This window comes from Furipterus horrens, unplaced genomic scaffold (genome assembly GCF_987537825.1).
Source record: "Furipterus horrens unplaced genomic scaffold, mFurHor1.1.pri manual_scaffold_1, whole genome shotgun sequence".
Taxonomy (NCBI): Eukaryota; Metazoa; Chordata; class Mammalia; order Chiroptera; family Furipteridae; genus Furipterus; species Furipterus horrens.
This window is the reverse complement of record NW_028327171.1, coordinates 45,062,917-45,123,864: the sequence shown is the minus strand read 5'-3', so window position 1 is coordinate 45,123,864 and position 60,948 is coordinate 45,062,917. Positions and strand designations below refer to the sequence as shown.

The window sequence follows — 60,948 nt, the reverse complement described above, 5'->3', positions numbered from 1 at the left end:
TTGATTTTTAGAGAGGGGGGGAGAGGGAGAGAGAAAAAAACATTGATCAGTTGCTTCCTGTATGTGCCACCACCAGGAATCAAACCTGCAGCCCAGGTATGTTTCCTGACTGGGAATTAACCCTGCAGCCTTTTGGTGTATAGGATGATGTTCCAACTAACTGAGCCACCCAGCCAGGGAAAGAATACTTTTTATTTATATTTAATACTTTTTAAAAGAAGACATTATTTATTTTTACAGAGAGGGGTAGGGAGAGAGAAATAGAGGGAGAGAAACATCGATGTGAGAGAGAAACAAGGATCAGCTGTCTTTTGCATGTGCCCTGACTGAGACCTTTGCTTTGCCGGATGATGCTCACCCAACTGAGCCATACTGTTCAGGGCAAGAATACTTTAAGTTTTTGAAAGTTTAAGAGCACTTTTAGGGCAATGAAACTACTCTATATGACACAATAATGGTGGATACATGTCATTATACATTTGTCCAAACCCACAGAATGTACTACAGCAAGAGTGAACCCTAATGTAAACTATGGACTTCGGGTGATGATGTGTCAACCTAGGTTTATCAGTTGAAACAAATCTACCACTCTGGCGGGGGATGTTGACAATCAGGGAGGTTATGCAGGGGGCATATAAGAAGTCTATGTACCTTTCCCTCAGTTTTGCTGTGAACCTAAAACTGCTCTATAAAAGCATAAAGTCACCCTGGCTGGTGTGGCTCAATGGATTGATCACTGGCCTGCAAACCAGGGGGCTGCTGGTTTGATTTCCAGCCAGTGTACATACCTGGGTTGCAGGTCAGGCCCCTGGTTGTGTGTATGTGAGAGGCAACCACACATTGATGTTTCTCTTCCTCTCTTTCTCCCTCCCTTCCCCTCTAAAAATAACTAACTAAACATTTAAAAAATGTTTTTAAAGTATATTTTATTGATTATATTGTTACAATAGTTCCAATTTTTTCCCCTTTGCTCCCCTCTGCCCAGCACCACCCTTCCCCCAGCACCCTCCCCCCAAGTCCATGCCCATGGGTCGTACATACGTGGGTTGCAGGTCAGGTCCCTGGTTGTGTGTGTGTGAGAGGCAACCACACATTGATGTTTCTCTTCCTCTCTTTCTCCTCCCTTCCCCTCTCTCTAAAAATAACTAAACACTTAAAAAACATTTTTTAAAGCATAAAGTCTACTTTTAAAAAGAATTTTACTTCTTGCAAGAAAATTACATCTCTGTGATGTGTTGATTTATGTAGTATAATCATGATTACTAAAAAATGGCTGTATGCATAATGACATTTTACACTATATAATTCTATAAGAAAATCTTTTATAAACTGCAAAGAAAATGAGAGGAAACCAAAAACTGAAGTTTGTCCAGTCATAATTAATAAAGCTATCACAAAACCACAACCAAACATATGCTTCCTGATGAGAGTATGTAACACTAATACACTCATTATGCTGGTGCAGGGATGGGGGCGGTGGCGAATGGTAGAGACGAAGGCAGGATTCACAGGGCAGGCAGAGTAACTAACCTGAACTGTTTAGGATAATTGTTGAAGCTGCACAACGTGTACATAGGAATTCATTATTCTGTTTTTCGACTCTTGTACACGTCTGCAATTTTCCATAATAGTTTAAAATTTGTGCTGAAAAAGAAGAGAGAATATACAGCATCTATTTTTTGTGTGAGTTCAAGATTAAGGCTTGCCATAGCAACAGAAATGCACAACTAATATTTTTTAGATTTTATTTACTTTTTTAGAGAGAGGGAAAGGGAGGGAGAAAGAGAGGAAGAGAAACATTAATGTGTGAGAGATACATGGTTGCTTCTCGCATGCCCCCAACTGGGGACCTCGCCCCCAATCCAGATATGTGCTCTGACAGGGAACCAAACCAGCAGCCTTTCAGTTTGCAGGCCAGCGCTCAGTCCACTGAGCCACACCAACCAGGGCCACAATTAATATCTGGACCTGCAACCTTGGTGACAGGAATGTCCAAACAGTGCTCCGCTATATTTTTGTTCCCAAATGAGTTGCACCAGGTGTTCCAAACAAAAGAATCACACATACCATCAAAGCATACAAAGACTCCTATGGACTTGCCAGTGAACTGAAGCTATGGAGATGAAGATTCCTTTCCACAAACCTTTCTGGGTATCCCTATTATGTACCTGGGTCCATGGTGGCCCCATGAGGGATTCTGGGATGAATCCCTTGTCCTGCAACTTGGATGCAACAGATGCTCATTTCAAGGCAGAATAGCCATGAGAACCCAGAAGGAGAAAAAGGAGATTATTTTTGGAGGAAGGATTTTTTTTTAAACAAAGTCAGTGAGTTACCTTGAGACAGACTATGCCGCTTCCCTTCTTCCTTTAGCAGGAATTGCCTGAATTTCTGTTTACTTTTCTGACACTGTCTACCTTGATTTGTAGCCTTTCTACAAGTTCAACTGTCCTTTGAGTTGTGGGTTTGAGTTTTCTATGCAGTTCAATGCATTTTGCTGCATGAAATTTGTCTGTATTTTTAGTCTCAGAAGCATAAAATCTCCAATGCTCAACAGGCATTTGGGAATACGATGCTGAGAGAGAGATATAGACAAAGATGATGGACAGATGATGGATAGTTGATGTCAAAATTCCTAGCATGACAACTTATCTAAATAAGATTTCTAAGATACTGTAGAAAAATAAAGCTACTGTATATGAGGGGAAAAGTTCAAGAAAGTTTTTTAAATGTGTGAATGAGGATACTGAGTGCAGAGAACTGTGTCAGTTCATTAATGAATAACTGCAGCCTTGATACATCCGTTCAGATGCTGTAAAATTGCCTCGATTTCTTTTTCTCTTCTAAGTCTTAACATGTACACAAAAGAAAGTTCAGTCAAAATCAGTATGAATTACATTCTGATAATATAGTGGCCATTGTTTATTTTATATCTGTTGTATGAAAAGTTCTGTATCAGGTGCTTTATACATGTTATCTCATTTAATTATTATAGTTCTTTGGTGTAAATATTCCAATTCCTATATTACTAATTGAAAACTTGGATAATGTGCATGCAGATGTTTCACTGTAGCATTTATTCATAATAGTGAAAATTTAGAAGCAACCCAAATGGACAAAAATAGGTATAAGGTTAAATAAGCCATGGTACATCTGCTCATAAAAATTTTTCATAATGAAAACCATAACAGCAATTATAAAAAAGAAAATGAGTTTTTGAAATAAAGATGTTAATTTTATTTTATTTTTTAAAGATTTTACTTATTTATTTTTAGAGAGAGGGGAAGGAAGGGAGAAAGAGAGGGAGAGAAGCATCAATGTGTGACAGATACATTGATTGCTTCTCGCAGGCCCCCAACTGGGGACCTTGCCTGCAACCCAGGCATGTGCCCTGACTGGCAACCTTTTGGTTCACAAGCTGGTACTCAATTCACTGAGCCACATCAGTCAGGGCAAGATAATGTTAAGTTTAAAGAAATACAAAATAGCAAGGGTACTGCAGCTGTAAAATGCAATTATACATACTACGTTCATGAATAAAGATACACACAGAGATAGTTGATATGGATATATATCCATGTATATATATATATATATATATACATGGATATATATATACACACACACATACACAGTTTGCACAAGCCTAAACATTAAAACTACAATACCTATTGTAGTGACTTTAAAATAAGTCCACAGATTCCTTAATACTCTCCCTTGAAAAAGTGGAGCCCAACTGCCCTGCCCTTGAGCACGGTCTGTTCTGAGTGAATTGCTTCTAACAGAATGTGATGGAAGTAATGGTGGGGGATTTATGAGAATATCACAAAAGGCATGTGGCTGTCATTCCAGGTTGACTTGCTCTGAGAAAGCCAGGCACCGTGCTGTGAGAAAACTCAAGCAGCTCTGGGAGACATCCACATGGTGAGGAACTGAGGCCTCCTGCCAGCAACCTGCTGATGTGTAAGTGGAGGTGCATCCTACAGCCTCAGTGAAGCCCTCAGAACTTCACAAATGAATGGAGCGATGTTGCTTAAATGAGTATGTTTAGCCTAGCCTAAACCATGAGACAGAAGCGTAGATAGGATAAACATATTTAGCAATATATTGTTATTTTTCATATGTTCATTATGTTTTTTGTCAACCTTGAGACACTTTATCAGGTCTAAAGTGGCTCTAAACTTAAAGCAATAGCTCCAAAAGTGCAGCAATCATACTAGTAAAAAAAAAAAAAAAAAAAAGTCTGAAAATACAGGGAAAGTTCTTAAGTTGTGTATTAAAGCCCTTTCTAAGTGTTCTGCAAGTTTACAGCAGTTGGGCATTTTTTTTCATCCCTATGATCAGGTCAGCCAAGTGATCACCTCTGGCTCAAAACTCCTGCTTCCTTATTTTATCTGCTGCACGCTGCATTGATCCAGTCCCTTCCTTGATTTCAAAAAGAGAAAATAAAAGCAACAACATAAGTCACTAATATGTGACTTTATTAAAGGGTTGCGATAACTGAGAGGGCTTTGCATCTCAGAAATGCAAATAACTTCAAATCAGTGAAGAGACTGTCATTATTCTTAAGTGTCCTTTAGACACCCCACCTTTGGGAAACTGGCAGCGGTCTCTCACCTCATTCACCGAGGTGTTCCAAATTGAGGTCACATGCACCTCTTCTCTTGCCTTCTCTCTGCAATGAGATCGTAACTCCAGTCTTCCCACCACATTTGGGAAAGCCAGACAACCCCAAACCGTTCCCCCTCCCACAATGTGGAGAACATTAGGGCTTTTCATTTAACAGAACTCACCTTCCTTAGGAGGCATTCCTCCCTTCCCTGTGGATTCTCTTAAATCTTTTCAATAACCTTATGCAAATTAGCATCCCTCCTTATCCAGAGGGAAATTGTACTTTAAGAGGTTACAGAACTTGGTCCAGTGAACTGAGCTATTAAGTGGTGGGGCCAGGCAGGGCAGCCAGCCCTGTCCGGGTCCAGGGTTCAGGCTTTGGCCACCTTTTCCCTAGTAGGCCACCATCAGGGGAGAGAGACCCTCATGGGATTGCTTCGTGAACATGGAATCAAAACTAGGTTGGTGCTGTCATTAGAACTTTGTTGGCACCAGATTGAATGCCTGCTTGATTCATTCATTTCTACAGGAGTCTCCTATTAGGCACTCTGGCTACCCTTCTGTGCAGTGCTGGGATGGGCACTGTGGGTAGATATGACTCTCCTTTAGGCAATTTGGATCAGACAGACTTTAAAAAGTAGGAGGTGTGGGTACCTGTCATTTTGGCTGAGGCACCGTGGCTAAATAAGTTGGTTTTCAGCCACAGAGAATCATCTCTCTCTAAAAATTAATAAAACAATGATGGTCGCAACAAATACTAATTGAAATGGTTAACATTTATGGAACCATTAGGAACCATAGTGAGTTTTGCTGGTATTATCTTATTATTCACCATAACCCTACAATGTAAGGATCATTCTCATTTTACAGATCAGGAAACTGAGGCACTAAGGCTTAATTTGACAAGTCACACAACTATTATCTAATACAATCCAGACTCACAGGTATTTCTTTCTGACTCGAGCTGGCTCCCTAATTTACAGGTAAAAACAAGTTAAATCAGATTCACAGTCACTCCCCCTCATTCCAGGTTCAAAACACTTCCCTGAAATGACAGAAGGTAACATGACCCTAAGCATACTCATGGGCATGTGTGACATGAGAATGTTACCCACTGTATGAATCAATGTGGAACAAAGTTGGGAACAGTGGCCTGGAGAGGTGTGAGAAGGCTGGGGACCCAGATACCTCGGTTCTTGCCCCATCTCTGCATGCACAGAGGTATCTGAATCTAAGCAAGACACTTATCCTTCTGCCTCAAGCTCCAGTTCTGCAAAATGAAAGGAACTCATCAGGAGTATCTTAATAACAGGCTATGGGGAAGACAAGACTGAAAGAAAACATTTGTGAAAACAGTCCTCAGTGTCAGAAATGCTATGGCATGGGCTGACAAATATTTATTCTAATTTCGGGTTTCAAAGGCCTCTCTGTATATGCAGGAAAGCAGAAATCACTTCCAAACCACCCATTTATTTAATATAAAGAAAACAGAACCCTAGAATTACCAACAGGACATGACCTGTATGTATTATTAGAACGGGCTTAAATTGCATGGTGATTTCTCCCTTACCCTATGCAACTCAGCAGGTGCCAGGCAGTCTCATGCTGCGCACCTGCACGTATGCTTTCTGATGCCTGGCTCAGCAGATGAGGGCTGTGGGTGGCCCTCCTGGGGCAATCATCTTGATGACAGCTGGAGTGTTTGTGTGCACATGTGCGAGTCTGTGTGTCTCCAGAGGAGGCCCCAGGCTGCTGCCACTCCATCCATGAAATGACACCTTTTGGATCCACAGCTCTTTACAGTTTATACAAAATTTTATTCAGCTCACACAGGGCTCATTTAATCCTTCCAACTACCCAAAGAATCGAATAAGTTGTGTTGTGCTCATCTTATGGATAATTTACTCAGGAGAGGCTGACTTGCCCAAGATGCCATTAATGGTAGAGCTGGGCTAATCCCTGGGCATGACTCTTCCACTATACCACCTGTTTTTAGTCATTAAGGTAACAAATAGCTTCACACAACACCCAGTGTGTCAGCCAATGCCAGGTACTCCTAGTCATCAGCTTGCTCCCCTGAGAGAAAAGCTTGTTCAAATCCCCTACCTCCCACCTCTGCCCCATGCAATGATGAGTTTTAAGTGACTGAGCAGGTCACACTAGCAGCTGAGCAGTAGATAGTACAGCATGACAGTAAGAGCTGCGCTCCAGAGCCAGACTGGCCTGGGTCTCAGTCCTGCTGCCTCCTATGTCAACTTCCTGTTTTTTCATCTATGAGAATAGGGTTGCGAAAATTGACAAGAAAGTGCGCCAATAAAGAACTTACAACACTGCTTATTACACAGTAAGAGCCCAATAAATATTTACTGTCATTATTTCCTTAATATTGTCTTGAAAGGGAACAAGATCTAAAAACAAAGAAGGTCCAGAAAAAAAGTCCTTCCCTGTTTAGGCAGAGCAGACAACCCCTTGCTGAGTCCTGCTCCCCACCCCACCCCCACCCCCAGCTGCGCATTGCTGAGCCATGCCCTTGGGACTAAATTTTGGTTAAGGCCTTTTGGCTGGTTTCTTAGGTTTTGCTCTCTCCAATATCATTCTCTACTTTTCCTCAAATAACTTCCCCAAAAGACTCATTTCTCAAGCATTCTTACTGAGCACCTACTTATATGGTAGACATTCTGGCAGATGCTGTGATGAGCTACCCAGACCTCCTCTCAGGAATGAAGGACTTGCTGCCCTGGCAAAGTCCTCAGCTGTTAAGCTCCTTTGGGGAAATTGCCTCCACTGAAAACGTCCTCTCAACTTCGCATCCTCCAGTAGCAGCCAGCATTCAAACTGATCAACTCAGCAGAATAAAGGTCTGCCTGAGCCATGGTATCAACTCTGCAAGGCTACTTAGCTCCAGAATGTGGGGCTGACTGAGGCCTTCAGTACTGCTAAACTTCTCCCTCTGCTCAGTCCTGGTGTTGGTCCCAGGAGCAGCCCCAATAAACACCTTGGATGCTGATCTCTTCATCTGTGGCAGGTACAGAAGGCACAAAGATGAGTAAGCCATGGTCTGGCTTTCTAGGCTATCAAGGTAAAGTGAATCTACAACTTTAATAATGGCAAGCAGCTTATAATGGGGGAAGCACAAAGTACAATGAAGCCCACTTGGAGGGAGGTGGGGTTGAGGGAAGTCCATCTTTCCTGGTTCAGGGACCCCTAGAGGCCCTTCAGCCAGGCTATGAATCCAGCCTACTAGGCTGCTTTGATTTCTACAGGTTCCAACATCCAGTCTCCATGTTCAGGCTGGCACAGAGCTGTGAACTACTGATGCTGGCCAGGGTGTTTTTGGTTTGCATCTGTTGGGGGGCCAAACCCAGGTCTAGGGAGTGGCATTTACTAGAATGTTACATTCTAAAATGACAAACTAGGCTGGGGCATGGTCAGCAAGGGTAAATGGTATCTCCCCTACTCCAAGCTAAGTTTTGCCTGGAAGCCAGTAAGAACTTGCAAAATGTTGTCTCTGTCCAACAAGTCTCTAGACAGTAATTACATACTGAAATACACCATTCTGACTGGCATTTTTGAGGGCTTTGTAGACTGGTGCAGAGGGACCCATGATGCCTCTGCACTGTCTCCCACTGGGGACCAGCCAGACTGCCTGAGAAGGCCAGCAGGTCAGGGAGGCCAGGAATTCAATGAAGATCCTGCAGACTGAGGACTTTCAACCTCGCTGGCCCCTTGGCTTTAAGGTTTGATGACAGCATGGCAGCTCCAGTGTCAGCAGCTGTGGGAGGACCAGCTTCCCAACCGTTGGGGTTAGATAGGCCCTCCACAGCATGAAAGCGGTAGCTGCTGGGATGGGCAGTCTGTAGAGATCAAAGGTGATTTTCCATCCTTGTGTGTCAGACTCCTCTCCTCTCTGCCCTTTGCTTTCTGGAATGGAGCTGACATTGTCTATCTGTTCTCTCAAGACAATTTTCTGCCAACTTCCTTCCCCTAAGCTCCAATAGTTCACCTTACACTTATTATATAGTCTTTCTCAGCCGCTACAATTCATTTCACCCCAGTTTTCTGAAGGCCTGCAGTATAGGCCCGTCTTGTCACGTATATAGGCTCTTCCCATATTGTTCATGGAATCATGAAATTGGAAGCCAATCTGGAGAGCCCTTCTCTAGAGCCTAGCAGGGCTGAACAGTCTGAGGTTGGGAACTTACTCTCAGAAGGTAACCTGAGCTATTCAAAGTTTTCCTTCCTTTGAGCCTAAATTTATCTACCGCTGGAGTCACTCAGAGATTTATTTTTGACACCGCACTCCTTCAAATCATAGGCCAATCACACAAGAATCACTTTGTGAGTGCTTTGTATTATGTGCTTATCAGGTAATCCTCAACATAATCCTATAAAGAACCCAAGCAAGAGGTGTTCAAAAACGTTAAACAATTTCTTACTCTGGTGACCCCTTCTATAACCAGTAATGGCACTGGGACCTACCTCCGAAAGCAGTAGATTCTGTGCCATAGAACCCTTCAACTGCATTCCCATCAACTCTTAAGTAGAGTCAGGAGAACTTATATCTGGATGCACAAGCTTGTGAGGGGTGAAGGGGCTAAGAACTTGGCAAACAGGTAGACACAGATCACACACCAGACGGCCCCCAGCAGGTCTGAGGTTGGTAGAAAGTGGAGGGGGCCCTTGAGAAGGCTCTGAGGAGTGTGAAAATGCAGAGAGCCACAGACACAGCTGGAAGAACATCTCCTCTGAACTTCTGAAAGGGAGTGAGGGAGGCTGCGGAGGCAGGCCGATCAGTGGCTCTTCTGCTGGTTTCATCCATCCACCACTCTTGTTCTGTGGCAGATCAACAGAGCCCTCCCACCTTCATTTTCCTTTACTCCAAAATAGGTATCTCTCTCCCAACTACCTATACCATAATAATCTCAGCAGCTGAGTTGAAACTCCTTGGTTGTGCTTTGTGAATATAATTCTCCACAAAGTTAGCAAGTTCCTTCTGTTGACTTTGGTTTCTCCACTATTATCGAGAGCAAAACAATGTCTCTATGTTAGCGTCTTCTGCATAGCAATTTCATACAGCAGCTGAGCCCTCAAGAAACAATATTTATAAATCATATTATCTGTTAAATATCACCCCTTAAAGAATGCTTAATTTGAAAACAAAGTGCTCTATTTCTTCCCGTTAGATCACATTTTCAATTCCCTACTTTCTAGGCCCCTCCTACAGGGCTGGAGGAAAAATAAAGGAAATGAAACCACCCACGCAAAATAAGGACAAAGACAATTTCTCTTCAGACCCTTCTGAAGGTCCAGGTCAGAGATGCAGAGTGAGCCTGGGCCAGAGACCACGGGAGAAAGCAGTTGACAAACCATGTCTAAAGCCGCAGGATTAGAGAATCAGTTCACTCTCCCAAGCAGTGAGGCTGAGAACAGAATCCAAGAGACCTTCAGCTGAGACTGAGCCCAGACTATAGGGACCAGCACCACAGGAATGTAACACACTGCCCTTCATTCCAACAACACAGACCGCTGTGAGGTCAGGCAGGTGACCTCTCAGCTCCAGAGGCTTACTGATGTCTCTTTCCAAGGACAAGGCTGGTGATGCCATAACTTCCTCCCTGTGATTGATACAAGGGTCATAGGAAAATGCTAAATCACAGTCTACATGCCTTAACACACTGTAGCCCAACCAGGGGACAGCATAGATGAGGCAAGGAAGATTTAATTTACACAGCAGCCACTTGGGGCCCAGTCAGAGCTGAGGCAATGGAGAATCTATAATCCCAGAGGGCATCCCTCACCCCTTCCACTTAGAAGACCAGTCCTCACAGACCCTTAGATGGAGCTCCTTGGATTGTGCAGAGGAAGGTCCAGTCAAAAGGAGAGATTTGGGGATAAGGCTGTCCCCCAAGTCAGGGGAGGTCCATGGCCTGGAGATGGTTGCCTACATGGTGGCCCAGGGGTCTGAGAGACCAGTCCATGTCCTGGGCATAGTCCTCAGCCTATTGGGCCTAGAGGAAGCCCTCACGGCGGAACTGTTCCTGGAGAAGGGCACGGTATTGGTCAAAGCCCCCCTCGACCCGGGTGACACCACCTCCTTCGCACACCCATAACTCCCGGCACACCAGCCTGATAAAGCGCTCATCGTGGGACACCAGAATCACGCCACCCTGAAAGACAGGAGAACAGAGGCATTCGGTGAGGAGGGCCTACGAAGTACTGTGGCCTAGGGAGGGGTGGGCAGGATGAAGACACACTGACCCTGAAATTGTTGAGCGCACGGCCCAGAGCCTCAATCGTCTCCATATCCAGGTGGTTTGTGGGTTCATCCAGAATGTAGAAGTTGGGGCTGGAAGGCAGAACCCAGGAAGGCAGGTGGTTATGGGGGGAAGAGGGTGGGAGAAGCATGAACTCTCTGATACAAAGACCAGAGAATCATTTCCTGCTAGGCAAGAGGAGGACAGGGGAGGGCAAGAACTTTAGAAATAGAAAATGAGGCCTCACCAGGGCATGGTCATCTGAGCAAAGGCTACCCGGCTCTTCTGGCCCCCAGACAAGCTCGCAACAGGGCGCACAGCCAGTTCTCCAGAGATGCCATACCGGCCCAGCTGGTGACGATACTCCTCCTCAGGCCGTCCTGGAATAGGCCCCATCCCATCATGGCCCAGCTCCCTCCCTTCACCCTCCCTCCAGTTCCACCTCCAAATGTCCATGTCCTTATACCTACACTTGGGTGGGCTGCTCAGCACCTCCCCAAGGTAGGCCTAACTGTAGGCAGCAGCCCTGGCCCTCTTTCCTCAACTCCAATCCCTAACACACCAGGAAACTTGCGTGACAGCAGTTCCACAGCACTGACATTCAGGTCCAGCTGTTCCACATGGTGCTGGCTAAAATAGCCAATCTTCAGATTCCTGCAGGGAGAAAGAAATAAAGGTGGAAGAGGGGATAAAAGCTAATGACCATAAAGAATGTAGCTACAGGCATGTAATTAAGACAGTGGAGGTATGGGCCCTACCTATGAGCATGTCTGATGCCCTGAACAGGTGTTAAGTCCCCCATAAGCAGCTTCAGCATGGTAGACTTCCCAGCCCCATTCTCCCCAACCTGTAAGAACATGAAAACTTTAAAAGAGTGTACATGCATGGGACACAGAAGAGAAGGAAATGAGAATTGGACTCGGGCAGTCCCCAATGACTCTTTCAACAACCAAAATATTTTTAAGAAACTAAAAGCCCTGGCTGGTGTGGCTCAGTGGATTGAACGTTGGCTTACAAACCAAAAGGTCGCTAGTTCACTTCTCTGTCAAGACACATGCTTGGGTTGCAAGCCAGGTGCCCCGTTGGGGCATGCAAGAGACAACTGATTGATGTTTTTCTCACACATGGATGTTTCTCTAAAAATTAATAAATATAATCTTAAAAAAAATAAACTAAAAGAGAAAAAGTAGTAAAGATGTTAAGAGAACCTAACACCTGAGCTCCTACTAAGTACTGGGAATTTAATTCTAATAACCAAGTGAGGTAGATGCTACCGCCATTTTAAATATGAGAAGCCTGTTTAGTAATAAAGCTAAGAAATGGCAGAGTCAGGATCTGAAGTCTGACCCTGAAGCCTGTGCTCTCTCCTCTATGTTCCATGGTTAAAGAAAACTGAGAGCTGGGACTAATAAGATAAAATATTGCTTCAAGTATTCATAAAGTACCACATGCCAGGCTTTCACCTCTGCAGGGCAGCCCTGTGAGGCTGGAGGGCGGGGACAGTATGAGCATAGCAAAATCCTTGGCTCAGGCCCTGGCTCTTGTTCCAGTGGGCCTCTTTCCTCCAGAGCCCAAGGACCTGGGCCAATCCACAGCATATACTACGGCAGGAGTATCAGCTCATGGAACAGAGAAAAAATAACCATACCACACAGATGCGGGACTCAAGATCAGCAGAGACGGAGAGACGGCTGAAGATGATATGCTTAGGATCATAGTAGAAATCCACCTCATCTAGTTGCAGAATTGGCGGTGAGAACTTTTCAAACCCATCGGGGAACCTGTGAGAGAGGAGGTGGGGTGAAGAGCACTGGGGTGGCCAGAAACAAGAGCTTCCCGCCAGCCCCTCTGTCCCGGTACTCACTTCATCACTACTTCCAGCTCCTTGTCCACGGGTTTCAGTTCTGGCCTGAGGAGAGAGGGGGCACTCTAATGACTTTTATTTGTTCTGTCACAAGTAACATATGTTCAGAGAAAACTGAGAAAAAGCTTGTACTCCCACAACCCAAATAACATTCTTATTTTCAAGTACAGTCATGCACTACATAACGACATTTCTGTCAATAACAGACTGAGTATAGCAGGGTGGTCCCATAAGGTTATTATAATGGAGCTGGAAATTCTATCGCCTAGTGATATCATTGCCAGGTCATAACATCAGAATGCATTACTCATGTGTTTGTGGTGATGCTGGTGTAAATAAACCTACTGCGCAGCCAGTCATATAAGGTACAGCACATCTAATTATATATTGCACATAACATTTGATGATGATAATAAATGACTATGTTTCTGGTTTATCTTTATATTAGACTTTTTACCATTATTTGAGAATATGCTCTTTCTACTTATAAAAAAGTTTGCTGTAAAACAGTATGCTGTTAACGCCAGCAGCAGCTTCCTACGTCTTGTGTTTACCACATCTCTTGACTGCATTATTTTCTCTTGTGCTTAATTTCATGTTGTTTCTAAGTTAAGTGTAGCCTAAGTATACAGTGTTTATAGAACCTACAGTCATGTACAGTGATGTCCTAGACCTTCACAGTCACTCACCACTCATTCCCTGACCCAACCAGAGCAACTTCCATTCATGGTGAGTGTGCTATACAGGTGTATCATTTTTTTATCTTCTATACTGTATTTTTACTGGACCTTTCTATGTTTAGATAGGTTGAGATACACAAATACTTGCCATTATGTTACAACCGTCTGCAGTATTCAGCACAGTAACATGCTGTACAGACTTGTAGGCTGGGAGCAATGGGCTATACCATACTGCCTAGGCGTCTAGTAGACTTCCATCTAGGTTTGTGTAAGTGCACCCTGTGATGTTCACACAATGACAAAATTGCCCAGTAATGTATTTCTCAGAACGTATCTGTGGTTAAGCAGCACATGACTATATGTTCTTCTAGTTCACTATATGCCAAGAAAATAGAATTATCCTTTTTGCAGTTTTGTCCTTTTCCATAACACAACGTGATGTATGTTTCAATGTCACAAAAGCCTAAACCTTATGATTTTAGACTTTCCTACCACCAACACTTCTGGAAAGGTTACTTCAGGATTAAACCTTCACTGTTCACCATCCTTAGTCATTAAGGAATGCAAATCAAAACCACGATGAGATAACATGTCACACCCACTAGGATGGCTAAAATTAAAAAGACAAATAATAAATGTGGACATGGGTATGGAGAAATTAGAACCCTCATACAGTATTGCAGGCATGTAAAATGGTGCAGCTGCTTTAGAAAAGTTTGGCAGTTTCTCAAAAAGTTAAACATAGAATTGCCACATTACCGAGCGATTCCACTCCTAAGTATGTACTCAACAGAGTCAGAAACATATTCACACAACTTGTACATAAATATCCATAGCAGTATTATTATACATAAGGGTCAAAAAATGAAAATCTAAATGTCCAGCAACTGATGAATCAATAAACATATTATCTGGCTATAAATAGGAATAAAGACTTCTGGTCAAGACGGCAGCATAGGCAGACATGGTTCACCTCTTCACACAATCACATCAAAATTACAACTAAAATACAGAACAACTATCACTCAGAACCATCAGAAATAGAGTTAAATGGAAGTCTGACAACTACAGAATTAAAGAAACCACATCCATCCTGACAGGTAGGAGGGGCGCAGATGCACAATAGGCTGGTCCCTCACCCACGTGTGGGAGATAAAAATCCTGGAGGGATATCTCGGGAGCAAGGAGTCCCAGCCCCACACCAGGCCCCCCAGCCCAGGGTTCCAGTGCCAGGAAGATAAGTCCCCACAACTTCTGGCTGCAAAAACCAGTGGGGATTGATTCGGTGGAAGAAACTGCTGGAGCCCCAAGCAGTTCCTCTTAAAGAACCCACACACAGACTCACCTACTCAGACTCACTCCCTCTGAGCTCCAGCACCTGGGTAGCAGCTTGAAAGGTACCAGAGGTATGCAGGGAGGAACTGAAGTATCTGGCATCAAGGCGAGCAGAGGCCGTTGTCCCTTTTCTAAACCCTCCCCCACAGAGCTGGCAAGCTAGTGTCATATTTGAGATTCCATCAACCTCACTAACACTGTTTGACCCTGCTGGAGACCCCAAAAGACCCTGCCCCACCCAAGCTGCTTTTCCATATAAATGGCTGGTCTTGGTTCAAGCTGCACAATTTCCTAAATCCTCTCAAACAAGCAACAGCTGGCCTTAGTGAGCACCACCTAGCCTAAATTCACAACCAATCAGAACAAAAAAAAAAAAAAAGAATCCAAAAAAACAAGGATAGTATAAGCAGCCTCTGGGACAACTTCAAGAAGTCCAACACTTGCATCAAGTGCGCGCCAGAAGGAGAAGAAAAAGAGCAAGAAACTGGAAATCTACTTGAAAAAATAATGAAAGAAAACTTCCCTAATTTGGTGAGGGAAATAGACATATAAGTCCAGGAAACACGGAGAGTGCCAAACAAGCTAGAACCAAAGAGGACCACACCAAGACACATCATAATTAAAATGCCAAAGGTTAAAGATAAAGAGAGAATCTTAAAAGAAGCAAGAGAAAAAAAGTTACCTGCAGGGGAGTTCCCATAAACCTGTTGGCTGATTTCTCAAAAGAAACTTTACAGGCAAAAAGAGATTGGCAAGAAATATTCAAAGTCATCAAAAGCAGGGATTGTTCTACCCAGCAAACCTATTATTTATTTATTTTACTTTTTAAAGATTTTTATTTTATTTTATTCATTTTTAGAGAAGGGGAGAAGGGAGGGAGAAAGAGGAGAGAAACATCACTATATGGTTGCCTCTCACACACCCCCAACTGGGGACCTGGCCAGCAACCTAAGCATGTGCCCTGACTGGGAATCAAAACTGGTGACCCTTTGGTCCACAGGCCAGCGCTCAATCCACTGAGCCACACAAGCCAGGGCAAAGCTATTATTTGGCAGACAAAGAGCTTCCCAGACAAGGAAAAACTGAAGGACTTCATAATCACCAAACCATTATTATATGCAATGTTAAAGCGACTTATTTAAGAAAAAGATCAAAACTATGAACACTAAAATGGCAATAAATACACAGCTATCAACAATTGAATCTAAAAAACAAAAACAAACTAAGCAAACAAGAAGAGAGACAGAATCATGCATACAGGTGGTGGCCCGATGGAATGGGGTTATAGGAGAATGGGTGAAGAGATGAGGAGATTAAGAAGTACAAACAGGTAGTTAAAGAATAGCCATGGGGATGTACAGTACAGTATAAGAAATGGAGTAGCCAAAGAACTTATATGCATGACCCATGGATATGAACAATGGTGGGGGCACTGCCTGGGGTGGAGGGGATGTTGGGTGGAGGGGGGCAAAGGGGAAAAAAAATCAGGAAAACTGTAATAGCATAATCAATCAAATATAATTTTAAAAAAATAAAGTGCGAGATTTCAAATACTCATAAAAAAATAATAAAATAAAAAGGAATGAAGTACTGATATGTGCTATCACATAGATTACCCTCAAAAACATGCTAAGCAAGAGAAGCCAGACACAAAGATCACATTGTATAATTCCATATATATTAAATGTTCAGTATAAGCAAATATGTACAAACAGAAAATAGATCAGGGGTTGCCTAGGCCTGGGGGGCAATAATAACTCTGAGAGAAGTATAAAACAGTCTACTTTCCCGTAGGAAAGGAAGTTAAAATTAGTTTCTAGAAAAGGAAAGGCCTAGATGGGAGGGCAAGAAGTAGCCTGCAAAATAAGGCAAGAAATTAAGAGAACAGGAGTCAGGCCCCAGTCGAGGACAATGTACTCACAGCTTCTCCAGCATCTTGAGTTTACTCTGTACTTGAGAGGCTCTGTTGGCATTGTAGCGAAACCGGTCAATGAAAACCTGAGGATCGATGAATGCAGGCATTGCTCAGGCTCCCTCACTCCCTCCAACTCTAATACCCATGGGATGGGGCCCTTAGCCCTGCCTGGTTCCACACCTGGATATGCTGGCGATACTGCTGCTGTGCCTCATATTCACGCTGTTGGTTGAGTAGCCGCTCCTGTTTGCTCTTGATAAAGGTCTCAAAGTCTCCCCGGTAACCATCTAGCCGCTGGCTGTGCAGGTGGATGATGTCTGTGGCTATGGCATTCAGGAAGTTTCGGTCGTGGGAGACGACCAGAATTGTGGAGGGCCACGTCTAAGGGGGTCACAGGACGGCAGGCCCAGTTTGGGAGGGCAGTCGGCTCTCAGCCCCCAGGTGTCTTGGAGGCAGACTTTTCCCAGACCTACTCCAGCACCTGTAGGCACTCACCTGTAGGTAATTCTCCAGCCATAGGATGGCCCTCACATCCAGCATGTTTGTGGGTTCTAGAAAAGTGAACACATTTGGGATTGAAGAGCTGAAGAACTAGAAACATGGGTGTTGCCATCCTTCCCCATACAGGGTTCCCCATTTCACACTCACCATCCAATAACAGAAGATCTGGCCTATGGAAAAGAAGAATGCAAGGCTTGAAGTTTTAGGTCAAAGACTCATTGCTGCCTCCCAAGAGCCAAGGTTCATCCTCCATAGTATCCATACATAGGCCCAGAAGACTCACCTAGCAAACAGAGCCCGGGCAAGGGCCAGTCTCATCCTCCAGCCACCTGAGAACTCCCTAAAGAAACACAGAGCCAAATCAGAGGTGAGTCCCACCAGCAACAGCAGGGGCAAGCCGACAGTATTCAGAGTCAAGAATGACAAGGATCTGGGGGGTGGGCAATGGGGGAAAAAGTGGGACAACTATAATAGAAAAACAATCAATCAATCAATCAATCAGTCAGTCAATAAATAACAAGGGTCACTCACCGGGTGGGCTGCTGCTGCATTTTAGGGGTAAAACCAAGTCCGGCAAGAATGACTGAAGCCCTAGAAGTGAAGTTGAAGAACCCAGTTGGAGTAGGTAACAGAAAGAAATGGTGAGTTATGAAGAAAGGAAGGGGGAAATTTCAAATACCTGGCAGGTGCCTTGTCAGCCTCAATCTCTTCCAATTTGGCATAGATTTCTGCCAGCTGTGCAGCCTCTGAGCCTTCAGCCCTGGGGTGAGAATTGGGGAGAGAGTCATCAGCCTGAGTGGGGTCAGTCCAAGAGGATGTCCTGTACCCCTGCAGTTTGAAAGCAGACCACTGGCTGCCTTGTTGCTGGGACAAGGACAGAGTATACAAACAACTTGCTCACAGCATTGAAGGCCTTGGGCACTGTGGAAGGAATAAGGGCTTGAGAGCCTCTCAGTGCTAAGTTCTAAGCTCTGTTGCTCACTGGAATGGGCATACAAATTATGGATTATAACAGTATGGTGACAGTATGGCAGTGACAGTATGGCGACAATATGGCAGACACTATATGAAGGACAGCTGCTGCTAGTTATTCCCCAGCCCAGAGCCTTCACCTGCCAGCAGCAATCTGGGCACTGAGCTCCCGTTCACGCTGCAGAAGGTCTTCTCGCACAGTGTCACTCTCCAGCACACTCTGCAGGGCAGGGGTGTCATCTCCAGCAACCTCCTGCTCTACATGCAGCAGGGAAATATGCGCTGGAACCCGCAGGCTCCGGGTGGCCAGCATCTTCAGCAATGTCGTCTTCCCAAGCCCATTCCGACCCACCAGCCCATAGCGGCGGCCCCATGCTAGGTTCACATCTGCACCAGCCAGCAGTACCCTGCAAGGGTAGCAGGAAGAAGACAAAGGTGCTCTAGACATAGGTGTACTACAAGTTTAACAACAGAAACCTAACATTTTTAGCCCCATTTCATCTCTCCAAATTCTCCTTTAAATGGAAAAAGAAAAATATCACACATACACCCTCAATGCCACTCCCTCACCTGTCACCAAAAGACACATCAAAGTTCTCAATTCGCACATCGTAGGATTTGTTCTTGCCAGATGATTCCAACCGACTCTCCTTTCTGCTGCCTGCTTGGCTGGCTGATGCTTCCTCCAAGACTCTTTTGAATGAAAAAACGAATGGCTTTGGCACTCCCAAACAACTTTCCATCCCTGTAGAGATTGCTTGCTTTCTTAACCCTCCATGCTAAACTCACAGAGGGTTGCTGGTCTTGAGGGTGTCCTTCTCTGAGCGTTTCTCCTGCTTTGCCTTTAGTCGAGCCTCAGCCTTCTCTAGCTTCTTTGCATTCACTGTCTAAGGGTCCAAACAAAACCATTTTCACCCTAGGGTGTAGGCTCAGAAAGGAAACCCCAAGAAAGCACCTCAAGTTAACCCTCTCAATTTACCTATCCATGATGAACAGAATTTAAGACTCAGAAAAACATAATCAGAAATCCCCCAGAAAAATATTGCAACATTTAGAGACAGTCAACTCCTACCCCAACATAAACAACCCCCTCCCTTTCTTCCTTTTCCTCACCGAGGACTGTTCCCTCTTCAGTAGTCCTGGAAGGTTGGTGCCACAGTCTGTAGATGATAAGAAAAGCAGTCACCTTCCCCCTGAGGGAAGGGAAACTAATATTTTGAGTAACTAATATAAACCAGTCACAGACATTTTCAGGAAAGCTTTACAATACTGAATATAGATAGCTATGCTCCTTCCCGTGCTTAAAAAAAATCTCAGACGAAGGATACAAGGCTGGGGCAAATAAGCAACTCTTACAAGGGCATGCAGTTGGTTAGTAAGCCACAAAATGGGGTAGGGGGACCCACATTTGTCCAGCTACAAAGCCCATATGCTTCCTACCATTGTCAAAGCTTGGAGAACCCTCCAACCCTACTCCCTTCATCAATGGGCTCTTTTGCCTTCAGCAAAGACATCAACTAGCTTCTACAATCTTGGAAAAGAGGTACGAGGAGTTCTGAGCTACAGGAGGCAGCTGGTTGGGGCCTGGAGCTGAGAAAAAGGAGAGGGTAGCTAGTTCAATCTTCCCTCACTCTCACCGTAGTTCTCCGTTATCTTTGACAACTGGATGGGGGCGTCTAGCAGCACCTGGCTGTTTCCCTGGCTCTGTGGCTCAGCCCTTGACGGTAGGGACGGAAAGCGCAGAGTTTTGAGTTGAGGAAAAAGCTCTATCGCCATCAAAACTTCTTCCCTCACCCCCTGCCTCCTGACCATCCTCCCTCCCATCTCCACCCACAAATCCCCCCTGACCATGCACGTACAGGCGCAGAGTGTTGTACATGCGCTGACATACGGCTCTGATGCCCGCGTCATCCTTACTGTCCCCGGACACCTCTTGCAATAGTTCCCCCACAGCTTCCACCAGGTCATCCACAGACTCGAAGTCCGCGCTGCCGCTGTGCAAGACGCCTGGGCCCGGCGTGGCAGGTTAAGGAAGATACCGAGTAGGATGAACATAGAGTTTAGTCCCGGAACCACGACTCCAGTCCCGGCTCCAGACCCAACCCACCCTCGGGACAAGAGGTCACGCAGAGGAGAGGCCTAGGAGCGGCCCCGGCACTGTCCGCCCTTAGCCTTTCCCACCCGACTTCCACTGCGGCCTGCCCAGCGCGTTGATTCGGTTGGGCTTACCCGTCACGTAGTCAAACACCTGTCCGTCAATTTCAGGAAACTCGCTCCGCAGGATTTCAGCGCAAGTAGCCATGTTTCAGTCGGGCTGCCTTCCGCGCAGTCGCGGTGAGACCCCGGCCAAGGCCCGCCCCCTGCCCTTTCCCCGAAAGCACGTCCCTCCTTTCAAGGCGCATGCGTAGTGGTGACGTAAGAAAGGCGCGGAGTGCGCGGAACCCAGGGGGCGGGGTGATCGGGGCCTAAGGAACCGTGCGCAAGCGCCTCTGAAGAGTCTACGGTAGTGCTGCTCTCTGTGCTTGTGCAATTATTTTTCCGCTGAAAAATTACCCATGTGTGCGGTCCTCGCTGCCTTCAGGGAGGTGGAGGTGCCGGAGGCGGGCAGGTTGAAGGGGAAGTCGGACGTCTACAGTCCAGCGGGTGAGAACCTCCCGAAAGACAGGCGGTTAATGGTTGATAAAGCACGTTGGCCTTGCTAGTCTGCGCGCCCAGCTGGGTCCATTTTGGAGCCAGTCGAGAGCTTCGCTGATTCACGTTCGTGCCTGAGCTCTCATAAGCTCCTTGTATGGTTCTGTGCGTCCGCGGGGTTTGTTAAGTTTGTTACGGTTCCCAGATTTTATGGGCTTTTTGTCTCAGCTTGGTAGCCTGTCAGCCACCCCGTGACCTGCAGCTCAATCAAAATTATGCCTAGTCCTTCCACCACTCAGGGCGCAGCCTCACCGCCAAAGCGCAGGAAAAACATCAACAAAACGGCCTCTGCAAATTCTTTAGTATTTGTTCCTACCTGCACCCAAAACAGACTTCTCTGCATCCTTAATCTCAGCAAATGGCTGTTACTTCCTTTCACTGATTCTCTCATAAGTTAATAATGCTACTACTGCTTTACTTTTAACGGGAACACTCGACCAACCCCACTCTAAAATTATCACCTAAAATTGTATTATTCATTCATCCTTCTGAGGAATCAGTCAATCCTGATATTTAAAATAATGCTATAAAGCTATTAAACCCTTAGATCTAAAAACCACTTAATAGGGAAGACTGGGAAAGAGGAATTCTGATGGGGAAACTGTACAGATCTGGTTCTTCAACAACATTGCAAGAGCTGAGGGATATCCTGTGGTTTATAAAACTTAAGAAGCATTCACCAACTACGATGGACCTTGTTTGGCTCCAGATGCAAATTGTAAAAAATTTTATCCTATTTTATCACATTTAGATTAAGTGTGAACACGGATGTGATATTAAGGAATTGGCCATGATTGATAATTGTTTAAACTGAATGATGGGCCATGAGGGTTCATTATAGTTTGCTACTTCTGTTTATTTTTGAAACTTTCTAATAGATTTGTTAGGTTTAAAAAGGTTGACACTAAGCAAGGGAAAATCTGTGAGGGTCAATCTGCTCTTTTAATCCGCTCTAATCCATCAGCAAAATATGGAACATCATATCCCTTAGGCACTAGGTACAGAAGGGAGGATAAAGAGGCCCAGGGAGTTAAATCTTCCCTTTTATCACCCACCTACTACTACAGTTTGGGAAGCTTGGGCAGTTGGGAAGAGAATGGAATTAAGAGGTCAGTTTCTCAGGAAGACTGAAAAAGGCCAAATGTAAATTTTGCTTAATCTCTACTAATTAGAAAACACCTGCCTAAAGCTACAGGTGAATGAGGGAAAGACTACCCTCAAGAGAACTGGGCTAGGTGGAGCTGCTTGTACCTGAAGCTGTTTTCTTCTGAGGCAGGAGACCTGGGGTTAACACAAATCAGAATTAGGGATTGGATGGCCTTGGAGGGGCCTAACAATTAAGACCAAGAAAGGGGAAGAAGCCTTAAGTTTGTAACAGAAAATTCTACTCAAAGCAGGCAGTGTAAGACTTGGAAAGAGCAGTCCCACCAGTTCCCCTCCCCAAGTAGCTCCCACATCAACACTTAGCCAGCAACTCCACTCTACTGAGTTTATTGGGTCTATAACTGGACAAAATCACACGTGTACAAAATGAAGCTCACACTATCCCAAAGCAGAGTAGGGACTGAGGGCTAGGGATCCATTAGCTGTTGGGGGAGCTCCGAGGTGAGGGGTAGCCAACCCTCCCATGCGAGAGATGTGGCTACAAGGGAGGGGAGGAGAAGCCCACCTGGCTTTGGTCACAGAACTCAGAGCCTGGCATGGGGCCAGGGCAGACCGACAGAAGGAGAAGCAGGAGCCCCAGAAACCACACTGCCCAGGGAGCCCAGGGTGAGCTCCACCAATCCTGCTTGCAATGTGGTTGGTCCAGACCTAGACTTAGGGGCTGTTGCAAAGGGAAGGCAGCAAAGCAGGAGGGAGGAGACACTGACGTGTGGTGGCCGGGACACTTAGACCTGTGGAAGAGTGCGGGTGGGGAGGTGGGCTAGCTGCCATTAGGCAGCTAGCAGCGGGTCTCATAAATGCCACTGCGGCCAATGTAGCGCACCCATTTGATGACGTCGTGGTCGCTGTAGTTCAGCTTCGGTTCAAACACCTTCAAGTAGCGCACCTTGAGGCCAGAGGGTGCGAATGGCACCTGGGCAAGGGACAGCTCCAGTTAGGAACATGGGCTTCCTGTCACAGCCTCTCCCTTCCGTAGTCCTGCCCTACTTCACCTCTCTCTAGTACAGGTGACTGAATGGGGTCTGAAAGAAGCTGGGGTAGTGAGTGGTCCTCTAAAAGGTTATTAAAGAAGAAAGCATATCCAAGAGTAACTAGGAATCATTTAGGTTTGAAGTCAGGCCCTATCTGTACCTGTGACAACTTAAATCAATTTATTTAATCTGCTGAAAGCAACAACCAAAGACCTGCCTTAGAACCTGCTCGATATTATGGGCTTAAAAAATAAGGTGGAGAAAATTGTATGTCTAACATACAATTTGCACAAGGCAAAGTCAGCCCATTTTCCAGGCTGTAAGTAAACTTTGTGTCTTATCTGGCATTCAAGCAGTCTAAAATTTTCCAAAGACCTATCTTACAACAAGCCCAAAGAAGTCAAAAATTTTTGTTAGTGTGAATAGCAATTTCTAGTTGGAGGCCTGAAGGAGGAAGAAATGGGCCTATGAATTAAAGTTACTTCGCCTCTCTAGGGCTGTTTCTTCATCTGCAGGTAGTAGAGAGGTTGATCTGAATGATCTCTTAAGATCTTTCCTAGCATACCCTGCTATGGTTCTACGCTCCTTCTCTGCCATACCTCAAAGTTCATGGAAATGGGGGGTCGAGCCCACTTCTTCTTGTCATTGGTGGGCAGAAGCTCAATCTCGGCGCTGATTTGTGATTCCTTCATGCCTGCCATGCGCTTGATCCTGGGAACACAGGAGCAATGGGCAGCAAGTGCCCCTGGTAACTTAAGAGAAATTTCAAGGGAGTGGGGGGAGAGAACCCAGGAGTTTGTGTGAGGTGCTAGGACAAGGAAATGTGGTGAGGACCTTGATAACCACTTGCTGTGAAACCTTGGGTCTGTTATTCCTTTAACACTGTGGGCTGCAGTTCCTGCTTAAGATTCATGGGCATGCCATCCCTTACTCTGTTTACTTCAAATATTACAAGGGCAAATGGGAAAATGTTAAAGCATCTTATAAATAAATGTATGCATGCACCCAAGTATAAACACATGCACATTCTTGCAGAGGTATAGAGGGTGAGAGCAAAAAAAAACACATGCCCTCAAGAGGACAAAAGGTAAAACTGAACAAAAGGGTACACCAAGGTTTCTTAAGCACTGCTGTGGCCTCATAAAGGAAAGACTTACTTCCACACAATGGCGTTCTCACTGGCCTTGTACTTGGCCTTCCCCTTCATGCAGATCACCTGCACCCCGCTTGTATTCAGTGGGGTTGGGATCCTCACCTAGAAATGACACACCTATCAGGGAGCTCTGTCAAGCCTGGACATCAGCTGCCTTTATTCCTGAAGACAAGTACTTACTCCTCCCCAAATCCCTTGTCCTTACCTCAATCTTCTGTGCCAGTAGTGAAGGCTTGAAGTTGGACTTGATGACTACCTTGACCTCCAGCTTGGTGCGCCCCACTTCCCGCACTAGTGGGATCACCCGGAAAGGAAGGATGATGTCCTTGGTGGTGCGATACCTTTAGGAGTGGGGAGCAAGTTTAGCATAGCAGAGCCTGTCCTCTCCTCCCTCCCTCGACTTTCTGCCCTTGCCTCCTCACACCCCTGTGGCACCTCATGAGCTCAAACTCTCCATCTGGTGGGATGAAGCTGATGCTGCGTTCAGAGTCAAACTTGCTGAGTCGCACACACTGGTGGAAGGTGCAGTCATCGATGGCAATTGATTGCTTCCCGCTACAAGAAGGGGAAAAAAGTCTCATTGGTACAGGAGAGTAGCAGGACAGAATCATGCTGGGAGGCTACCCCACCCAAAAAGATGCTAGAGCCTGGGTAAGGCTTCCACTGTACACTATCAAAAGCTGCTTTTCTGACTTAGGAGTCCCTGCCCAAGTTAGGGATGAGTGGGAGCTCTGCTGCTTGGGACCCAGAGGTTTCAGGCACAATGGGCAGAGGCCATACGTATATACAGAACAGCCTTGGTCCTGGGGACCAAACAAAGGGGTTTAGTCTCTGAGTAGGATAAGGACAATCCCCTCATCTCAAGTACAGATGTGTGGAGCAACTAGCCAAACACACCCTTGGGAATAGGGAGTTTGCACTACTGCAAAAATGACATCTAGGAAGAGTCTGCTTCACCACGCTCCCCTCAGTCCTCCCAGGTCCACCTTCTCCCTCTAGCCCCCCTGCTTCAGACACCTCTTGCTTGTTTCATCAGCTGTGCCTTTGCCCTGCTTCTCAATGACAATCTTGTCATTCATCCCAAACTTGCACTCAGGCATGCCACTTAGGTAGCTCTTCATCACCACCCGGCCTGATACATGGGCGCTCAGCACTTGCCCTGGTGATAAAGAGACAAGGGAAAGCTAAGATAGGACCAGGACATTGCCCCAGTCCCCATCCAGCTTCATCACAAGAGGTCTCTCACCCTGCGGGGACATGAGGAGGTTCACACTCTCCAGCACATCCAGGAAGAGCTCGTTCCGGCGATACTTGATGCCCTCCCGCCGCCAACCAATCTGCCCAGTCACCTGGCTGGTGATCTGGGATTGTTCTTCTTTTGTCTACATGGAAATAGAGACAAACAACAATGGCCTTGCTCGTCTCCACTTATTTTTTATTTTTTTAATTAAAAAAAATTTTTTTTATCGTTTCCACTTTTAATCATCCTGCCTCTATCCTCACTCAATTCTCATCCGTCTTTCTTCTAGTCCCCACCCTGGAACCCATGTTCCTTCACAAGCCCCATGGGGCAGGGCCTGGAGAAAAGGGAACAAAACTGCACGCGTGGAAGATGAGGGAAAATCTTACCTGATGCTGGAAGCCACAGGACCAATGTGGAGCCCACAGGAAGCAGACGGGGAGCACAGAGAGGAAGAGGCAGGCAGGAAAGAAAAAAGGAAAAGTCTGTGAGGCCTGGATCCTAGAAGAGGGTCCAACCTCTCTCCTCCTGAGGAACTCAGGCCTCCAGAGCAACACCCATTTTTCCTTCCCCCAGTGCAGAAGGAAACTGCTTGATCTGTATTCCCAGTAACAGAGATGCTGAGTCAGCTGCTTCTGGGTTGGGAGAGGACCACACGAGAAAATAGGCCTGCAGTCATGGCAGAAAGATCAGGCTGGCACTTCCTGTCAAGAGGCAGGCTCATGAGTCAGCTAGGACAAGGCTCGGGGACCAGCTGGGATGAAGGCTCTACCCTGACTGTGGCTGCAGAATTCAAATACCTGGCTCTTGATGCCCTGCTGAGTAATGAAGGTTTTCAGCGCGCCTGTCTCTGAGTTCTGTGGATAGCCAAAGTCCAGGATCTCTGTGAAAGGAAGGGAACCATTAGCCTCTGAGAAAAGGTGAAAGCTCCTTCATTCCCATCCCTTCTTTGGCCTAGACATGTCAAACCAGCACAGCTTCAGAAGGGTGTGGGATCATCTGCAGCAAAGTCTTCTAGCCTTGTAGTATTTACTCTGGGATTTGTGCTTCATAAGAAAACAATTAAAATGTCAGGTATTTTTTTCAAATAGAGAAAATTAGCAGAAGAGTCACATGGCCAGCGGGTCAAGAAGCCTTTAGCTTTAGAAAACAGATGTTGGCAAGGTGGAATGACTCTGTCCACTTGAATCATATCCTACAGAGGAACAGAGATAACAACACAATGCGCCTGAGGGGCCTGTTGTACCTCCCCTTCCTCCATGCTCTGAGGCAGGTGTTGAGATGGAAAGCTGGGAGGAGAGTCAGTGAACTAAGGCCCAAACCACAAAGGTAAGAGGGTGGAAAGTGCTTACTGCAGGAGGCCCAGCCACTCAATCCCAGTCAGGTTGCTAACCCCTGAAAGACCTTCTCCATTCACTAGCCTATTTCTGTGTTCCCCTTCAGAGTAACCTTTAGATCTGGGTTTAGACTGGTCTTAGGGCTCAAAAGACCAGATAGTCAGGAAAGGAAGTTCAGAAGACACTGGAGCCTCACACCTGCTCCCACCGTCAGGTCAAGCCCCACCAGGTTCCCACCCCTAGGCCCACCACTCTGCCAGCCTCACCATCCAGCAGCTCATAAATGAGCACAAAATTGTTCTTGATGTTCTCCTCGCTGATCTTGCCAAAGTAGGCAGCCATTACGTCACACATCTTATAGAGGAATTCAAAGACCATGGCAGCATTGACATTCTGCTTGGTCACAGCTGCCAGCCAGATGTTGGACCGCTTAACATGGAAGAAACTAGTGCGAGCAATGTTGGTGACAGGGCTGCGCACCTGCTGCCGGGCGTGGATAACATTGACCCGAAAGGCGTCCACTGCATTCCTCCTAAAGGAGAAAGGTGGACATGGACTGCTCAGCATCCAAGCAAACCTCACCCGACACTATCAATCACAGTTGCTAATAGCACCCACACTTCACTGCTTAAGTCTGACACATACTCTAAAGCCCAATGACAAGAAGACAGATGTAACCTGAATAAAGTGAGGTCAGTCAGGTTTAGGGAGGTATGTTCCTGACTCCCAGGCCTGCCCTCAATTTCCCAGCTGACACTTCTCTAGCTTCTCAGTGAGCTCCAGGCCCCCATGAGAAAGAGACCCTGCTCCTTCTCCAATCTTCCCACCAGTGATCCCACCAGTGGGGAAGGCTGGTCCCCCAGAAGTCAAGACAAAGCCAGTGTGACTTCACAGAAGGCTCTAGTCTGCTGAGGGAGAAGCACCAAGGGCCCATGGAACAGGGCCACCCATTTTTGTCCAGAATCCAATTCCAGGGCAAGCTCAGGTAATGAAAAGGGATGAAAACGAGGTTGGGGGAACACAACCCTCCCACCCACCTGTGCCTGGGCGGCAGCTTGACAGGCTGCTTACCTATTGCTACAGCAGCCAATGAGATGGGATGAGAGAAATGACGCCAGCAAGAGGAGGAGTGACAGCAACGAGAGAGAGGGTTAAACACACAACACACTGGGGTAGGCAGCACACACCACGAGGCAGAAAGAGACAAGTGACAGGCAAGGGGTGGAGAGCACAGCGAGGTACTCAGGACAGTGTATACCCTGGCCTTGACTTAACCAGGTCCATGCAGGGCCGGAGCAGGGTGCGGATGGGTGTAGCCAGCCAGGCCCAGGCAAGCCAGGTGTTGCCACAACTCTAGCTTATGCCCCACCACCAGCCAATGGAAATAGCCACAAAGGCCACACCAGCCCACTACCCTGGGAGCCAAGAGCCAACAAGCTGGGGCACTATAGCAGGCCCATTCTATGACTGTCTGTCCCAAGATCTTTGAGGAAGAAAAACAGAGCAGCACGAACCAGAGGAGCCTAATCTCATGAGAGCTGCTGAGGCTAGGACACACCCCTCAGCCAAAAAAAAAAACAAAAAAACAAAAAAATCCCAAAACAGTGGCATGCAGGGTCAGGCAGAATGAGAAGTAGGGCTGTACCTCCTTGTGAAAGTCTGAAGGACCCAGAACAAGAAGCTATTCTGATAGGTGAGAAAGGGCAGCATGGCTTCCCTGACCTTCTGCCTTTCCTTCAGAGGCCCAGGGAGCCTTAGCGCTCACAGTCTCTCCTCCGGGAATGGCCCAGAGGAACTGAAAATAGCTGAGTCAGCAGCCTGCCTCCTTCTGAGAAAGGGAGTGGAAGAGGATCTGGTGGCCTGGAGAGGCTTTCAAAAGAATCCGGTGAAGGATGTCACCATGAGAAGGGTTTCTGAGAGTCAGATGGATTAGTACCTCCAGCCTGGTTACTAATGCCACCCAGGAGACAGGTCTCCCTCCTCCTCAAAAGTGAAATCAACCTGCCCAGACAAAAGCACTCATCTCCAGCAACCAAGTCTGTCACTAGAGGTAGAAAAGGCAGGAGTTCCAAAGATGCCATTCCACAGGTCCCAGCTGGGGGCCAGCACGACCAGACCTCATGGGAACCAGGTTGTACTTGCTGAACTGCCAGGATGCAGCAAGGAGTGGGGGTAGGGATGGTCCAACTCAAGCATCTGATAGGAACAGACCTAGTTTTTGCATGCTGGGAAAGAGGGACGGGAAGATTGGGGGCACAGCTGGCTCAGCCAGGGGACTCACCCAATGTCATCTCGGTAGACCCGGGAGATGAGCACCTCCCCCTTGTGATTATAGATGAATAAGCCTCCAATCATGGCGGCAGCTTAGTCTTCACGGCCCATTGCTCTGAGAACAGACCTAGGACAGGCAAAGGCAGGGTAAAGCAAAGTGTCAGAACCCCTGCCAACGCCCCCTGTGGGGCTGTGCAGATCACAATCTGGGCTTTTTTCCTGACTCAACCCTTCTGCAAGTGCTTCTGTAGCCCTTGCAGACATGCCCCTCCCCTTAGCCAGGCTCAGTTCCTGTTTATTCCACACTGGAAGGGAGAAAGAAACGGTGAGGGACTTGGGCCCAGGATTCTAAGGCCATTTTGACCCTCCCCTTTCTGGGGCAGAGCCCAGAGAGTAGCCCCCTTCCCCCTCTTCACAGAGCTGAGCTCAGCAAGGATCCCTCTAGGCCCCTTCCTGTTCAGGCTCTCACCAGTCACTGCAAAGGCCTGCCTGCGGCTGCACTGCAGGAATGGCGGCAGGAATTACTCCAGTGGGTTCAGGCCTGGGGCTCCGAGGGACATAGCGCTAGGAGCACCCAGTCTCAGTCTCTCCTACCATTCTGAGAAGGACGCAGGGCCTCAATCTCTGGCTCTCTAATTCACAGAAGTCTAAACATTCCAGGAAAGGGTGTGCAGGGTTGGGGGAGGAGGAAAGAAAGGAAGCCTTAGGCCCTGATATGAACCCAGAAGTGCGGCTCCAACCTCTCCGAGACAGATATGCAGGCAAAAGAGCAGAGTAGAAAGACCCCAGCCCTGGCAGACGACACTTAAACGACCCACGCTGCTTAGTAGTTATTTTTGACCACCCCCCTTTCAAAAAGGCAGGCTCCCTCTCAGCTCCAAAGTGCAATAAAAATAAGGGGGCGGGAGGTAGCAAAGGGAGGGAGGGAGGGTGCAGGTACATAAAATTCATAGATTCCTCTAGCAGAAATTCTGTGATTCCAGACAAACAACACTTCCGGCCCACGTGCCTACGAGTGAGGGGCAGGATGCCTGAATTATCCATATTATTTGGGTCAAATAAACATAGATTGTTTGCAAGGGTAAAAAGGGTTCATTTAGTTCTAGATCTCCTGGATTAACCCTGGTATTAATTTCACAGAGAGTAATTCAGCAGACTTTCCTAAACTGTAAAATAAAGCCTATTACTGTGGCCATCAAAGTCTCCCACTCTCAGTAAGAGGTCTCTGAAAGTGGTGGGCACATCCCATCCGTCAGTCCCAAAGAGGCTGGGAGGGGAAAGGCAAATGGAGGTAGAGCCCTGGGCAAAGAACCAAGTTCACAGGTATCAAGTGGTAGGGCGCTCCGGCACCAGAGAAGCAGAGGTGGGGCCCAGGACAGGAATGGAATATTTACTTAAGGGAACAAACCGGCAGCAACAGCCAGACAGTATACTCGGATGAGCCCACAGCAGCAACGCGGCTCGTTGGGGACACCTGAGGGAAAGTTTCAGTGTGGCAAAGGTCAGGGCTTATAAGAGGAAAAACAGCAGGGGGAACCTGAGAGTGGTGAATAAGGGAACGCTGGGGAGACGCATGACGGGGTGGTGGGCTTTTGCCCCGGGAAGGAAGACATCGCGGAAAAAAATGGTTACACGAGGTGCGGGGCTGTCACAGGTCTGAGGAGTAAGAGCCTTGGGGTGTCATTCAGCTGGGAGGAGGTGGTGGGAGGCTTGTCACAGTCCAAGGAGGCGGCACAAGCGGGTGTCACTGTCCTAGGAGATGGGGTAATTGTCCTTGCATTGAGGGAAAGGCGCGGAGGGGTAGGGGTGTTGTCACGATCCCAGGGAGGGGCGCGCCGCGCGGCGTCCCTGCTCCGGGAGGGTTCTAGTAGGTTTCACTCCCCAGGGAGGCGCCGGGAGGGTCAGGTGGAGGGCGCCGCTCCCCGCCTGTCCTGCAACCGCGCCCCGGGCGTCCCCACCCGCCGTCAGCTCCCTCCGGAATCTGTAAGCTGAGGCCACTCCCGGGTGTGGGCAGCTTTCCGCGTACGCAGTGCAAGGAAGGACAAAGCTGCAATTGGACAGACGTCCATCCTCACCCCTTAAGGCCAGATCCCGAGCTCACCTGGTGTCCGCGGCCCCCCTACTCCGCCGGACCCTCCACTCTCTGGATCCCAAGATGTCCGCCCGCCCCCTGCTCTAGCCCGCTGCCTCTGCTTTCACCGCAGTGTCCGAGCCCCGCCCCGGCCTCAGCTGCGCGTGCGCCTGCGCATCCTCCTCCTGTGCGCACTACAAGTCCCGTCAGCCCCCGGGCTTCTCGCTTACAATTTTAAGTTCTCTAGGTTTAGGAAAACTACAACTACCGACTGCCTTTGAAAACCTTCGAAGGGGAGAGTAGGCGTTCCTTGAGGAGGGTTAAGAGCGGCCTTACTCAGCCCTACCCGAAATTTTTGTCCCATTGTACTATTCATTCCCCCCCCACACACACACACACACTGAGCATTCTGGGAATTGTAGTTTCTACAGTCCTTCCCGTTTCTATTTCAATGTTTCCGGGAGCCTCAGAGGGTTAGTGCCGTTTGAAGGTCTATCTGTTAAACCTTGGATCGCTTAGGCCTTTAATATCTACAGAGTCCGAGTACTGACTGTTCTCACATCTCCACACAACACAAGACTTGTAAAAAAGTGTTTGTACTGAATATACTGCTTTCTAACACCACCTCATTCTCCCAAGGTTTCGCACCGCCCGCGCCCGCTCCATCATACATTTGTGCCAGACGTGAGCCTTCCCCCAGGCATCAAGAACCAAGGAAGGGGACAGGGAGTGAGGAGGCAAATACTTGGACGAAACTAGCTAATGCTTTTCAAAAATATGTCCATGTTCTATGTCAGCTATACATATGTGACTGTCAGCTCCTCAAGGCCAGAACCTGTAGTGACAGACAATGTTTCTTAGAAAATCTTTGGTAAGTTGAATTGGACATGGAATTTGAAATACCATGTCTGAAGAGTTAATCTGCACATTCAAGCTGAGAAGACAGAGCCAACCCTTGAACGAGAAAGGCTTGCCTGCCTTTTGCAGGACCTGAAAAAATCTGTTGGATCTTCTTCTATAATGATATACCCTGATGCCTTCCCTAGTTATAACTGAGCCCATCATGGGAGGAAGGAAGGGCAAGAAAGGGCAAACCTGGTTGCAAGCCTTGCTGTCCCTAGCATCCTCTTGCCAGAAGGCCAAAATGCAACAGAATGAAGATTTGGCCTCTTTCATTCAAGCCATGGCCATAGCCAGAAGCCATTAAGTGACTGAATACAGGCACTTCTGATCCTCGAACTAGCAAACAAGGCTTCACTCCTACCTTTCCCAAAGCTTTATCTTCAATACCCTAAATCCTTACCAACGTAGAGCAAATACTACTACTAATAATAATAATATAATAGCTACCATTTATTGAGCACCTATTCTACTATGTGCCAGGCACTGTGCTAGGCACTTTCGTACAATATCTAATTTAAATCCTCACAACAACCCTGTGAGGTAGGTATTATTATCATAATTTTATGTATGAGGGAACTGAGGCTCAGAGAGATTAAATAACTCTCCTATCACACAACCAAAAAGTAGGAGAGCTGGGATTCAAACCCAGAACAACCTGACTCCAAATCCCACGCTCCTGTAACTAGAGTAGAGGCAGAGGAGAGAAGGGCCACATTCAAGAAAGACTGGAATCGAATGGATAAGATCTGCTGAATATTAAGATATGGGAAGGGATTTAAGCCCATAAATGTTTCTAGCTGGTGAGCCTATGTAGATTGTGAAGGTAACTAGGATTGGAATTCAAGGAGGTGGGTGAATGAATTGAGTCCATATGAACAGGCCTAGTCGGTGATAAAAACACAGATCTAAAGATTGGAGGGAAGTTGGGGATGGAGACACATATTTGAGAATCACCAGCATATTAAAGGCAGTTAAGGACATCCAGATGGATGACACCATTTGGGGAGTAAACAGGGAAGAGAAATGGATTGAAGATAGAACACTGGGAGCACCAACACTGAAGGCATGAGCAATAGTGGAAGAACTCTCAGGAAAGTCAGACATGGCAGAGTCTGAGAAGAAAGAGAAGTACAGGAGGCAGCCCTGTAGTGGTGGCTAGGGGAAGCCATGGTCTGGGCTGAGAACAAACCAGAGCTGCCTGAAGGCAGGCAAGACTCAGTCAAAATTCCAACATAGCCCTCACTTACCAAAACCCCAGGAAGTATTTGTTAAATGAATGTCAAAATGCCCTCAAGCTGTTTTGCCCCAAAGCCTGGAACTTAGCACACCTTACTCTTGACAACTCAGTTTGGAAAATATGGAAGCCTAAATGAGCCAAGAGAATTTGTAGAAGAGGCTTAAAGAGAATGTCATGATTTGTTTAAATTAGAAAATAAGGTTTAAAAAAATCAAAGCCTGGCACTCTATCTGGAAGTTCCAGAAGTGCCCCTGCCCAACCATGCTCTGGGGTATCATGGTGATTGTGAAAACAGGAGTGTGTATAGCAGGGGGCAGGGTAACAGCCTGTCAGTTGTCTGGGGAGTCCTCTGTTGAGCCCAGCTTGTGGGCTCTATCCAGGAAGGAAGACGGGGGTTAGGCCTGAGGGCTATGAGGAAGGGGGAGAAAGGACAGAGGTAAGTCAGGGGGCCAGCCCACAACCTGGGAAACAATTGGGAGAGAGGGGCCAGCCCTCTGGGCAGGGACCAGCCCTGAGGCTTAAATGGATTTGCATAGGCACCTGTGTGTGTGTGCACGTGCGTGGAAGAGAAGAGAGCATGCATACTCTCTGGAAAGGCGAACAGTCTCATATGTGGGCAAGAGGCTGGGGCCTTGCCCAGAAGCCTAGTGACTCAACATGTTGAAGTGTGGGTGTGGGGGCTAAATATCCTTGGAAAGCCCCAAGGGGCTCCTGAAGCAGGGTTTCTGGTCTCCTCGGAGGCTGGGCCTCCCCTTGTTGGGGGCTCACAGAAAGTCAAACAGCCCGAAATTCTTGGCTGCTCCAGGCCCAGGAAAAATTGGAGGGAAAAAAAAAAAAGAGATGTTTCAGGCCCAGAGGTGAGATGAGCCTGCTGGTTAATAGGGTTAGGGGGTCTGAAGGAACCAGCATACAATTACAGGCAAGTGGTGATGGTGGGAGGGGGGGGGGGAGGCGGAGATGCTCCCTGGAAGCTGCTAGCAGCCACTGGGCTTCTAGTAGGAGCCCAGTGCAGGCAGGGAAGCATAGATAGTTAGTTGCTAAAGGTGACCACACCTGTAGGGTGCAAGCAGCAGGCAAGGGGCAATTAGATTGGCACACATGCTTGAGATGAGGTTAATAGTGGGATGGTGTAGCTGAATGAATGGTGAAAGGGAGCTGAGGTGGGGGGAAAAGGTGGGGACAAGGGGCTGCGCAGGCCCTCAAGGGCAGGGCTGGGGTCAATTCCTCAAGTGGACGCACGGGCAAATGGAGTAAGATGCAGCACCAGCAAGTCGGATCCCAGAGACGAGAAGGATCCTGGGAAGTCCTATGCAGCGATTAGTGCGCAGAGGGACAAGCCGGGGCTGCTGGCAGGTTAGGGGCTGCAATAGCGATGGGTGGGTGCACTCCGCCCTCGCTGTGCCCAGCGAGCCGTTAGCGCGCCTAGATTTAGTTCCGTTTATTTCCCTTTCAGGTACCAGACAAAGTAAAAAAGATCGGACGTTTGGAGAGAGGGTCGAAGCCAGCCAGATTAGGGGTGGGATGGAAGTGGGGAAGGGGCCCTGCTCACATCACATCCACGAAGAACTCACTGGGGTTTCCCATGGCCATGCGGAAGGACTGTCTGCTGGCTGTCAGTTCGGGGGGCACCGAGGCCAGGTCACGGCCTGGAGGGGCTCCCGGGGGTCCCATGGCCGCGGGAGGTGGGGGAATCATCAACATGGGTGGGCCGTAGAGAGGGGGCACGCCGGGGGGGCCGTAGCTCGGGTGTGTGTGATGGCTGCGCAGACTGCTGGCCAGGGAGTGGTGGCTGCGGTGGCTGTGCTCGCTGGCGGCGGGCCCTGAGCGCTCGCTGGGCGCCCGCTCCCGTGGACCCCGCAGGCTGCTGCGGGTGGTGTGGTCCGACTCGCTGCCGCTGCCACCTGACTTCGAGTCCCCGGCCTTCGGGTCCTTCTCCTTCCTCCGGTCGCTGCCGCTACGGTTGGAGCCACTGCTCCGGCTGCCTGTTGGGGACAGGCAGAGTCGGGGTGGAGGACGCTCAAGAGCTTGCGGAGGAAGCCTGGGGCTTCCCTGTGGTGCCCGCCCCACCTTACCTTCACTGTGTTGACTGCTGGCGCTGCCCCCGGCGTAGCTGTATCCCAGCTCCGGGAAGCCTGGGTGCGGGTTGTAGGGGTGCGGGGGTGGCGGGTACTGGTAAGGGAAAGCCATGGGCCAAGGGGCGGCCCCGGGGTGCGGCAAAGGGGCCAGTGTGTCCTGGTCAGAGGCTCCGCTGGAGCCATCGTGGTCGTGGAGGGACAGGTTGGCCATGTCTGTGGAGGGCAGGAGAGGGCCGGATGTGGAGACTTTCCCATATCCTTGCACCCCAATGTCAGGAAAGAGGTCCCCGCTTAGGTTGGGTGGATGCACTTGAGATAACAGCAACAGCAGTGGTAGTTTCCCACCAAAATGGGAGGAGGCCAGAGATCTCTCACTCCTTCAGACCCCTTCTGCCATCCAACAGAAATGGTAGTGAGGGAGACCCCGCAAAAACAGACCCAGGGAAAACGCTTCTCAGGGGAGGCCCTCAGTCACCACTTCTGAGCTTCAATGCCAAAGCCTGACACCCAACTCCAAGTCCCATGGAGAGCCCTACCAAGCCTTTGGCAGTGTCTCCTCCCTCAGTGGACTCGAAGGGGCAAACCTCACTTGGCAGTTTTCTCCTCTGCTCAATTAGAGCGTAAAAGGTAGAGGAATGTGGGAGGCTGAAATATCAGGCCACCACCAGGTACTGCATACCTGCAATTCATTAGGCACAATGCAAAGCACTTTATCTCACACAGATGCTACCACAACCTGATGAAGATGCTGCTAGGCATTTTTCCAAATGAGGTAAGTGTGGTCCAGAGAGGTTAAAAAACCAGCCTGAGGTCAACCTACACAGTAGCCAGAACAGAATTTAAAAGTTGCTTACTTTTTTTTTACATTTCCAAATGAGGTTATTAGGAAGGGATAAGTAGCAGTTTGGGGAAATTTAGGTGAAAATTTGCCCTTGCCCCTCACCTAACACTAAAAAAATACCCATTAAAAACCAGAATGAACACAGGGCCTTTCGGAGCCTCCCCACATAGAAGGCGACTGGCCTGAATCAATTTTCTGGTGCTGTTGGGGAGGCTAGGAGTGAGGGGGGAGGGCCCAGAAAGGGAACAACTTAGTGGCCTCCTCTGTGCTCTCCACCCCATTTCCAGCCAGGCCTGGTGCTTCAGAACACTTGTCTCACTGTATCAACATCACTTCTTTCATGACTCTGCCTCCCCCTGTTAATTGTGCACCAGTTAAGGGCAAGGGTGTCCCCACCAATGTTGGAATGACCTGGAAGGGAGTATAAGGGGCCACTAGGACTAATGACCTGCCTTGAACACCCCTGGTTCACATCCCATCTGTACCAGATGCCAGAGCTCTGAGAGGGCTCTAACTGCCCTAGGGGCCAGTTGCCATATACGGACTGAGTCCTTTGTTCCAAGCCAGTTCAACCTTCCAAAGGAGAAGAGATAAGGAGAGGGGGCTCTGAGGGGGTAAAGCAGCCAGTGAAGTCTGCCAGCCCAGCCAGGAACTTGTCAAGGCTAGCAGCTAGCAAGGAGGGTGGTGGTGGTGGTGGTGGTGGGAAGCAGGGGCCTTCCTTGGCTCATGCTCAAGGAGCTGATGACTATTTCAGCCTGTAGGCTGTCGTCCCAAGGGGAGTGACTGTGTGCTCCTGGGGCTACCCAGGTCCTCAGCTCTTCCCTTTGAGCCTGCCACACTCCCAGCTTAGGAGACCTCAGCCAGTGAGAAGCCCTGTTCTGTCAGCATTTCCCTGAGCTGGGCCTCTAGTAGCCTTGGCACATGCGTAGAAGATCCAGGAGACCCCAGGGATGGAACAATGTCTCTTGAGCAAAAGCCACAGCTATTCTGAAAAGCTTTCTGTGTCCCTGGAAATTTGTGGACAGGGCTAAGGATGCCAATAAGCACATCTGACTGAGTCTAAGAAGCCACTGATTGTAAGATGCACTCAAATTTCAAAGATACTAAAATGTGAAAAAAAAGGAACCTTAGAATCAATTAAATATATGAAAAACGGACAACTTTTTTAGGGCATTTACTGTGGGCCAAATGTGGTGCCAAAAGCATTATACACATTGTATCATCTTCAAAACAGCTTTATGAGATAGATTCTACTATTACCTCCACTTTACAGATCAGCAAATTGAGACATCAAGAAGCTGTGTCACTTGTGTTTATACACTAAGGATGGAGCTAGGATCTGAACTCGGAAATATCTAACTCCAAAACCCTGTGCCTCTGTCATGACTTCAATGCGACACACTGGAGCTGCTGAGGGCCAGGGACCCACTCTCCACCAGCAACTGTGCTCTGTAGAGACAGTCTTTCTAGTCCTTAGAATCTAATCTAAAGCATTTTAAGAGTTCGTTTTTAGACTTTAGCCAGCACCACCGGACTGAGAGAAGGTTCCCTCAGGCAGAGGTGGCTGCTGGGGCAGGGTTTCAGCTTCCAGCCCTGAGCGATGCTGTCTGTTCTGTTTTGAAGACTCCCCTTCCAAAGGGCTGTCCTTAGGTTCAGAAAGAGAAGTGGGGCAAAGGATCGGGGGCATTCTGTACACACCTCTCTTGCTTTGCACTCTTTAAGGATCAAGTCCAACTTCCCAGTACAGCTTGAACAATCCTCTACAACCTGGCCCTGTTAGCTTCTCCAGCTCTATCCTGAGGCAGAGCCACCCAACAGTGGTCTGAGAAAGCTGTGGACTTGGGGCCTCAGGCCAGTCCTAGGTCCTGCCCTAGAAGAACCTGCTTGATGCCGTGAAGCTGAGCAGAGGCCAAGGGTAGGAGCTCTAGCTTTGCTGAGACATGTACATGCAACATCACACACTAGTCAGCCCCGGATGGTGGAAAGAACAAGGGCTCTGGAGCCAGGAAGACCTGGATTCATGGTCTAGCTCTTCTGCTTCTCACTATGAGACCTGGGGTGGGTTATTTAACTTCTACATGTCTCAGTTTCCTCATCTGAAAACAGGGAAAGTAATCCATCCCCCTGAGGGTGAGAGGAGGCTATGAGGACTGAGTGATAGAGATGACGCTTTAGAGACAATCAGCATGGTGCCAGGCACAGAGCAGGCACTTAGAAAATGCCAGTTCTTCTGGGGGATGCAGGGCAGGTAAAGAAGCTGAACTGGGCTCTGCTTCCACCACAAAAATCTTAGGCCTTGAGCTAGGACCTCAGCTCTGCTGCCCCCTCCTCTGAGTTCCCTGGAGTTTGCTGCCCCATCCCTGGGCACCACCCCACTCCCAGCCAGGAAAAAGGGCAAGGAGTTGGGGAGGCACATACTGCCGCAGAGGTCACCGAAGATATAGTAGCACTGCTCAGAGAAGGTGATCTTGTTGACAGTGTGGCGGATGAAGCCGGCTTTCAGCAGGTTGCTGGCATACTTGCGGGCCTCTCGCCTGTCAGTGAAGCCTTCCACATTGTGGTATAGCCAGTCCACCACATCAGAGCCTGGGGGCAAGGTCGCCATTTGATTGGGAAGCCCACCTGACTTGGGCTCATTTGGCCTCACAGAAGACCTGAGGCTGGGCATGGTTCCAGCTTCAGGGAGTTATTGGGTCCCAGCCTGTCCTTCCTCCTCACTGCCCACCCCCTCCTTCATCCCACCATGGGGACCTCTCACCAATGAATGCGTTGGGGATAGTGATCTTGAGCCACATGCGGTCTCGGACCTCCAGGCCTGATTCAGGGGAGGCCATGGCTTTAACGATGGCAGCCATGTCACTGTGGATGGACAGGTGAAAGTCGTCTAGGCCTGGGGGTGGGAGGCAAAATGATGAGGAAGAAAGGGACTGTGGAGTTAGGCAAACAGGAGTTTGCATTCCAGCTCTACTACCTAACAAATATAGACCAGTGTTGGGCAAATTACTGACTTCTTGGACACTCAGTTTCCCCTTCTGTAAAAATAGGGACTTCAACAACTATTCTACAAAAATGTTTGATGAGAATTAAATAATGTATACAAAGGTGCTTAGTATAATGCTTGTGTGTGTTATAATAAAAATGGCAGTCATTGTGGGCTTAGTTTGTGTCAGTGTGATCAATGTTTCACTTATACCTCTCATTAAATCCCCAGGAACCTGGTGAAGTGCACAGCCATAGTCCCATTTTACAAGAGGAAACTGAGGCTCACTGGGTGCTCAATATTGGTTCAGAAGGAAACAGGAGGGTCAGGTGTCCACCGAGGGAAGGTGCAGTGTGAGGTAGCTGGAATGAGCTGAGGCCCTGCTCCAGCCCCCTCTGACTTTCAAGCAAGAGTTTTCGCATGGGCCTTCATCAGTCCCTCTCACCTGAGCCTCTCTGCTGGGCCCAGGGGACAGGGTTGGACACTCACGCTCTGTGTCAGGGATGGAGCTGGTGATGGAGGAGCTGGTGGAGGTGATGGTGCTCAGGGAGGGGCTCATGCCGTAGGCAGGGAAGGTGCCAGTCATGGCTGCAGTGTGGGAGACCCAGGCTGCAGGGTCAATGGGCCGGATGGGCTCGCCTGCAGGGAAAATGAGAGGTTTGGGGCTGCCCACCCTGCCCAGTGCTGGGCCAACAGGGTAGGTGTGAGGATTCAGGGAAACACAGAAGACAGGAGAGACAGGGCTCACATATGCCAGGCAACAGTTTAGGGCTCAGTCCCCCATCCACTTACTCCTGGGCAGTGTGAAGCAACCACGGGGACTTGGGTCCCAGCACTTGGCTACAGTCAGGGTGATGGGCCTGAAAGCAAGGGTGTCCCTAGTGAGGGCAGGTTGTGTGCAGGCCAGACCAAGCCCCTTGCCTGATAGCCAAAATGCCTGCCCCCACCTCTGCAATGCCCCATCCCATCCATACCCTGGTTTGTGCACAATCTCCCGCAGTACCCGGACCGCGTCATCATTACTCATGTTCTCAAAGTTGATCTCGTTTACCTGGGGAAGAGGACAAGGAGTGGGATAAGCAGCTGTGCTGGAGAAGGGGTTAGGGAAGCTTGGTGGGTCAGGGGGTCTTCCTCCACCAAGAAGGGGCCTCTGAATAGAGTAGGAAGAATGAGGGTACAGAGGGCACATCTCCCCAACTCCCTACCCACACCACCAGCCATGGTGGACAATGGTACCTGTAACAGCATATCTCCTGGCTCGATGCGTCCATCAGCAGCCACGGCCCCACCCTTCATGATAGAGCCGATGTAGATGCCTCCGTCACCGCGCTCATTGCTTTGGCCCACAATGGAGATGCCCAAGAAGTTATACTTTTCTACAGGGAGTAATAAGACCTTGAGAGGGGAGAAAGGTTCCTACCCAAATTCGGAACCCCTTATTAGAGAGAGCGGAAAGGGATGAAAACTAGCATTTATTGAATTGGAATCAGGCACTGTGTTCAGCATGCTCAAATAGGCTTTTGTTTAATCCTTACTGGATGTGAGGCAAGGATTCTCAGTCCTGTTTTACAGAGTAGACAACTGAGGTTCAGAGAATTTAAGTGACTTTTCTAAGCCATTAAGTGGAAAAACCAATATTCAAACTCAGATTTAAATCCCAAACAAAATTTGGGCTCTTTTCACTAACCCAGCTATCTCCTAGAGAGAGTAGTTAGGGCAGATATCAGAGAGGAAGAATGCAATGGCTGAAAAATGGGAAGGAAAAAGGAATCAGAAATCACTTCCTCTAGGAAGCCTTCCCTGATACTTTTCTCCGCTTCCATAGCTCTCTGTGCTTCTCTCTGTCATAGTCCTAATCATGAGATACTGAAATAATCAGTTTATGTTTATGAAAGAGAACTTCTTGGGGGCAGGGAACATATCTTGTGCCTCTTTGAACTTCCTTGGGTCTGCCCAGTGTCTGGCACACAGTAGGCACTTAAGAGTGTTGTTGCATCAGACTCACCCATGTTGAGAGTCACCGTGATGATGTTGAGTGACATGGTGGAGTCCGTGATGCTGCTGAAGGAGGAGGACTGAAATAGACAGAGACTCTGAGCAGCATGCAGGGGTGGCAGGAACTCACTGCTCCCACCTAGCTTGCCCTCAAGGTGAGCCCTCAGCACCACCTCCCCTCTAAGGTTCTAAACTCTGACCCCAGAGGAGGCGATCCAAGAAAGCACAAGCCCTGGCCCTGCCCCACCCACCCCTAGCACCTCGGGCCCCATACCCGCTCAATCCGGGAAACCTTTTGCTTCCGCCGTCGACGCTTATGTCTTCTCATCAGGCGTGAGGCACTGCTCTGCTCTGTGGAGCTGCTGAACCTGTGGGGCCCACAGTCGTTCCCCACCAGGCTGGCCTAGCCCTGCCCCATAAGAGGCACAGCAGGGCCCCGGGCCCCAGCACAAAGCCCACATCCCTCCCAGTATCCTCAGGGTTCAGGGTTCCTCAGGGGTCACCTGCCCCACGGTACCCATGAAACCAAAACCCCACCTGCTGGTGGAGTCGTCCTCCTCTGAATCGAAGAAGCTGGTGGTCTCCAACTCGCTGCTCATGAGGGTAGATGAGCTGTCATAACCCCCGGGCTCTCGCCGCCGCTCCCCCTTCGCAGTTCCATTTAGCCGGGCTGCTGCAGGGGATGGAGGCTGCTGGGTTCACAGTGCCCAGTGCAGGAGGGAACGGGAAGAGAGGGGCACAGGCCAGGAGCTGCATCGAGGCCAGTGCTCAGGAAGTTGGGCAAAGAGGTGGGCAGCTGAGTAGAAGCTGTGGGGAGGGCATGAAGGTGGGGAAGACACAGACTCACTGTGCTCGGGGCCATCCCTCCGGCGTGGCCGCTCCCGTTGGGCACACACCAAGGAGTCCGTCTCTGTGTCATTGTCCAAGTTCTCCTGGCTGCCCCCTCCAGCATGAGGGCTGCAGGGAAGAGAGGACTTGGTGGGGGAGGGGGGAGGCTGGGGGCTCCCTCCCCCAGTCCTGGGCTGAACTGACGTGGCCCTCCCCCATAAGCCCTGCCCATTCTCAGGTCATACTCACTGGAAGGAGGGGGGTCGGGAGTCACCAATGCCTCCTGTACGCTCCATGGGTGGTGGCAGCTCTGATGGGTTATCAGCACAGAAGGGAGCCGGCTCTGGGTGTGAGCCCTCAGCTGACACCAGCTGATGGGGAGAAAATGGGAAGGTAGTATGGCACAGGGGCACCAAGGAGAAGTATGATAACTGGCTTCTGGCAGGGCATGAAGACTTGGGGAGAATGAAGCAGGGGACATGGAGGGAGAAGAGACGGGCTATGCAAGGACAGCAGACCCACTGCCAGGTTGATAGAATGGCAGGGAAGCATGGGTTGGTGAAGCGGGATGGGGGCAGAGAACAAGGGTCCAAGACAGAGGTCAGCAGATGCCAGAAGGGAACCGGAGGCAAAGTGCCTCAAAGGGCACAGGAGACAGTTTTGTCTGCCATGTATGTTTCTGTATCTGCCTTTCCCCCTTCACACCACTCCTCCACTTTTCACCAAGGCTATAGAATCTGGGACGGATTCAAATATTGAAGCATGAAACTACAAGCTATAATCTTAGCGATGGCTTTCCTCCACCCAGCCCAAGGCAGGAACAAGAGCAGAGGGAGGGTTGAGGAAGGATCCTTACCCAGGACACCACCCGGCCATTGAAGCAGGGCAGCTTGGCATTGTCGTCCGAGATCTCTTCCTTCACCACTCTGCAGGGAAAGAAGGGGTGTCAATGAGCTTTCTGGGGTAGAAATGGAGGTGTCCTTATAACCCCAGCTCTCAAGGGCTCCTCTGCCCTAAACTGGGACACAAACCCCCAGCACAAGCTGGGAGCATGCGCAGGGGTGACCCAGCTGCCTTCCTAGGGTGTCCTCTCAGTCATCAGGTGATTTCAAATTACTCCTGACAAATCATGACCCTCCATGAGTGCAACCACTCCTTAGAATCTTAAGAGTGCTTTACCCATCCCCAATAAGGCTCTCATGGGCTGAACTTTATCTTTCCCTCTGACCCTAAACTAGGAAAAGGCACACCCTGATTACTGTCCTTCCTTGTCAGCTGGGAATCCTGACATTCTTCTAGGAGGTGTGGATGAGGAATTTAAGGAAATTAGGAGAGAAAAGGGGAGAAGGCATTTACTGAACATCTTCCACTGCCATTATGATAATAGTAACAATTGCTCTCATTTACTAAGCATGTATTATGGGCCAAGCACTAAATGAACACTTTACTCATATCTTTTTATTTAATACAGCAATGCTATAAGATAGATACAGATGGGGAATCTAAGGCTCAGCAGGTTCAGAAATTCACACCACTAATAAGTGAAGTGCTGGAATTTTAATCTTAGCCTGACTCCAAAGCCTTTATTCCTACCAATTATACCATCTTATTTCCTTATAGTTATAATATATAATCTTCACATCAGCCTCACTGTATAGACAATATGATTCTCATTTTATGAATAAGAAGCTCAGGAACATTCAGTAACTTGTTCAAAGTCACAAAGCTAGAAAATGTCAGAGCTGGAATTCAACCCCAAGCTTGTTTGACTCCAAAACCTGCACCCTTTCCATGGTATTTCACTTTCTTTCCTGTACAATGACAGAGGCCAGGCGGTCTGTGGAGGGTGGGGTGGAGAAGACAGTGACGTGGGACCTGGGGGGTGGGAGGTGATCACAGGCATGCAGCGAGGCAAGAAGTCAGATCATGACTACAGTTTGGGGCCAACCAAAGAAACTGGAAAAGTTTGAGGCCCCCCCAAGACTGCATCAAATGCCCAGGAAAACAGAGCTAGAAAGACGTGATTAGGGGCAAGAGGAAGACACATGACTGGAGTTGTGAGCAGACAGGGAAGACAGCAAGGAAGGAGGCTGGGAAGCCCAGTTCTCTCTGTTCTTGAAGAGCTTCTGCCCAGAGCTGGGAACGTGCTTGGCTCCTTGTGATGCTCACATTCTTGGACTTACAGCCAAGTTCGAAGGCCGAGCCTACCCTCCTCCCTCCCATTCAGCTTTGGCTCTTCCTCCATTTCCAACCCCACAGCGACCCCAAGAAAGCAGCTCAAATCATCCTGTTCAGGGCCATCATGGCAGAAAGCCTGGAGACAGAACAAGCTGGAAAGAAGGGACAGAGAGAGATATAGCTCACACCTAGCAGCTGGTCTGGCTACCAGGTACCCTAAAGCTTACAGCCCCCTATGGGAGCTGTGGCTCAAAGGAGAAGGGGGTACGTGGCAAAAATGGCAGGGACTCTGTGACCTGCTTTAGAGAGGGTCTCCCTATGGTGGGAAACTGCTGCTGAGTCCCCACAGACCCCTCCTCCAGCAGGCCCCACCACACAGCTCCAGATACAGATGTTTCCTCTCTTTCTGGGGGTCACTGACAGGTCGCCAAGTCTTTGCTGACTCACAAAGATCAGCTGATCTTTGGCAGCCTTGGAGGACCTCAGACAGGCCCCTACCCACCACAGTGGAGCTAAATGGCTCAGGGTTCCATTGCATTCACATACAGTCCCCACCCCCCACAAATGGAGTCAGACAAATCTGGGTTCAAATTCCAATTCTGCTACCCATTAGCCCTCTCATCTTAGAGAAGTTGAACTTCTCCAAGCTTTTGTCTCATACTGGTAAATGGGATTTGTAAATGCCTGGCACACAGTCCAGGTATACAATAAAAGCTAGTTTTTAACTTTGTCCATTTTTAACAGGATCCATACTCTCTTTCTAACTAGGTGTAAGTTTGTAAGGGCAGGGACCAAACAAATGTGCTCATCATTCATTGTTCATGCAATTAAAAAAGCCTTTGCTGAGAGTCCAGTGAGTTTTAAGTCCTGTGCTTGCCATTATATGAACCTCAAGAAGCTTCAGACCTGGAGCCTGCCTTGTTCTCAGAGGTCACCATCCAGTGGGCAGTTCACATAAGCATATTATGTGTGGGAAGTGGTCAGAGCGGTAGGACCAGCAGAGGTGTTCACTGGACAGACATCTGCTGAGTATTACTTAGGTATCAGGTCCTGGCTAGGAGCAAGGTAGATGTACAGATAAATAAAATAAAGTACATTAATTTTAAAAGCTCAACCCAGAAGACAGGAGAATTTGAACATGGAGAAGCCAGGGGAAGAAGTGTGCTCCAGGCAGAAGGCCCAGAGGCAGGACACTGTGTGACATGGAGCAGGGAGCAACATAAGCAATTCCGCTTCCGATGTTACCCACTCCCACAGCTCAAGGCCACTCTACCAATGGGTACCTTGTCCTTCTATCCACCATCTCCTCAGTGCTAACCAAGTTTATTCTTCCTCCATTTCCCAAATAATCTAAGAGGGTTGGGCCTACCCCGAGCTTGACAATACTTCTGGAGACCAGATGGGAGGTGGGGAGTCATCAGGCCTCACAAACCAGTACCTCAGGGGGTGAGCCTGGAGAGAATGGAGACAGCAGCCTTCCTCCTCTGACACACTCTCCCATCTGTCAGTAGGGGTCACTGGCCTCAGCCTGACCCTCCTCTCATGGGGCTAAGTGGCAGCCCCAACACCTTTACAGTTTGCTAAGGCTCAGCATCTCCCTCAGAGAGGATGCATCTGTAAAATGGTGATAATAATAATAATACCTACAATTGTGTGAACACAGCCTTAGACTTTGGAGCCAGATTCCTGATGTTGAATCAAGCTCTCCCACTAACTAGCCAGACTGTGACCTTGGATAAGTTACTTCAGGTTTCTATGTTCTAGTATCCTAATCTGTAAACTGGGGATATTACTAACTGTTTCATAGGGCCATTAAGAGGATTAAACGAGTAAAAATTTGAAAAGCACTTAGATTGGTGCCTGGTACACTGTAAGAAGCACCATAAGAAGAGTTTGTTAAATAAATGTATAAACACACACACACACTCCTCTATTCCTCAGCTATTAGTCCTCTGTGATAACCCTACTGAGTCTGTGCATTAATTCTTCTGGGGATAAAAAACAAAATCAGTCTCCTCCACTTCATTTTTAGCATTGTTCTCAACCCTGTTAAAATGGCCTACTCTGATGTTTTGCAAAGGATGGTTCAAATACCAGTGATGTATGCAAGATGTGTTTAGGAGTCACCTAAATGAACATTGCTTAACTCAATAGTTAATACTTATTTTTAAAACATCATAGAAAGAAATGAAAGTCAGATGGGTGATTTCATATTACTGATTTGGTCAAGCTAAGAAAGAGTGAGTGGACTGACAGTGAATTTAAAGAACCTCATTAAGTCAACAGCGAGCAGGTGTCATGGGGGATGTCCTGTGACTGCAGTTAGGCCTGGCTTGACAGCAAGCCTGGGGAGAGTGGGAGCAGGCCCCGGGGTAGCCCCAGTGCACTGGACTCCAGCAGATTTGCCCCTGTCTCACAGCCTGAGGCAGTATCTCGGTTTCTCCTCACTCTATTCTTTTCTTACCACCACCCCTTGCAGATCGATTCATCCCTCTTCAGAATCTTCCAACCAGGGATGTTTGTCTCTGGGCCTAAGCCAGACGATCATTACACACCAGGAGTTCCCCACTCCAGGGTAAGTGTAACAACAACCAAGGCAAGAACAGTTAGAAGCTGCATAGCACTACCCACTGTGAGAGCACTTGCACACATATGAGCTCATGGGCTCATCAGACCCTGAGCTCCAGGGGGAAAGGTGACAGCAAAACATTCCAGGCAGAGGAGAGAGAAGGTGCTTGCTTCCCAGGGCCGGGAGAGCTGGGGTCACGCTAGAGAAGCCAGACTGAGGAACACCGGGGAGAGAAGACTGGCTTCCCTCGCTCAGCCTTGGCTCCAGAGAGTGGTGCAGGCCTCAGGCTAGGGCCAGGGAGGCTGCCTTCAGGCCTGAAGGGCCTGGGAAAACCTTCCCCACAGTCCTCCAGGCCCAGCGCCCAGTTAGTGTGGGGGCCTCCTCCTCCCCCAGTCCCCTAGGAGTTGGGGTGTGTGTGTGTGTGTGTGTGTGTGTGTGTGTGTGTGAGAGAGAGAGAGAGAGAGAGAGAGAGAGAGAGAGAGGGGATGGCCAGGCTCCCCCTCCCAGGCCAGCTGCTACAAAACCTTCCTGCTCCAACATTCCATCCCTTCTTAAAGGGGAAGTCCTTGCTCCCAAACTCTGCCTGTCCAAAGCCCCACAGCTGGGCTGAGGAGAAGACCCCGCCAGGGAGGGACGATGAACACCAAGAAACTTCCCTGGCCCTCCCATGCAGGCGCTGAGGCCCTTTCCAAGGCCACCATCTGGAGGAAAAGGGCCCATCAGCACCTGGGCTAGTGGGGACTCCTCTTTAGGGGTCAGGCGCTCAGCTCCCTTGACAACATCCCACACACCCCACAAGTAAAGGGGGAACAGCTAAATAAACATCAGATCTACAGGCCTTCGCTTACAGCCTGGCGCCTGAGCACCCCTAGCTTCCCCCTCCTTTCTCAGTTCAAAGTCCCACAGCACAACCCTGAGATGCCCGGTACTCCAAATATGGCTCGGAGTTGTGGAGCTGAAAAGATGGAGAAGGCGAAGGCCGAGCGCCAAACACTCCAAGTCTGTGCTGAAAGGTGGCTCCCTGGGCAAGAGGGTAGGGGGATTCTGGCTCTGGAAGTGGGTGGAGGGGGTGAGTGTCTGTCGGTGTGGGCTGCTGGTCTCTGAGAGGTGAGGGGGCTTCCTGGGCTGGTACTCTGATTGCTCTTGGGGAGTTGGACGTCCCCCTAAACGGGGGGTGGGGGCGGGCAAAGTACCCACAAGAGCAAAAGGAGAGTCCCTAGAGAGGCTGGAACTTCAGCATCCGAAAAAAACCAAGGGGAGCCCAAATGGTCGAGTCGCCCCCTTGAATCCAGAGCAGGGCTAGAAGCCAGTGTAGCAAGGGGAGTGCAAATTGGCCGAGAGGCCCCTAGAAGCCGAAGGGGCCAGGGTCCCCTGGAGGCGAGGCAGGGGCCCTCCTCACCCGAAATCGTCGTCCATAGACTTGAAGAAGAACTTATAGCTGGGTCGCTGCAGAACGCCCTTAAAGTCCGCCAAGGTGACGCGCTCGGCGGGCAGAGGCAGCTTCACCAGGTACGGCGTCTCCTGCCCGTCCAGGTGGTAGATGATTTTGGTCTCACCCATGGCTCCGGCCTCGGGCCCGGCGGCCGGGCCGGGCCTCTCGGGCTGCAGCGGCGCTTGGCGCGGCCCAGTGGCTCAGCCCCGCTCCGCGGCCAGCCACGGCGCCAGCTCCCTTGTTCTCTGGCCGCTCCCGGGTCCCAGCGCCGCCTACCGCCGCCGCGGCCGCTGCTTCCGCTCCCCACTCTCCTAGATCGGCTAGCGACGGCAACTCTTCCGGTGGCCGTGGCCCTCCCGGGTCTGGGCTGCGGCCGGGCCCGTTCCCCTCCTCGGGCCCCGGCGCGGCCCCGCCCCGGCGCGGCCCCGCCCCCCCCGCCGCTGCCGAGCCGCGCTGGCCTCGCAGCAGATGGCTTGGCCCTCAGCCGGGCCCCGCGGACACCCCGCCCACCGGCCCGGCGGCGGTCTCCGGCTTCTGCGTTCCGGTTCCAGGCCCCCTGGGACCTTGGCAGCCGTAGCCTAGGCCCCCAGAGAGGGAAGGGTCTATCTCACTAGGATGGCCGTGTTGCTGGACTCTTCAAGGCCCAGGCTCTGGACCCAGCGGGGACTGGCTGCTCCCTTGCAGCTGGGAGGGGTGTAATGCAGAAGGTCGCTTTGGTCCCCAGAGGTGGGTGGTGGTGGTTCTGACATATATCACTGGGGGAAAGTGACCTCGACATGGCCCTTTAGGGTCTGTCAAGAAACAGCTGCTGTCATTGAGTCTACCAAATTGAGCTCCTTGAGAGCAGAACAGGCTCTAGTGTTGATTCCTTCTTACCACCTCAGTACCTAGGTGCAAAGCAGAGTTTAATGAGTAGATTGAATGCAGAATGAGTGCATGAATGAAGATGGGCTCATGACTGGGACAGTAAGTCTCAAACCAGAACTAGGTATAATCGGTTCCTAATAGATCTCCTCACCCCTTAGGTTTTACATTTCAGAAAAAAAAAAAATTTCTTTTAGAGAGAGAGGAAGTGGGGAGAGAGAGAAAGAAATCTGTTGTTCCACTGATTTATGCATTCATTTGTTGCTTCTTGCATGTGTCCTGACGGGAGATTGAACCCGCGACCTTGGTGTATGGGGACGACCCTCTAACCAACTGAGCTACCTGGCCAGGGCTCCCTTAGTTTTTAATTCATTTAATAAATACTGAATGCTTACTATGTGCAAGGCATACTGCATGAGATACAGCAAAAACAAGGCAGATAGGGCTGCCCTCAGGACCTTTACTTATCTGGAGCGAGTCTCGTGAATTAACTTCAGAATGACAAATGCTATGAAGAAGATAAAATGGAGTGATGTGATGTAACAGGGGAAAGATAATTATGGGTGATCAGAGAACACCTCTTTCATTTGAGCTAAACCTAGAACTAATGAGGAAGCAGCTATAAGAAGTTCTGGTCTCGGGGAAGAGCATTCCAGGCAGAGGGCACAGCCAAGTATAAGGGCTCAAGGCGGGAATAATCTGGCCAAATTTGAGGAACAGAAGGCCATTGTGACTACAGGGATGGTTTTAGATGAGGCTGGAAAGTAGACCGGGACCAGCTCACACAAGTCCTTTTAAGTCACAGTAGCAAGTGAGGGCTCCTCCCACTCCATTTTGTACACTATTGCCAAATTAGCATTTCAAGAGAAAGTACCTCTTTCAGACACCTCTTCTGCTCAAAAACTTCTCCACATTCCCCAGTGTTTTCCAGATATTCTTTGTATGATAATACAAGCCCTCCGTAATCTAATCCAGGGGTCCCCAGCCTCTAGGCCTTGAACTCGTATTGGTCCCTGGTTTGTTAGGAGCCTGGCCACACAGCAAGAGATGAGCTTGAATATAATGCTTGAATCATCCCGAAACCATCATCCCCACACCCCCTACCACCGTGGGAGGAAAAATTGTCTTCCATGAAACTTGTCCCTGGTGCCGAAAAGGTTGGGGACCATTGATCTAACCTATACCTTTATAGCCTTTTGTGTCATTGTATCCTGGCTACATTTCTGACTTCAGCATATCAACCTATTAGCTAGGTCCTGCACAAAACTTGTATATTTCCATTTCATACCCTTCTCATTATTTTTTGAATTGAATTTATTGGGTAATAAATAAATATTGGTTAATATAAGTATGTAGGTTTCAGGCATACGATTCTATAATACATCACCTGTATATTATGTTCACCACCTCACCTTCCCTTTAAATTTCTATCAAAGCAATATGTGTGCAAAGTCAAATAGTATTAAGCTTTTAACAGCTATCCTCTGTCACACTTCCCTCCCCACCCCAGTATACATTTTTAGTTCATGCTACTTATTGATTTATGCATTCTAGACATTGCTTATTGATTTCTAATTATGATTGATAAATTTATTTTTCTTCCACCTCCCCCTAACTTCTTAAAATAGTAAAATCCCACTTTTTGGTTAAGTCAATATAGTACTCAGTATTGACATTTCAACTATGAATAAATGCTTCCTTCATAATTTTTTGTTTCTCCTGGCATTATTGCCTTTCTTTTTCATTTACTTTTTTTTTTTAATGTATTCAGTGTACCTATCATTAAATCTTTCCACATAACCTGATAGTTTGTCAATACATGTTTTGTTCACTCAGTCAAATACAGGCATACCGTGGAGATACTGCAGGTTCAACTCCAGACCACCACAATAAAGCAAATATTATAATAGAGTCACATGAATTTTGGGGTTTCCCAGTACATAAAAGGTTATGTTTATACTATAGTTTAGTTTGTTAAGTGTGCAACAGCATTATGTTTAAAAAATGTACATACCTTAATTAAAAATACTTTGTTGGAAAAATGACACCAATAGACTTGCTCAATGCAGTCTTGCCACAAATCTTCATTTTGTAAAAAACATAGTTATCTGTGAAGTGTAATAAAGTCAAGTTCAATAAAATGAAGTATGCCTGAGATATTTATTCGCAAGTCTGCAGAGTCGGGAGCACCGCCAGCCAGGGGCATGCGTGCACAAAGTAGACAAAGAAAACTGGTTTTATACTAACACGATTAGCTCCCCCTCCCCTCCCCTTCTCTCCCGTTTCTCCATTACTGGGTAATCCGGGTTCACAATCTAACTCGATTAACTACTTAACTAAGGGTGTGATTAAGGGTAATCTAGTTATAGGTCTGTCTCCAATTTATTTGCAAAGTTATCTAGTTACATCTTCCCATTTCTCTGTGTTTGGTGATGACAATCTTCCTCCTTCTGATCCCAGAGATATGTGTGAGGAGCTGTGGAATGTCATTTTCTCCATTTCCTCACCCCTTTTCCATGATTCATCTGTTAATTATCTCCTACTGGTTTGAGAGTCACTGGCTTCTTTATCCCTTACACACTGATGACCATCTTGGCTTGTATACAGCTGCCATTTTGAGACTTCTCTGCATCATCCTCAAAATTTCCTTTACCTCTCCTCTATGTTGGATTCCCATTTCCTTGATACTCCTTCGTTTTAGTAAAGTGGATCTTTTGGTAAATTCCCTTGAAAGCATGGGAAATAAAAATTCTGAGAACTTGAAAATCTGAAAATGATTTTGAGCTAAAAATAATCTCTTCAGAATTATAAAGGCATCATCCACTGTCTTCTAACGTCCAGTGTGGCTATTAAGCAGTCAGTTTGATCTTTTTATTTTCCTAAGCCTCTGCACATGAATTTTTGAATTCTCTATTGGAAGTTTAGGAAGTTCTCTTTATCCTTAGGGTTCTGAAATTTCACGGTGATATGCCTTGGAGTTCATTCACTGTGATAAAGGCACCCTTTCCATCCAGAAACTCAATAATATTTTCTTGAATTATGTAATAACAATGCTACCAATTTTCCCATCCTTTCTGTAACTCCTGTTAGATGTTGGACCTTCAGGATTGAGCCTTAATTTTTCTTCTCCTTTAGCATCCAATTTCCTTTTATTTTTAAATGACTTCACCTTGATGCAAGATTTTCTTAACATTATTTCCAACCTTTCCCTTATTCAGTTGGATAGGTAAAATAGTCACAACTAAAAATTCAGGAAGTATGTATAGATGATAGTTTCCCTCCTTTTTGGTTCTCTAGCTCTCCCGTTCTCAGTAGAAGGAAACAATTTATTTTTCATTTCTAGGAACTCTTTCGTTCTCCAATTCTTTCTTTTCATAGCACTTAATTCATCTTATTCAAATTTTGAAAATTATAGCTTCACCTCTTATGTTTTCAAAAGCTCCCTTTGTCATTGTTTCCTTTGGTCTTTGCCTTCTATGGATACATTGGAAGTTTCCTGGATGTTTAATAGCCCTTGGCAGTCTATTCACATTTAAGAATCAGACACTAAAAATCTGATTGGAAGCTCTGTGCAAGGTTTATTAACAGGCTTCAGTGTAGGGTGATCAAGTGGGGGAAATATGCCTTTCTTCCCCTGAAGAAAAAAAAAAAAACGAAATATTATTAGGTCTTTTCCTGCAACTTTTTTTGGGGGGGCTTGGAGATATAAATTGATGTGTGCCAATATTCAAAGCCCTAACACTTACATACTTTCACTAAACCAGTTTCAATCTACCTTTCTCCCCATCCCTACTATATTTGTCATTGAATCTAGACACTCTAATTATTTGCATTTTCCTTAAGGCTCTGAAATTTCTTGGGGTTATTTCATTCATTACGCTGGGCACTCATGGGCCATTAGTCTAGAAACTCATGACCTTTGGGTTTAGGAAACCTTTGTATCTCTTTGATAATGTTCTCCTGACCATTTCTCCAAAGACTAAGTCTCATATTTCTTGCAGGGGAGAAATATGGGTAATCACCTGGCTGGAGCATAAAATGGGCTTTTTCTTACACAGATTTTTGTCTGATTCCCTTGTACTCAGCCCCAATCTTTACCCCTTTATGCTGAACCTTTTCTGGGTTCAAAAGGGAACATTGACTTTCTTGTTAATAACCACCTGAGCAGATAGAACATATTCAGTCTGTTCTAGCTAAACCAACTTTCATTCTCCCATTGATTTTTCATTTTGTAAAACGTTGATGTCTCTCATTCATGTTGTCATCTAGTTTCCCTTATCACTGGTTCATATGCCTTTTTAAAGAATCCCCTTAGTGGCATCTGAACAGGGTTTTTGGAGGGAGTAAAAAGCCCATGTGTTTAATTTGCCATATTTACTCATAAATGAAAATCCTTTTTACTTTCTTTAAAGTATATTTTATTGATTATGCTATTACCGTTGTCCACTTTTCTCCCCTTTACCCCCTCTGCCCGTTAACACCCTTCCCTCCAGCAGTCTCCCTGCCTTAGTTCATGTCCATGGGTCATGCATATAAGTTCTTTGGCTTCTCCATTTCCTATACTATTCTTAACATTCCCGTCTATTCTGTACCTACCAGTTATGCTTTTTGATCTCTGTACCTTTTCCCTCATTCTACCCCTTCCCAACCCTCCATATGATCTCCATATCTATGATTCTGTTCCTGTCCTAGTTATTTGCTTAGTTTGTTTTTTAGACTCATTTCTTGATAATTGTGTTTGTTGTAATTTTACAGTTCATAGTTTTGATCTTCTTTTTCTTAAATAAGTCCCTTTAACATTTATTTCATATAATAAAGGCTTGGTAATGAAGCCCTCCCCCCTTGTCTGGGAAGCACTTTATCTGCCCTTCCATTCTAAATGATAGCTTTGCTGGATAGAGTAATCTTGGTTGTAGGTCCTTGCTTTTCATCACTTTGAATACTTCTAGTCAGTCCCTTCTTGCCTGCATAATTTCTTTTGAGAAATCAGCTGACAGTCTTATGGGAACTCCTTTGTAGGTAACTCTTTTTCTCTTGCTGCTTTTGTCTTTCTTTATCTTTAACCATTGGCATTTTAATTATGATGTGTCTTGGTGGGTCCTCTTTGGGTCCAACTTTTTTGGGACTCTGTGCTTCCTGAACTTGTATGTTTATTTCCTTCACCACATTAGGGAAGTTTTCTCTCATTACTTTTCACATTAGTTTTCAATTTCTTGCTCTTCCTCTTCTCCTTCTGGCACCCCTATGATTCAGATGTGGGCACTTTTGGAGATGTCAGTCTTATTCTCCCCTTGTTTTTTTGAATTCATTTCTTCGTTCTGTACTGGTTGACTCTATTTCTTCCTTATGTTCCAGTTCATTGATTTGAACCCTGGCTTCCTTCCCTTCATTATTGACTCCCTGTGGATTTTTATTTCATTTAGTGTAGCCTTCATTTCTTTGTTTGCCATACTCAATGAGTTCTCTGAGCATCCACATCTGATAGGTTGGCTATTTCCATTTCACTTCTTTTTCTGGAGTTTTGATCTGTTCTTTCATTTGGACCATATTTATCTTGATTTGGCAGCCTCCCTATTTGTTTCTGTGTATTAGGTAAGAGCTGCTTTGACTCCGTGTTGTGTACTTAAGTTGTAAGGGGCCGAGCCTTAGGTATTCATCAGTGGGACCTGTTTCACCACTTTGTGGCGCTGCATGTGGGGAGGGGTCACAGAGGGAACAGTGCTGTTTGCTCTGCACTTGCTCCCTTTCCAGTCACTTCACTCACTTCCCACATACGACTAGCAGTCCTCTATCTGTTGCCCTAGTGGTGGTGCCCAGATTGGGTGGGCCTGCATGTGTTCTTGGTCCATGGGGCCCTCTAAATGGACTCTCCTGAGATGGGCAGTTTCTTCCACCACCCAACCCCCCATTACTTCTCACAGCCAGAAGCTGTGAGGCTTTATTTTCCCAGTGTTGGAACCCTGGGCTGTGGTCTGGCTTGGGGCTGAGACTGCTCCCTAGGTGTCCCTCCCAGCTTCTATCTGCAACATGTGAATACAGGACTGCTTGTTCTGCTGGCCGCCGCTGCCACCACCACCACACTGTGTCCTCTCTGCCCCTTCTACCCATCTGGATGAATATTTCTTCTTTAAATCCTTGGTTGTGGGACTTCCATACAGTTCGATTTTCTGGCAGTTCTGGTTTTTTGTTTTGAGGTTAGTTGTGATCCTTCTTATGGTTGTGCGAGGAGGCAAAGCATTATTTACCTATGCCTTCATCTTGGCCTGAAGTCCCCTCTTTGCTTTGCTTTTAATGTTCCCTTCTACTCTTTTCTATTTTTTAGGCCATACAAGCATCACAATCCTGTAATCCTTCCCTAATCACTGCAACTGGAAGGAATCTCTTCCTCCTAAAAAGTTCTATAGGCCACTCTGATCTCTGTCACCCACTAGGTACAAATCAGAGGTGCCCTATAGTTATTTGTATTTAACTGACCCTGTTAGGTCCTTATCGGATCCTGTAACTGACAAAGCAGAGACCAAGTCACTGAATAAGAGACATAAATAAGGCTAAATCCTGGCCAGCCTCTATCTTTCTCTTAAGAAATACTCAGCGATGCAGCTTTACACCCCTTGAGTACAGTTCAGTATCCTCTTCTTCAGCTAACTCCATTCTATCCAACTAAAATTAAGGGAGGCAGCCATTTTATCTGTGATTTCCATGAGGGCCACTTGTTACTTGTAACATTTGCCACAATCTAAGTGTCAGTAGAGCAACGGTTATATGAAGGTAACAAGCTCCAAAAGATGAGATAGAAGGGCATATGGCTGAAGATAAAGGACAATACGGCAGTGACCAACTCCAGTTTTAGAGTTCAGTAACAAATCTTGGCTCTATCAATTACCAGTTATGGGACCTCTCTGAACTTCAGGGTCATGTGAAAATGGGAATAAAGCCTACATCATAATAACTAAAAATAACAGATGAAAAGTTTTTAGCAAAATGTCTACTATAAACACTCTCAATATTAGGGAAAACCCCGTTTTGCAAGATTTTCCCCTGTTCTTAAGATATCCATTGCTGGCTTGGGGTTATATTAGCCTCTGTGGGCCAGTTCCCTTCACCTAGACACTAAATCTGTTGAAGTACAAAGAATTCTGGATTATGAGGCTCAAATCCTTAGCCTTACCCCTCAAGAGTGATGTGGCCTTTGCAAATTTCCTTATCTTTAAGATGAAGAGTAGCCAGCTTTTCTGACAATAGTAGTACTGGCTCAAATGGACAAAGCATGAGGGACTGGCAGGTGGTTAAGACAGTACACAGGCTTGTCATCATCACTGATAGAAAAGTGCTCGGACTAGGACATTCTCTGGAAACAGGCCTAGGCACACTACTCCAGGACCACAAATTGGTCCACAGAGGCTAAAAAAGAATCTAGGTCCTCCATTACCCAAGAGTCACAACAGTCAATTAACAAGCAAGGCACCACAGTACCACCTAGTGGCCATAACACTCCTCTTCTCCCTCCCTGCCAGGTGTTAAGGAAAGGCTCCCAGAGGTTCAGAACTCTTTGGTCACCTATTTCAAAAGCTGATCAGTCAAGAGTTGGAGAGAAACCAACACAGCCCCTCTCTTTCTTTTTTAATATTAACAAACACAAGCAGCAGAGAGGGCCAGCTGCTCTCTGCTGTTTCCCAAGGGAAAGCCAAAGCACAAAGCTATGCCTCCGGCCTTCCTCTAACTGCAGGGCCTGCCTAGCTCCTCCTGAGGCAGAGATTTGTTTCAGCCCAGCTTTCCTCATCCCAATTCCCCAATCAAGATGCGAGGCACATGGCTGCTGGCGGTGGGAGGAATATTGTAGTTCCAGTCTCTACTCCTTTAAGTCTGAGCCAGAATGGTGGTTACTCATCTTCTGCAACTAGCCTCTCCCTGGCCCTGGCCCAGAAGCCAGGAGGGTCTTCAACCACACCTAGAGGAGCAGGCAGTACGACTTCAGTCATCTTCAGATGACTCCTCTTCTGCCTCTTTTAACCACTGGATGAACCTCTGCAGCTGTAAGAAAGCATAGTGGTGAGCTACTGAGGAGAAGCACATAATCCTCCTGTTCTCTTTAGTGGATAAACAGCTCAAACAACCAGAGTCCCAGGGACCAACCACCCTGTGGGCCAATGGCCAGGGAATCAGACAACCTCCATGGTGAGACGGCAGACTCACCTGTTGGTTCTTGCGCAACTGCCAGCCTTTGTCAGTTGTATCCCTTTGGTTGTACCAGGTCAGGATTGTTTCCTCAGCCAGGATATCCAGCTGGTAAAAAGCCATCAATACCTGCAGAAGGCCAGCAGAGATCTCAGGGACCATGCAGAGTCCAGCAAGATATAAAGGATAAAAGAAGAGGAGGCAAGATCTCAGCACCTCTCTCTACCAGGTCTTCAGCTTCATTCTACACACTGAGCAGCCTCATCCAGAACAGACAAGAGTCAGCTGTTCACTGTGGTACTGGGACAGGTATAACTTCTGGAACTATTGCTGGGTAGTGCTTTGCACATTTTCAGGGCAACTTCCAAATAAATGGCTGCCTTCCTAGCCGGGTTCCAAGCTGTACTATCCCAGTAACACCAGGGGCAGATAGTGCTGTTAACAATACTGGATTCATGTCACTCTCTGTTTTGTGTCTCCATCAACATCACCAAGGTCTGTTTTTCTTTCTTTCTTTTTTTAAAGATTTTATTTATTTTCAGAAAGAGGGAAAGGGAGGGAGAAAGAGAGGGAGAAAAACATTGATGTGTGAGAGTAATATCGGTTGGTTGCCTCTTGCATGCCCCCAACTGGGGACCTACCAAGGCCTGTTTCAAAGCAAATGTAGGACTATGAGGCTTGAGGGGGTAGTCACCTTGGCCATAGAAGTACCAAGAGCTTCATGCTCTAGGAAGAAGTCCTCAATGGCTGCCAGTGCTTCCAAATGATCAGCTGCACGCTTTACATAGTTCCTAAAAACAGGGCTCCAGGTCTTGAGCAACTATGGAAGAAAAGAGAGCTGCAATATATGCTTGAACATGTACCTACACTTAAACAGCAAAGAAAATCAATATTGATAATATGCATCTTTCATGATATAGAAAGACGAGAGAGATGACATAAACCCTGTGGAATCATGTCAGAGGGACTTAGGAATTGATAGCAGTCCAGGTTGGGGAAAAAAGAGGTTCCCCAGGAAGGTTAAAGGGGATCCGATATGCAGGCTGCCTCAGGAATACCTATTCCAAGCCTACAGATTGATCTCATTCTGGGTCAAGTCATTTACACTCAGGGAGTGAGTCTGAAAATCCAGGTCTATTCTGGGCATATCTTTGGGGTCTGGTATGGTCTGAATCCTGGAATCTCAAAAGCCACTTGGTATTGACCTAACTTGATTCCTCTGGACCAGCCAAGGCTGCTATAGAATCCAATCTGCTTCCAGAGATGAAGAGAAAGGAACCACAGTAATACAATATCCCACAAGAAGACCTTCTCCTCCTGATTTCTTTTAAAGTCACCACAACAAGGATGTGTCTCTGCCTCTACCCAACCCTTTGTACCCAGCCCCAATCTTTGCTCACGGGAAGCAGCAGGGCACAGTAGCGATTTGGGTCGAGCTGGGAATCCATCTGTTGCAGGGGGAACTCCAGGACGACATGGCTCAGTACCTGCATCACCTCCTTTAGGCTTATGTTGTAGGCGTACCTGTGGGGAGACTGTGGTGACACCAAGGCCTTCATAGGCCCTTTCAGGTTGCTGTAGGACTGACTTTGGCAGGACACTGGGGAAGAGGATGTCAGGTGGAATACCTGGAGGGGGAGGATTTGGGAAGGAGGAATCTAGGCGGAGGCTAAAACCTAGTGCTCTCCTTGCTTCAAATGCTACTGGTTTGTCAATTGGGATGTCAAGGGAACAGGGATGTCAAGGGAAGAAAAAGAACCTCTATCTGCCTGGGATTACCCCAAAAGGAGAAAATAGGGAGGGGCTGCTCTTACTTGAGAGAGTTGATCTCCAGGACTAGATTGTCACAAGAAATGTTCTCCTCCTTGCCCCGCTGTAGTGTTCCTAGGACTTCATTCTGGAACACTAAAATCAAAGTCACAGTAAGTTCAAGGGCCAACATCACTCCAGAACATACTGTCATCTAGTCTTGACTTTATACCAAAACCTTCCTGAGAGGAACATGAGTCTTTGGTTAGTTAATTCAGATTAAGAGTAAACTGGAGGTTTTCCTCTTTTGTCCCAAGACACCGCTTCCCTGGCAACTCACCTTTGATGTCATCCATCTGTGGGGAGCCTGCCCGGCTATCTAGCTCCTCAGAATCCATACTTCGCTCACTTTCAGTTTCACTCTCCTCTTCCATATCAATTGTGAGTCCTGAGAACCCACAGAGGGTGAGAAAAAAAGAAAAATAAGGAAAGACCCATTGACAGAGAGTCACATATGCCTTGTCTGCATGAATAAAGCAGTGAACAAGTAGTCTGATTGTCCTTCAGAATATTCTGATGTAGACGGGGTGTGTGTGTGTGTATGTGTGTCTGTGTGTGTGTTTGTAATAAGGCCTAGCTCACCCCACAGATTCTGCCGCAGTTCCTCCTCTTCTTCCATGCTCATGTCTGCAGCTTTCCAGAGGTAGCCTTGGCCTGCAACTCCAACTTCTGCTGGATTGTAACCTGGAAAGGCATTGACCTTTGGCAAAGGCCCAGTAGAAGTACCAATCCCTCCAGGGACACACACTGCTTTTTCAATGGGGCAGAGAGACACACAGATGCCCCACACCTGCTGAGCATCACACCTTTCAGCTTCACTTTCTCCTTTTCTTCGTCAGCCCCAGAATCGTCACTAAACTGGCTATCATCCTCATCTTCCTCCACATCTGGAGGGTGCAAAGAGATCACTGAGCCCTCGGGCAGTGTGATGTCTGGGCCCACTACCACCTACGAGAGAAAAAACATGAGGGTGGCACAGATCCATTAGTGTGTTGGGGGGAAGTGCATCCTTTTTAAAATAAGCCAAGTAGAAAGCAAATGAAACCACTGGATTTGGACTCTCAATTCAGGCTGGGTTATAGTTGGATCTAGGTCCCTTCTGGCCTAGCTTGACTGTCACTCAGTTTGGGGCCTGTATGCAGTACGAAACAGGTTCTCACCTGGGAAGTGAGGACGCAGCGCGGCTTCAGTGTAACTCGTTCCTTGACCTCAGCATTATCACAAAGCAGAGACTGATGGATCTGTGCTCCAGCAGCCACTCGAACACCTTGCCACAGGTAGGCCTGGTCCAGCACCACGTTATCACCTGGCTCAGGACAGGAAGGACTCCTGGTCACTCAGGACTCCAAATCCAGACCTGGGCCATTGCTGGAAGACATGGCTGACTGACAACACCACAACTCCCACCCATCTCAAATACTCCATCCCCACCTCACCAGAAACACCTTCTTCCCCTCTAAGCCCAAGCCTGAGAGTAGAACACAGCCAGATCATCCTCCACCAGGTTTATGATAATTACGGACTATCACATAGGACCTAAGAACCTGAGAACCTTCAAGGTTTCTGGGGACCCTTGGAACCCAAGAACCTTATTAGAATCACATCCATATATAGTCCACCTCTTCCTGTATATTTAGAATTAGAATCTTATTGTTGTTCTTTTAAAGGGACAGTTCCATTTAAAGCATCACATTTCTACATCCAAAGTGTGTTCCAAGAGGCTAACCAGGCAATATGGTAGAGCCAAAAGAACACTGGACTTAACAATCAGAATACTCAGATTCAAGTCCCCACACTGGCTCTTATTAGCTATGACCTTGGGCAAGACAGCCTCTTTGAGCCAGTTTATCTATAAACTGGGGATACATAATACCTACCTCACAAGGTTTTAGTGAGGATTAAATGAAATAATATATGCAAAAGGTCTTTGTAAGCTGTAATGCACAGATGTTATTATTGCCTGTTAATTATCCACTTGGTCCTGAGTATGAATATAGGGTACCCTGGAATATGAAGAATCACCCAATAAGAA

The 60,948-nt window shown here is 47.7% G+C and overlaps 4 protein-coding genes across 7 annotated transcripts in view; all 4 read right to left on the bottom strand.

Moving 5' to 3' along the window:
• Nucleotides 1-10,312: 10,312 nt before the first annotated feature.
• On the bottom strand, nt 10,313-20,489 carry ABCF3 (ATP binding cassette subfamily F member 3). Of its 2 annotated transcripts, XM_090274691.1 has the most exons (21): nt 20,362-20,489; nt 19,992-20,139; nt 19,770-19,849; nt 19,246-19,292; nt 18,922-19,019; nt 18,703-18,825; nt 18,273-18,539; nt 17,840-17,920; nt 17,692-17,751; nt 17,444-17,500; nt 17,308-17,330; nt 17,155-17,210; nt 16,840-17,040; nt 16,666-16,742; nt 12,730-12,774; nt 12,514-12,646; nt 11,624-11,712; nt 11,428-11,519; nt 11,113-11,245; nt 10,870-10,957; nt 10,313-10,778 (listed from the first exon to the last, which is right to left on the bottom strand). In XM_090274691.1, exons 1-21 carry the CDS (start codon nt 20,432-20,434, stop codon nt 10,620-10,622), a joined length of 2,130 nt encoding a protein of 709 aa, XP_090130817.1. In that variant the 5' UTR covers nt 20,435-20,489; the 3' UTR covers nt 10,313-10,619. The 2 variants fall into 2 exon arrangements, with proteins under 2 accessions (XP_090130817.1, XP_090130825.1); XM_090274699.1 differs by lacking the exons at nt 18,703-18,825; nt 18,922-19,019; nt 19,246-19,292; ... (1 more) ...; nt 19,992-20,139; nt 20,362-20,489 and adding an exon at nt 18,018-18,024 and having other exon boundaries at nt 18,273-18,431.
• Nucleotides 20,490-22,298: 1,809 nt separating this feature from the next.
• AP2M1 (adaptor related protein complex 2 subunit mu 1) lies at nt 22,299-31,167 on the bottom strand. Its single transcript, XM_090274678.1, has 12 exons — nt 31,061-31,167; nt 28,970-29,086; nt 26,955-27,220; nt 26,152-26,234; nt 25,741-25,746; nt 25,358-25,493; nt 25,129-25,270; nt 24,547-24,666; nt 24,317-24,452; nt 24,116-24,213; nt 23,558-23,669; nt 22,299-22,900 (listed from the first exon to the last, which is right to left on the bottom strand). Exons 2-12 carry the CDS (start codon nt 29,041-29,043, stop codon nt 22,766-22,768), a joined length of 1,308 nt encoding a protein of 435 aa, XP_090130804.1. The 5' UTR covers nt 29,044-29,086; nt 31,061-31,167; the 3' UTR covers nt 22,299-22,765.
• Nucleotides 31,168-34,593: 3,426 nt separating this feature from the next.
• Nucleotides 34,594-48,482, bottom strand: DVL3 (dishevelled segment polarity protein 3). 3 transcript variants are annotated; one of them, XM_090274654.1, is made up of 15 exons: nt 48,036-48,482; nt 42,746-42,815; nt 42,139-42,260; nt 41,909-42,018; nt 41,599-41,734; nt 41,336-41,429; nt 41,072-41,141; nt 40,303-40,442; nt 40,041-40,117; nt 39,859-39,926; nt 39,556-39,705; nt 38,845-38,976; nt 38,505-38,672; nt 35,243-35,458; nt 34,594-35,152 (listed from the first exon to the last, which is right to left on the bottom strand). In XM_090274654.1, exons 1-15 carry the CDS (start codon nt 48,194-48,196, stop codon nt 34,716-34,718), a joined length of 2,151 nt encoding a protein of 716 aa, XP_090130780.1. In that variant the 5' UTR covers nt 48,197-48,482; the 3' UTR covers nt 34,594-34,715. The 3 variants fall into 3 exon arrangements, with proteins under 3 accessions (XP_090130780.1, XP_090130789.1, XP_090130773.1); XM_090274663.1 differs by having other exon boundaries at nt 41,599-41,731; XM_090274647.1 differs by having other exon boundaries at nt 39,859-40,117.
• Nucleotides 48,483-56,536: 8,054 nt separating this feature from the next.
• Nucleotides 56,537-60,948, bottom strand: part of EIF2B5 (eukaryotic translation initiation factor 2B subunit epsilon) — an 8,414-nt gene continuing 4,002 nt past the window's right edge. The window contains exons 8-16 of the mRNA XM_090274636.1: nt 60,077-60,222; nt 59,723-59,864; nt 59,499-59,600; nt 59,197-59,304; nt 58,922-59,012; nt 58,508-58,631; nt 57,802-57,927; nt 57,126-57,236; nt 56,537-56,963 (exon numbers count right to left, since the gene is read on the bottom strand). Of these exons, the coding sequence (XP_090130762.1) occupies nt 56,904-56,963; nt 57,126-57,236; nt 57,802-57,927; nt 58,508-58,631; nt 58,922-59,012; nt 59,197-59,304; nt 59,499-59,600; nt 59,723-59,864; nt 60,077-60,222 (1,010 nt within the window). The 3' untranslated portion in view covers nt 56,537-56,903. The remainder of the gene's footprint in view (nt 56,964-57,125; nt 57,237-57,801; nt 57,928-58,507; nt 58,632-58,921; nt 59,013-59,196; nt 59,305-59,498; nt 59,601-59,722; nt 59,865-60,076; nt 60,223-60,948) is intronic.

Coding starts and splice junctions, on each gene's coding strand:
- ABCF3 (XM_090274691.1), bottom strand. CDS start 20,434: ATGGCTACTTGCGCTGAAATCCTGCGGAGCGAGTTTCCTGAAATTGAC. Junction 12,775..16,665: donor CTCAAGATGCTGGAGAAGCT/GTGAGTACATTG, acceptor CTCTCTCCTCAG/GCCAGAACTGAAACCCGTGG. Junction 11,520..11,623: donor GGCATCAGACATGCTCATAG/GTAGGGCCCATA, acceptor TTCTCCCTGCAG/GAATCTGAAGATTGGCTATT.
- AP2M1 (XM_090274678.1), bottom strand. CDS start 29,043: ATGATTGGAGGCTTATTCATCTATAATCACAAGGGGGAGGTGCTCATC. Junction 26,235..26,954: donor CATTTATGAGCTGCTGGATG/GTGAGGCTGGCA, acceptor TTCCTTTCACAG/AGATCCTGGACTTTGGCTAT. Junction 22,901..23,557: donor CCATTTCCATGAACTTTGAG/GTATGGCAGAGA, acceptor TCCCTTGCCCAG/GTGCCATTCGCACCCTCTGG.
- DVL3 (XM_090274647.1), bottom strand. CDS start 48,196: ATGGGTGAGACCAAAATCATCTACCACCTGGACGGGCAGGAGACGCCG. Junction 42,019..42,138: donor TCCCGACCCCCCTCCTTCCA/GTGAGTATGACC, acceptor TCTTCCCTGCAG/CCCTCATGCTGGAGGGGGCA. Junction 38,977..39,555: donor CTCCATCCCTGACACAGAGC/GTGAGTGTCCAA, acceptor TCCCACCCCCAG/GCCTAGACGACTTTCACCTG.